General features: G+C 48.5%; 3 protein-coding genes and 1 long non-coding RNA gene across 4 annotated transcripts; 3 read left to right on the plus strand and 1 right to left on the minus strand.

Moving 5' to 3' along the window:
* Window positions 1-41,766: 41,766 nt before the first annotated feature.
* Window positions 41,767-43,982, plus strand: LOC139829942 (BRCT domain-containing protein At4g02110-like). Its single transcript, XM_071825915.1, has 8 exons — window positions 41,767-41,997; window positions 42,088-42,180; window positions 42,305-42,409; window positions 42,620-42,721; window positions 43,187-43,271; window positions 43,370-43,436; window positions 43,526-43,570; window positions 43,781-43,982. Exons 1-8 carry the CDS (start codon window positions 41,884-41,886, stop codon window positions 43,947-43,949), a joined length of 780 nt encoding a protein of 259 aa, XP_071682016.1. The 5' UTR covers window positions 41,767-41,883; the 3' UTR covers window positions 43,950-43,982.
* Window positions 43,983-44,086: 104 nt separating this feature from the next.
* On the minus strand, window positions 44,087-45,819 carry LOC139835969 (uncharacterized). Its single transcript, XR_011751415.1, has 2 exons — window positions 45,660-45,819; window positions 44,087-44,315 (listed from the first exon to the last, which is right to left on the minus strand). It is a non-coding gene; the product is annotated as an uncharacterized lncRNA (long non-coding RNA).
* A 283-nt stretch (window positions 45,820-46,102) lies between these two features.
* LOC127331404 (BRCT domain-containing protein At4g02110) lies at window positions 46,103-53,175 on the plus strand. The gene is made up of 10 exons (XM_051357546.2): window positions 46,103-46,331; window positions 46,442-46,534; window positions 46,644-46,748; window positions 46,961-47,062; window positions 47,573-47,657; window positions 47,755-47,821; window positions 47,912-47,956; window positions 48,159-51,884; window positions 52,041-52,257; window positions 52,364-53,175. The coding sequence occupies exons 1-10, from the start codon at window positions 46,218-46,220 to the stop codon at window positions 52,961-52,963; spliced, it is 5,154 nt and encodes a 1,717-aa protein (XP_051213506.1). The 5' UTR covers window positions 46,103-46,217; the 3' UTR covers window positions 52,964-53,175.
* A 1,463-nt stretch (window positions 53,176-54,638) lies between these two features.
* LOC139835412 (uncharacterized) lies at window positions 54,639-56,561 on the plus strand. The gene is made up of 2 exons (XM_071825262.1): window positions 54,639-56,355; window positions 56,540-56,561. The coding sequence occupies exons 1-2, from the start codon at window positions 54,824-54,826 to the stop codon at window positions 56,559-56,561; spliced, it is 1,554 nt and encodes a 517-aa protein (XP_071681363.1). The 5' UTR covers window positions 54,639-54,823.
* Window positions 56,562-71,393: the final 14,832 nt, after the last annotated feature.

The following is a 71,393-nucleotide window of genomic DNA, read 5'->3' on the forward strand; positions in this document are numbered from 1 at the left end:
ACTAAACCAAGTACTAACGTAGCATGCACACTGTCACCTTCATGCTAAGAAAGGAGGCATAGATCACATCAATACTATCATAGCAATAGTTAACTTCATAATCTACAAGAGATCATAATCATAGCCTACGCCAAGTACTAACACGGATGCACACACTGTCACCATTACACCGTGCAGGAGGAATAAAACTACTTTAATAACCTCACTAGAGTAGCACATAGATAAATTGTGATACAAAACTCATATGAATCTCAATCATGTAAAGCAGCTCATGAGATTATTGTATTGAGGTACATGGGAGAGAGATGAACCACATAGCTACAGCGGAGCCCTCAGCCTCGGGGGTGGATTACTCCCTCCTCATCATGGAGGCAGCGATGGCGGTGAAGATGGTGGTGAAGACGGCGGTGGAGATGGCTCCGGGGGCAATTCCCCGTCCCGGCAGGGTGCCGGAACAGCGACTTCTGTCCCCCGAATTGGACTTCCGCGATGGCGGCGGCTCTGGATGGTTTTCTCTGTTTTCGTCGAACTGGTCGATGTTTTTAGGTCAGGGACGAATATATAGGCGGAGAGGCGGCGCAAGGAGGCGGCTGGGGCCCCCACACCATAGGCTAGCGCGGCCAGGGGGCCACCCGCGCCGCCTTATGGTGTGGGCCCCCTGCTGCCCGCCTCCGACTCTCCTTCGGTGTTCCGGAAGCTTCAGGGGATTCTAAGACTTTCGGTGTTGATTTCGTCCGATTCCGAAAATATTTCCTTACTAGGATTTCTGAAACCAAAAACAGCAGAAAACAACAACTGGCCTTTCGGCATCTCGTCAATAGGTTAGTTCCGGAAAACGCATAAAAATGATATAAAGTGTGAACAAAACATGTCGGTATTGTCATAAAACAAGCATGGAACATCAGAAATTATAGATACGTTGGAGACGTATCAGGGCTGCTCAGCCGAACCCGGGGGCTTCATCGCCCAAGTCGGGGGCTAACAAGCCAAACCCGCCGGCCTCCATGCCGAACCCGGGGACTTCTCAGTCCAACCCGGGGGCTTCATCGCCAAACTCGGGGGCTAGCAATCCAAACCCGTCGGCTGGCAAGCCGAACCCGGCGACCATGCAGTCGAATCCGGAAGCTCCCACGCAGGAGGCCTTGTTGGTTAGCGTATTCGAGATAAGATGCGTACCTTCATGGGCACAAGAGTTCCTCTCCTACCTCACCGACGGTGTGCTGCCTGATGATAGAGTCCAGGCCAGGCAGATTGAGAGAAGGGCCAAGGCCTATACAATCATCAACCACCAGCTGTACAAACGCAGCATAGGTGGGGTGTTCCAGCGGTGCGTCGAGCCGGCTGAAGGGATTGAACTCCTACGGGAAATCCATCAAGGAGAGTGCGGACATCACGCCTCATCCAGAGCCATAGTGGCCAAAGCTTTCCGGCACGGTTTTTACTGGCCGACTACGCTCAGAGACGCAGAAGAGCTGGTGAAGAAGTGCAACGACTGTCAGCGCTTTGCAAAGAAGAGGCACCAGCCGGCCTCCGCCTTGAAAACCATCCCTATCACATGGCCGTTTGCCGTATGGGGCTTGGACATGGTGGGCCCGTTCAGAACGGCGCGAGGCGGCATGACGCATCTCTTGGTGATGATTGACAAATTCACCAAGTGGATCGAAGCCAAGCCGATCAAGAAGCTGGACGGCTCCACAGCCGTCACATTCCTCAAGGAGATCATCGTGAGGTTCGGCTACCCCCACAGCATCATCACCGACAACGGCAGCAACTTCTCCCAAGGCATCTTCTCTCGCTATTGCGGGGAAATGGGGATCCGGATGGCCCTAGCCTCTGTGGCGCACCCGGAGTCTAACGGACAAGTGGAGAAGGCTAACGGCTTGGTCCTAGCCGGCATCCGGCCCCGGCTGGTGGAGCCGCTCGAGCGAGCAGCCGGCTGCTGGATTGAAGAGCTGCCCAATGTGCTGTGAAGCCTGCGCACAACGACAAACCGCTCAGTCGGCTTCACACCATTTTTCCTCGTATACGGGGCCGAAGCCGTCCTGCCGACTGATATCGAGCACGACGCGCCAAGGATCAAGCTCTACACAGAAGCCGAAGCCAAAGAAGCTCGCGAAGATGGAGTCGACTTGGTCGAAGAGGCCCGGCTGCTGGCCGCGTCCAGATCTACTATCTACCAGCAGAGCCTCCGACGCTATCACAGCCGGAAGGTCCAGCCCTTAACATTCCGAGAAGGAGACCTAGTGCTCCGGCTGGTCCAGCGGACAGCCGGACAGCATAAACTGTCATCCCCATGGGAGGGTCCCTTCATCGTGAGCAAGGCAGTAGGCAATGATTCCTACTATCTCATAGATGCCCAAGAGGCTAGAGAAAACAAGCCGGACAAGGCTGACGAGGAGACTAAACGTCCCTGGAATGTCAACTTGCTCCGCCCATTTTACACTTGAGAGCAGGAATGTATGTATCCCTTGTATCCCTTTTGTAAGCTATGAAAAAGCATGCGCCAAGAGCGCCGTTTCCGACAAGTTTTTCGCGTACTCTACTTTGTTTCGCCAATTGGCTTAAACCCTCTCACGCGGCCGGCTTAGTAACGTGATCCGGTTTCCGACAGCCGGCTTCCGATCCAGCTACAGACCGCAACCCGGCTGTCCGGCTGGCGGGAGTAAGGCCTAGGGAGCCGGCACGCGAAAGACGACTAAGGGAAAGAGTAAAAGCGAATTGACTTGCAACTTTTCACAAAAGTGCCGGATTGCCGAAACTGGCTCGTTCGACTGAAATACTGTCGGCCTCACCCAGCGGCCCGCTCTTGATCCGGCAACGGATCGCAAGTCGGACGTACGACCGGCAAGAGCAAAGCCAAAGTGTGGGGCGGATGGGAAAAAGCGAACAAGTCGAAAGAAAGCAAGTCGGCACACAAATGATTAACAAACACATTAAAGTGTGACATAATAAAAGGACGATAATATTCATACATATGCACCCGGCATCCCGGGGATTTAACAAATTGTCTTGGCAAAAGCAACAACTAAGAGACAGGTAAATTAAGCACCGGCTGGAGGAGGACCAGCCGGAGGAGCATCAGCGGAGCCGGCTGCCGGGTCGTCCCCAGGCGCATCTTCCGCCTCCTCATCTTCCATCTCCTCATCCTCGTCGTCAGATGGTGGGTTCGGGTCCGCGACGAAGAGGCCTTTGTCGACGAAGTCGGCGATGGCGCTGGCTCGGGCGAGCCGGGCAGTCTTGTATTCGGCCGGGAGCTTGTCCTCCACGCCGGCCCGCCGGTACTCGAGCTGCCCAAGGTCCACCTCGTTGTACCAGGAGAGGATGAAGGACAGCGCCATGTCGGCCCCAACGCGCGTGGCAGACTCCTTCCAGTCGAGGAAGCGATCCGGCGCCCGCTCCAGCCAGGAGATGAGGTTGGAGAGATCTTGCGGCACCGCCTCCGCGGGCCACAGCATCTGGACCAGCTCCTCAGCCGCCTTCCGGAGCTCCCAGCCAAGCTTGGTGATGGGCTCGACGCGGGCGGCCATGGATGCCATGTAATCTTCCATGGTGAAGTACTCCGAGCTGCCCTCGCCAGTCGCCCGCCTCCTAGCCTCGCGCGCAACGCCAACAGCCGCCAACGCCGCGTCCTGCGCCTCCGGGAAGGCCGCTGCAAAGAAGAAGCACGTCAGAAATCGTCAAAGCCGAAATAAGCTGAAAAATGCAAATTTTCGAAGTCCTAAAGTAGGCCTGCCGGCAGCCGGCAAGAGCCGACTGCCCCCAGCCCGAAGATGGAAATTTTGAAGCTCTAAAGTAAGACTGGCGGCAGCCGGCACGAGCCGACTGCCCCCAGCCCGAAGATAGAGATTTCGAAGGATAAAAAGAAAAGCCTGGCGGCAGCCGGCAAGAACCGATCGCCTGACCCGAAGATGGAGATAGCGAAAAATCAGAGTTTCTGCCGCCGGCTGCCAACCTAAGCCGGCAGCCGACAGCCGAAAGCCGGCAAAGGGAAAGGAAGAAAGAGAACATGCACTCACCCGACAAGCCACGGTCGAGCGTGCCAATCTCCTCCACCCAGCGCTTGGCGGTGGCCGACAGCTCCGCCGACTTGGCGGTCACCTCCTCCTGAAGCGAAAGCCGCTGCTTCTCGACCTCAGTCAGCCGCTTGCTCAGGTCCTCCACCTTTTCCTTCTCAGCCGTCCTGAGGAGGGCAAGTTCCTTGAGGTGGTTCTCCTCAAGCCGGCGCAGCCGCGCCAGCTCCCGCTCAGCCACATTGAGCTTGGCGGCAGCAGATCGGCCCGCCTCCTCGCTCTCGGCGCACTGAGCGCGAGCAGCCCGAAGGTCCGCCTCCAGCTGCGGGACCTTGGCGGCTTCAGCTGCAAGGCAGCCAGAAAGAAGCGTCAGCCAACCAACACTAAAGAAAGAAGACATCAAGCCGGAAGGAGAAAGATCTTACCCTTGACGGCCTCCAGCTCGCGAGCCAAGTCGGCCCGGTCAAGCTTGGCCTTGTGATAGTGGGTCACGGCGCGGTTGTACAAGTTGGTGCGCCGCTCCGTCACAGCCTAAGCAGAAAGAAAATCAGTCAACTAGACGAAACCCGGACCGGCTCCAAGCAGCCGGCCCACGCCTCGGAGGGCTACCAGGATAATAACCAAAGTAAAAAACAGATGAAGTGTTTACCTTGCTTGCTTCCTCCACCTTGGCGAGGTTGGCCGCAGTCTCAGCAGCCCTGGCCTTGAGGTTGGCCTGGAAGCCGGAGAAGAACATCTTCACCGACGCCTGGCCTGGGTTCCCCTCCCGGCTGGTCACCTCGTAGGAGTCCGCGCTGAGCCACGCCTGCTCCATGGTGCCAGCCGAGCCAAGGCTGGAGTCGGAGGCGGACGGCAGGTGCAGAAGCCGCGCGCCCTTGGCAATATGCAGGCCCCCCAACGACGCCGACGGGGCCTCCGTCCTCACCAGCGCGCGCGAGCCGGTGTCCTCCGTGCGCGCCGGCTCGTCCCTCGCCGGCTCCTTCCCGGCCGGCTCCTCCCTTGTCAGCTCCGGAGGCGAAGGCGCTCCGGGTGAAGCAGTCGGCCCGGTCGGGGCAACCATCTCTGGCGCTGGAGGTGCCCCCTCCGGGCTCTCCACCAACACCACCACGCTCGGCCCGGCTCCGGCTCCGGTCGCAGGCGGCGCAGCCCTGCTGGCTCCGGCTCCTGTCGCAGGCGGCATGCCCCGGCCGGCCCCAGCCGCTGGGTCCAGAAGACGAGTGCGGCGCGGGAACATGTCGTCCGGCGTCGGCTGGCGCGTCGGCTCGGCCCGTGTGCCGCGGCCGGCGCTGAAGCCAATGGCACAGCGAAGGAAGGCGCCCCTGCGGGAGGCGGAGTACCCGCAGGCGGTGGCGGCGTAGGCGCGCGCGCCGAAGGCTGCGGCGTCGGCTCCCTCCTTTGTCGCGGAGGCGGCGACACGACACGCGGAACCTGCCGGGAGCCGCCGCCCTGGGCAAACTTGATGGGGGCCCTAGCCGAACAAATAAGAAAAAGATAACCATAAAGAGTAAGGAAAGAAAAAGAATCAAACAAGAGAAAGAGAGAACTCACCCGGCCTGCTCCGGAACCTTCTTCGGCTGCTGCTGGCGGAGCTTCTTCGCCTTCGCTTCCAAGGCGAGTGGAGCGGGGGTCGCCGACCCGCTTCTTCCCCTTGGGTGCCGAAGTCGCCGTGGTGCTAGGCGGCCTCGCGCGCAGGGGCACTGCGGGGATTGGCCCCGTGGCGGACGTCGCCGGCTCGTTGTCCTCCTGCTGCTCTGGCGAAGGAGGCGGATTGTGCTCCCCCTGGCCGCCTAGGTCAGGCGCCTGCAGCAGGTCGTCGTCGCCGGCCTGGTCGCCGGCTTGGTCAGCCGGATCAGCGTGATCCGGCGTCCACCTCCTTGTCGCCAGGTCGCCGTCCTCGACGTTCTGGCGGTCGAAGAGCTAGAAAAACAGAAGACATAAGCAAACAGCAAGCCGGAAGTCGACAGAAAGAGAAAGAAGTCGGCCACGCAGCCGCAAGCCGGAAGTCGGCCAAATCAACAAGCTTACCAGCTCGGGCGGCAGGTCCCGGTTGCGGGGCGCCAGCCCGTAGTTCCAGTCCTCAGGCATGTTCGCCTTGGTGATGTTGTTCACCCGGCGGGCCACCTGGGCCTTGGTGAGCGGCGCCTTGGACGTCCGGGTCGGGTCGAACCGGCCGGACATATGCCCAATCTTGTGGGTGCGCATCTGGAGCGGCAGCACCCGGCGCTCGGCGATGGTGCAGAGGAGGTCCTCGGCGGTTAGCCTGTTCCCGACGGCGGCCCCCAGGAAATCCCAGAGCTGGCTCACCTCCGCGTCCGGGTCAGTCGTGCGGGCGTTGTAGCCCCAGTTGATCCGGCCGACTGGAGGAGCCGGATTGAACTCCGGCAGATTGATCCGGTCGAAGAGCGGGTTCTCGTTGCGCACGTAGAAAAATGACATTTGCCAATTCTTCACCGAGTCAACGGTTGGAATCTTGGGGAAGGGCGTACCCGGCCGGGAGTAGATCGAGGCGGCGCCGCAGGTCCGCAGGTGGTCGTCGGTGGTCTGCGCCTTGATGAAGAAGAGGCGGCTCCAGAAATCTATGTCCGGCCACAAGCCGGCATACGCCTCCATGAAGGCCACGTAGCAGCTGAGGAGGACGCAGGCGTTGGCCGGCAAGTGGTGCGGCTGCAAGCCGAAATATTCGAGGAAGTGGCGGAAGAAGTTGGACGCCGGCAGGCCCAACCCACGGTCGAGGTGCGCGCCGAAGACGACGCGCTCGCCGGGCTCCGGCTTGGGCTCCACCTTCGCGCCGGGCGCCCTCGTGGCCACCGTCGACGGGATCCGGCGGAGGCGCACCAAGCGCTCGATGTCATCATCCCTCATGTACGATCCCCTCCAAGATCCGCTGGCGGAGGCCATTGACGAAGAAGAGGAAGAAGAGGACCACGAGAGGCGAAATGGAGAAGAGGAACCTCGTGAGGGCGGCGGCGACGGCGGCGGCGAAGGGCGCACGGTTGAAACGCGGGGCCCCGTGGCGCCGGCTCGACGGAGTGGCAGCGGCGGCTTGACGAAGATGCGCTCGCCGGAGTTCACCAGTGAAGCTTTCGCCGGAGCAGCGAGAGTGCGAGGAAGAACAGCGAGGAGCTCGAGCGGAGCGGAGCGGAGCGCGGACGCGAGGAAGAAGGAGTGCGGGGAGTGCCGCCTCGATCCCCCCCCCCCCCGCGCGACATTTATAGCCGCCCGGGGCGGACGGTTGGCCTCCAAGTGGCGGACGTGACCACGTCGCCCGGATTTTCTGCGCCATAACTCCTCCCACGTTCGCTGCGGTTACCAGAAACCGCCACACCACGTCGCCCACAACCGCACCGGATCTGGAGGAGACAGTGATGTGACCAGACGAACCGGCGGCAGAGCCCTGACGTCAGACCGGTCAAGTCGGGTGCAGGACCCGAGGCGGCGGAGACTCCGGCGCGCCGCAAGCTGGAGCCGGACATTAAGTTCAACTCGGCCCAAAACTTTCCTAGCAAGGCGGAGGCATCGCCAGGACTTGTAGAAAAGTAAAAGCTGCATAAGTGCAAATAGTGGCCAGCTAGGAGCAGCCGGCCGGAACGAGCCGGATGAGGGCGCAGCCGGCTGAATGGAAATTCTCAGTCGGTCCCTCCGAGTGCCGTCAAGTATATTCAAGAGATAAAAAGCCAGGAAAACCTGCCTAGGTCCTTCTAAACGCAGGACCTTGCCAGCTTCGGGGGCTAATGTCGGGGGGAAGACCCCGGGTAGGGCAATGGACGCGGAGCAGCCGGCTGGCCACTGGCCGGCTCGCAGCAAAGGCCGGCTGAGGAGCAGCCGGCTGGCGCCATGGCCGGCTGGTCCGGAAGCCGGCTGGCTCTAGGTCCTAGTCGGCCTGGCTACGGCCGCCAATGCTGTAGCTGGGCCGGCTTCTACAAGCCATATCCGACTGGGGGTTTGTACCTCAGACCGACTCGAGGCTGGCGAGTCTTGCACCAGAAGGAACCGGGTTGGTGATCCGGGTTCCCAAAGTCCACGCTGACTTCATCTTCCGTAAAGCGCGGGGCACTGTGGAGCAATAGTGCCACGCGCCGGACAGGCCATCATGGTCCACGTCGATCCGTACTGGCTACAGTGGCTGATGGCGACAGGGACACCTCCTCTCCATACCGCTGACCTCGGCAGCCGGATGGGACAGGCCATGAGGCCTCAACGGCTCCTGACGTCACTGCCTCGGGAAGGAGCGGAAGCCGGAGCCGGCCAAGCCGGCCAGTAGACTATAGGGTCTTATGTGTAAAGTGCCGGTGCCTATATAAGCCGCACTACCCCCTCTCGTGCAGGGGATCGATCATTCTCACTTCACTTCCACCCATAGCGCTGCCCTGTGAGAGAGACTCTTGTCTTCCTTAGCCTCCCAGGAGCAGCCGGACACAGCTCAAGGAGCAACCTTGTATTGTGTGATCAGCATATACACTCTAGCAGGAGTAGAGATGTTACCTCCATCGGAGGGCCTCGAACCTGGGTACGTCGCCGTGTCGCTTGTCCCCATACCCGCATCCGGATACCGCCGTGAGATCTCTTAGGAACCACCTTCGTTAGCCACCCTATGGCATATGCCGTGACGATACCACGACAATCCACGTCGCAGTTGCTCCTCTGAGTCCGGCCGCAGCCACCCCAGCCGCGCCGTCCTCCCCACTCGTCTGCTATCTTGGGTACATCCGACATCGGTCCGAAGGTACAGTTGGGTCAGATAAGAGAGGAGGCGGTGGGCTGATCATGCTCCTGATTTTTTTAAAGGCTAGGCAGGATGGAGTCCAAGCCTTGTTACAATAGGGGACAGAGTCCAAAAATTCTACGATTGATTTTGGCAGACCAAATGAATCGATGCGCAACAAACGAAGGATGCCAAACGGAGTCGGTGGTATTTGTGCGTATTATAGGGTTTGGTGGGAAGGTAAATCGATCAAAAAAAGTGTTGGACCGCAAGAAATCTTATTTTCTTTATTATTAGGTATAGATAAGACTAACCAATGCCTTACTCTCTCAGTTCACAAATAAGTGTACACGCGGATTTCTCAAGACAAATTATGAAGTGAAGTAAAAAATACATTGAAAGCATGCATCTCTCCTATTTAATTCTTTGACCTCCAATAAGCGAAGTGCATGTAGAAAACAAGAAAAATATGTGTTTAATATTATTGGGTTTGATTTCTGTGCAATGAGAAAGAAACAATTAAAGTGCATTGGAAAAATAGAACTACACTTTTTTGTAGATAAAGTTTAGAGCTAGATGTCCACTTCTTTGATAATGGATGGAGTACTGTTTTCCATGGAACGCAACTAGGGGAAATCAATAGGAGAAATAACCATTTGAGTCCAAACTACTTTGTCCTAGTAAGTTTCAAAGTTTCTATTTTTGAATGTGTCCCATGTTCGGCTATTTTTTTTTTCTATATGTAAGACTAACCAATGCCTTATTGTTTTCATGGAACCAAGCCAGGGCAAATCAATAGGAGAAATGAGCATTTGAGTTCCAAACTACTTTGTCCTAGCAAGTTTCAAAGAACGAATAAGCGTCATATCTACCCTTGATATGTGTTACATCGTTATATTTGACATACTGTTCCGATGAATAGGCTTATATGTTAAGTCAAAAGCGAAGTTTGACCAAATATAAGAAAAGAATATAAACATTTGGAACATAAAACAAATATATTATGAAACGTATATTATACGATGAATCTGCTAATATTAATTTGATATCTTAAATGTTCATAATTTTTATATAACATTGATTAAATTTATAGGATGTTGGCTTTTGACTAAATTTATAGGACTTAGAGCATCTCCAGTCGTGTCCCTCAAAAAACGTCCGGTACGACGATTTGGGGCACGATTGGAGACAGCGTCGGACAAAAAAGAGACTAAAAATCTGTAAAAAAAGAGGCTCTTTCCAGCCGTGTCCCTCAAACAGCGTTCGGATGCATGCATTTTAATAGAGGGGGTCACCTCATGTGGGAAAGTAGGTGAGAGAAAGTGTGGGGAAAGAGAATGACATGTGGGGACTAGGAGATACATGCATGCGTCTGGACGTTGTTTTTGTCTTTTGTGTCCAGCATTTCCGGTAAAGATTCTATGCAATGAGACGCTATTTAATTTTGGGGGACGTGACTGGAACACGTTTTTCTCCATTTCTTGTTTGCTGTTTTTTTGGGACGCGGCTAGACATGCTCTTATTCATTGGATGCCGAACGTAGATGAGCCTGGAACCACACATCTTCTATAAGATAGACAAATAGATAGGCAGTTCACATTCTTGTACTGTATAAGGGAGTTGCCTACTTTTGGGGCAGATGCTTGGATATCTTGCTTTGAAGGTACGTCAATCTGAAACCTGAGGTTCTTCCAGAGTTGAAATCAGCCACTGCTCTTACAGAGTTGTTCCTCATGTCGACGGCATCCAAGCCTTTTGGTCCCGGTGATCAAGCTTCGCCACGATGTAAACAACAGCATCATCGTGCAAGCACTAGTATGAAAAGCCTCATCAGTGGTGCACGAAACTTTGATTCTGTGGCGCACGGACGGTGCGCCACAGAAATTTCGCCACAAAAATAGGGTTTTTGTGGCGCACTTGACCATGCGCCACGGAATTAAGTTGTTTTGTGGCGCATATGGACGTGCTGCGCCACAGAAAAAGGTGTGCCACTAAATTCTATTTTGCTGCGTCACAGAACAATGTACAGGTATACTCGATTTTGTGCTCCCTGGTGTATTATACAGGTATTATACAGGTTTTGTACACAGTATACAGGTATAATATAGACAGATAGACAGATATAATATTGACACATATAACATAGCAATATTATACATCATCGTCATAGTACTTATAGCCCGATCGAGTTACATATATAGTGGCAAGTGTCAAATGTTTTGCATACAACTCTTAATTCATACAAATTTCATAATTTCGAGATATAAAGTAGTTTTCATCTGGTTCCTCCTTTGCTCTCTCCTCTCTACCCACCAGGCTCGCTTGCATCGGGGTCTTCATCCAGTTCCTACTATGATTAAAATGGAAGAAAGTGATACCAACAAGTCCGATGCACAAGAGAAATGGAATAAATGCCTCATACATTGTTGGTCAACACAAATATTAACATTCAGGGATAGTGTAAGTGAGACCAAGTCCGATGCACAAGAGATTGATATTTGTGCTATCTTACCAGGCTCACTTACGCCACCCCCAAGTGTACGGTGACCAAACATTTTAATCATCGGCATTTTGAAAATACCAAAGCAAATGGAATGACAAAATGAAATAAGTGCCTCATACATTGTTGGTCAACACAAATATTAACATTCAGGGATGGCGTAAGTGAGACCAAGTCCGATGCACAAGAGATTGATATTTGTGCTATCTTACCAGGCTCACTTACGTCACCCCCAAGTGTACGGTGACCAAACATTTTAATCATCGGCATTTTGAAAATACCAAAGCAAATGGAATGACAAAATGGAATAAGTGCCTCATACATTGTTGGTCAACACAAATACTATGGTCAGAAACCATAGTTGCAGTATACACCGCAGTATAATTTGCAGAAGGCCCCCCTTTCCCCGGCCGCCATTCCGTGAACGGGTCCTTGACGACACAACAACGCCGATCTGCCTCTCCGGCTCAGAACCACGGCAGTCCCAGCCGCCTCTCTTGTGGCCGCGTCTCCTGCGCTCTTCTCCATGGCCGGACCACGATTGGACTCACCGGGGGAATAATGATAATCGCCATCACCACAGGTGCATAGCAGTTTGCAGCAGATGCCATTTTTCTTCCCTCGCCGTCCAGTGAACGAGTCCTTGATGCAAAGACCGTGCCGGCCAGCCCAGCATTATGCCGGCCCGTGTTGCCGCGCTTCAGGCCGTGTGTCCCGCGCCCTGCATTGTTCGCCTTCTTGCCCGGTGAACCAATAGACTGATCGTTGGAATAAGGAAACCGATGACGGCCGATCGCAAGATTAGATTGCGATCGACCGTCATCGGCTTCCTTATTCCAACGATTAGTCTATTCGTTCACCGGGCAAGAAGGCGAAGAGTGCAGGGCGCGTGAGACGCGGCCTGAAGCGCGGCAACAGGGGTCGGCATGATGCTAGGGAGGTGATGTCTACTCACGCTTCTTTTCCTGTAGACAGTGTTGGGCCTCCAAGAGCAGAGGTTTGTAGAACAGCAGCAAGTTTCCCCTTAAGTGGATCACCCAAGGTTTATCGAACTCAGGGAGGAAGAGGTCAAAGATATCCCTCTCAAGCAACCCTGCAACCACAAAGCAAGAAGTCTCTTGTGTCCCCAACACACCTAATACACTTGTCAGATGTATAGGTGCACTAGTTCGGCGAATAGATAGTGAAATACAGGTGGTATGAATGTATATGAGCAGTAGTAACTGCACCAGAAAATAGCTTGCTGCTACAACTGGCGTGTGGTTGATGGTGGTAATATTGCAGACAGTACAGATGCAGTAGAACAGTAAACAAGCGATGATTTCAGTATTTGGGAATAAGGCCTAGGGATTATACTTTCACTAGTGGACACTCTCAACATTGATCACATAATAAAACCACTCTACACTCTGTTGTTGGATGATGAACACCACTAATTGTGTAGGATTACACGAACCCTCAATGCCGGAGTTAACAAGCTCCACAATATTCGATATTCATATTTAAATAACCTTAGAGTGCATGATAGATTAATAGTGATACAAAACACATTGTAGTCATAAAGGGATATAAATAAGCACTTCACTATGCTATTCATAACAGTGAATAAGTATTCTGTGAAATATAGCCTAAGAGACCCACACGGTGCACACACTGTCACCTTTACACACGTGGGACAAGGAGTCTCCGGAGATCACATAAGTAAAATCCACTTGACTAGCATAGTGACATCTAGATTACAAGCATCATCATATGAATCTCAATCATGTAAGGCAGCTCATGAGATTATTGTATTGAAGTACATAGGAGAGAGATTAACCACATAGCTACCGGTACAGCCCTTAGCCTCGAGGGAGAACTACTCCCTCCTCATGGGAGACAACAGCGTTGATGAAGATGGCGGTGGAGATGGCAGCGGTATCGATGGAGAAGCCTTCCGGGGGCACTTCCCCGTCCCGGCGGCGTGCCGGAACAGAGACTCCTGTCCCCCAGATCTTGGCTTCGCGATGGCGGCGGCTCTGGAAGATTTCTCATACCGTGGCTTTTTCCGTATCGATGTTTTAGGTCAGGGACCTTTATATAGGCGAAGAGGCGGAGTCGGAGGGCTGACGAGGCGACGACACAGTAGGGGGGCGCGGCCCACACCCTGGCCGCGCCAGCCTGGTGTGTGGGGCCCCCAGGGCTCTCCTCTGGTGGCTCTCGGGTGTTCTGGAAGCTTCATGCAATTCTAAGATGCTGGGCGTTGATTTCGTCCAATTCCGAGAATATTTCCTTACTAGGATTTCTGAAACCAAAAACAGCAGAAAACAGGAACTGGCACTTCGGCATCTCGTCAATAGGTTAGTTCCGGAAAACGCATAAAAATGATATAAAGTGTGAACAAAACATGTAGGTATTGTCATAAAACAAGCATGGAACATAAGAAATTATCGATACGTCGGAGATGTATCAGCATCCCCAAGCTTAGTTCCTACTCGTCCTCGAGTAGGTAAACGATAACAAAGATAATTTCTGAAGTGACATGCTACCAACATAATCTTGATCATACTATTGTAAAGCATATAAAATGAATGCAGCGATTCAAAGCAATGGTAAATACAATGGTTAAACAATTGAATCATATAGCAAAGACTTTTCATGAATAGTACTTTCAAGATAAGCATCAATAAGTCTTGCATAAGAGTTAACTCATAAAGCAATAAATTCATAGTAGAGGTATTGAAGCAACACAAAGGAAGATTAAGTTTCAGCGGTTGCTTTGAACTTATAACATGTATATCTCATGGATATTGTCAACATAAAGTAATATAACAAGTGCAATATGCAAGTATGTAGGAATCAATGCACAGTTAACACAAGTGTTTGCTTCTAAGACAGAAGGAGATGGGTAAACTGACTCAACATGAAAGTACAAGAAAGGCCCTTCACAGAGGGAAGCATCGATTGCTATATTTGTGCTAGAGCTTTTATTTTGAAAACATAAAGAGAGCATAAAAGTAAAGTTTTGAGAGGTGTTTGTTGTTGTCAACGAATGGTAATGGGCACTCTAACCCCCTTGCCAGACAAACCTTCAAAGAGAGGCTCCCATGAAACATTTTTATTTTTGGGTGGCACTCCTTCCAACCTTTCTTTCACAAACCATGGCTAACCGAATCCTCGGGTGCCTGCCAACAATCTCATACCATGAAGGAGTACCTTTTTATTTTAGTTTTATTTAGATGACACTCCTCCCCACCTTTGCTTTCTCAAGCCATGGCTAACCGAATCCTCGGGTGCCGTCCAACAATCACATGCCATGGAGGAGTGTCTATTTTTTTGTAAAATCATGAAAGTTAATTAATTGGGGCTGGGAACCCCATTGCCAGCTCTTTTTGCAAAATTATTGGATAAGCGGATGAAGCCACTAGTCCATTGGTGAAAGTTGCCCAACAAGATTGAAAGATAAACACCACATACTTCCTCATGAGCTATAAAATATTGACACAAATAAGAGGTAATCAATTTTGAAGTGTTTAAAGATAGCACTCAAGCAATTTACTTTCGAATGGCGGAGAAATACCATGTAGTAGGTAGGTTTGGTGGACACAAATGGCATAGTGTTTGGCTCAAGGATTTGGATGCACGAGAAGTATTCCCTCTCAGTACAAGGCTTAGGCTAGCAAGGTTGTTTGAAGCAAACACAAGTATGAACCGGTACAGCAAAACTCACATAAAAGACATATTGCAAGCATTATAAGACTCTACATTGTCTTCCTTGTTGTTCGACCCTTACTAGAAAATATCTAGACCTTAGAGAGACCAATCATGCAAACCAAATTTTAGCAAGCTCTATGCATTTCTTCACTAATAGGTGCAAAGTATATGATGCAAGAGCTTAATCATGAGCACAAAAATTGCCAAGTATCACATTGTTCAAGACATTATACCAATTACTACATGTAGCATTTCCCGTTTCCAACCATATAACAATGAACGAAGCAGTTTCAACCTTCGCCATGAACATTAAAAGCTAAGAACACATGTGTTCATATGAACCAGCGGAGCGTGTCTCTCTCCCACACAAGCATTTATTCAAACAAAAACAAAAACAAAAACAAAAACAAACAGACGCTCCAAGCAAAGTACATAAGATGTGATGGAATAAAAATATAGTTTCACTAGAGGAACCTGATAATGTTGTCGATGAAGAAGGGGATGCCTTGGGCATCCCCAAGCTTAGATGCTTGAGTCTTCTTGAAATATGCAGGGGTGAACCACCGGGGCATCCCCAAGCTTAGAGCTTTCACTCTTCTTGATCATATTGTATCATCCTCCTCTCTTGATCCTTGAAAACTTCCTCCACACCAAACTCAAAACAACTCATTAGAGGGTTAGTGCATAATAAAAATTCACATGTTCAGAGGTGACATAATCATTCTTAACACTTCTGGACATTGCTCAAAGCTACTGGAAGTCAATGGAACAAATAAATCCATCCAACATAGCAAAAGAGGCAATGCGAAATAAAAGGCAGAATCTGTCAAAACAGAACAGTCCGTAAAGACGAATTTCTAAGAGGCACCCGACTTGCTCAAATGAAAATGCTCAAATTGAATGAAAGTTGCGTACATATTTGAGGATCACTCAAGTAAATTGGCAGAATTTTCTGAGTTACCTACAGAGAATTCTACCCAGATTCGTGACAGCAAGAAATATGTTTCTGCGCAGTAATCCAAATCTAGTATCAACCTTTCTATCAAAGACTTCACTTGGCACAACAATGCAATAAAGTAAGATAAGGAGAGGTTGCTACAGTAGTAACAACTTCCAAGACTCAAATATAAAACAAAATTACTGTAGTAAAATAAACACATGGGTTATCTCCCAAGAAGTTCTTTCTTTATAGCCATTAAGATGGGCTCAATAATTTCAATGATGCACTCCCAAGAAATAAGAGTTGAAGCAAAAGAGAGCATCAAGAAGAAAATTCAAAACACATTTAAGCCTAACATGCTTCCTATGCATAGGAATCTTGTAAATAAACAAGTTCATGAAGAGCAAAGTAACAATCATAGGAAGATAAAACAAGTGCAACTTCAAAAATTTCAGCATATAGAGAGGTGTTTTAGTAACATGAAAATTTCTACAACCGTATTTTCCTCTCTCATAATAACTTTCAGTAGCAACATGAGCAAATTCAACAATATAACTCTCAAATGAAACATTCTTATCATGAGCTATATGCATAAAATTATTACTCTCCACATAAGCATAATCAATTTTAGTAGTTGTAGTGGGAGTGAATTCAACAAAGTAGCTATCATTATTATTCTCATCATCAAATATAGGAGGCATATTGTAATCATAATCAAATTTATCCTCCATAACAGGCGGCACCAAAAGACTACTATCATTATAATCATCATAAATAGGAGACAAAGTATCATCAAAGTAAATTTTCTCCTCAATGCTTGAGGGACTAAAAAGATCATGCTCATCAAAACCAGCTTCCCCAAGCTTAGAATTTTCCATATCATTAGCAACAAGGTTGTTCAAAGTTTTCATACTAATATGTTCCATGGGTTTTTTAATTTTCGCATCAAACCATCCATGTCTTAACTCAGGAAATAGAATAAAAAGCTCCATGTTGCTTTCCATTATGCCAAACTAGTGTAAAACAAGAAACAAAAAGATGCAATTGCAGGATCTAAAGGAAATAGCTTCGAGTACTTACAACGGCGCCGGAAAATAGCTTAGTAGCCGGGATCCGGAGTGTGAGTACCTTTTACCTTTCATCCCCGGCAAGGCGCCAGAAAATAGCTTGATGTCTACTCACGCTTCTTTTCCTGTAGACAGTGTTGGGCCTCCAAGAGCAGAGGTTTGTAGAACAGCAGCAAGTTTTCCCTTAAGTGGATCACCCAAGGTTTATCGAACTCAGGGAGGAAGAGGTCAAAGATATCCCTCTCAAGCAACCCTGCAACCACAAAGCAAGAAGTCTCTTGTGTCCCCAACACACCTAATACACTTGTCAGATGTATAGGTGCACTAGTTCGGCGAAGAGATAGTGAAATACAGGTGGTATGAATATATATGAGCAGTAGTAATTGCACCAGAAAATAGCTTGCTGCTACAACTGGCGTGTGGTTGATGGTGGTAATATTGCAGACAGTACAGATGCAGTAGAACAGTAAACAAGCGATGATTTCAGTATTTGGGAACAAGGCCTAGGGATTATACTTTCACGAGTGGACACTCTCAACATTGATCACATAATAAAACCACTCTACACTCTGTTGTTGGATGATGAACACCACTAATTGTGTAGTATTACACGAACCCTCAATGCCGGAGTTAACAAGCTCCACAATATTCGATATTCATATTTAAATAACCTTAGAGTGCATGATAGATTAATAGTGATACAAAACACATGGTAATCATAAAGGGATATAAATAAGCACTTCACTATGCTATTCATAACAGTGAATAAGTATTCTGTGAAATATAACCTAAGAGACCCACACGGTGCACACATTGTCACCTTTACACATGTGGGAGAAGGAGTCTCCGGAGATCACATAAGTAAAATCCACTTGACTAGCATAATGACATCTAGATTACAAGCATCATCATATGAATCTCAATCATGTAAGGCAGCTCATGAGATTATTGTATTGAAGTACATAGGAGAGAGATTAACCACATAGCTACCGGTACAGCCCTTAGCCTCGAGGGAGAACTACTCCCTCCTCATGGGAGACAGCAGCGTCGATGAAGATGGCGGTGGAGATGGCAGCGGTGTCGATGGAGAAGCCTTCCGGGGGCACTTCCCCGTCCCGGCGGCGCGCCGGAACAGAGACTCCTGTCCCCCAGATCTTGGCTTCGCGATGGCGGCGGCTCTGGAAGGTTTCTCGTACCGTGGCTTTTTCCGTATCGATGTTTTAGGTCAGGGACCTTTATATAGGCGAAGAGGCGGAGTCGGAGGGCTGACTGTTGGAGATATGCCCAAGAGGCAATAATAAATTAGTTATTGTTATATCTTAGTGTTCATGATAAATGTTTACATCCCATGCTATAATTGTATCAACCGAAACATTGGTACATGTGTGTTATGTAAACAACAAGGAGTCCCTAGTAAGCCTCTTGTATAACTAGCTTGTTGATTAATGGATGATCATGGTTTCGTGATCATGAACATTGGATGTTATTAATAACAAGGTTATGTCATTAGGTGAATGATATAATGGACACACACCCAAATGAGCATAGCATAAGATCAAGTCATTAAGTTCAATTTGCTATAAGCTTTCGATACATAGTTGCCTAAGTCCTTCGACCATGAGATCATGTAAATCACTTACACCGGAAGGGTACTTTGATTACATCAAACGCCATTGCGTAAATGGGTGGTTATAAAGATGGGATTAAGTATTTGGAAAGTATGAGTTGAGGCATATGGATCAATAGTGGGATTTGTCCATCCTGATGACGGATAGATATACTCTGGGCCCTCTCGGTGGAATGTCGTCTGATTAGCTTGCAAGCATATGATTGGATCATAAGAGATGACATACCACGGTAACGAGTAAAGAGTACTTGTCGGTAACGAGGTTGAACAAGGTATGGAGATACCGATGATCGAACCTTGGACAAGTAAAGTATCGCGTGACAAAGGGAATCAGTATCGTATGTAAATGGTTCAATCGATCACTAAGTTATCGTTGAATATGTGGGAGCCATTATGGATCTCCAGATCCCGCTATTGGTTATTGGTCGGAGATGAGTCTCGACCATGTCTGCATAGTTCACGAACCGTAGGGTGACGCGCTTAAGGTTCGATGTCGCATAAGTAGATTCGGAATATGAGATGGAGACCGAAGTTTGTTCGGAGTCTCGGATGGGATCCGGGACATCACGAGGAGGTCCGGAATGGTCCGGAGAATAAGATTCATATATGGGAAGTCATTTTCAGGGTTACCGGAAAAGTTCAGGATTTTTCGGTATTGTACCGGAGGTTCTAGAAGGTTCCGGAGGGTACCATAGTGGGGCCCACCTATCCTGGACGACCAACATGGACCGGAGGGGTCGCATAGGCCCACATGGGCCATGCACACCAGCCCCCCAAGGCCCATGTGGCTGTACCAAGTGGATAAGATCAAATCCCTTGAAAATAGGGACTTAACTTGGGGGGGAAGTTCCCCCCCTTGTTTTGGCCGACCCTGGGGCTTGGAGGAGGGGCCAAGGCAGCCCCCCCACGCCTATATAAGAGGGAGGGGAGGGCTGGGGCGCAGTACATCATCCCCCCAAGCCCTAGCCGCCCCTCTCTCCCTCCTCCTTCTTCTTGCGCAGGCTTGGCGAAGCCCTGCAGGAATTTCTCCTCCACCTCCACCACCACGCCGTCGTGCTGCTGGGATTCCGAGGGGATCTACCACACCTCCGCTGCCCGCTGGAACGGGGAGAGGACGGGCTTCATCGATACCGTACGCGCGACCGAGTACGGAAGTGCTGCCGGATTGCAAACAGGGATGATCGTCTACACCAACAACGAGATCTAATCTCGTAGGCTTGGGAAATCTTCGAGGGTTAGTCTCATATCAATCTCGTTGCTTCGATCTTGTAGATTAGATCTTGGGTGTTCCATAGATTAGATCTTGGATTTATTCGTCTTGCGGTAGGAATTTTTTTGTTTTCTATGCTACGAACCCCATCAGTGGTATCAGAGCCATGTCTATGCATAGATCTGTTGCACGAGTAGAACACAATGTTTTTGTGGGCGTTGATGCTTTTGTTGCTTTAGTTTGTGTACTTTGCATCTTGCGGGATGGTGGGATGAAGCGGCCCGGGCTAACTTTACATGACCGCGTCTCATGAGACTTGCTCCACACTTGACATGCAACTTGTATTGCATAAGTGGCTTTGCGGGTGTCTGTCTCTCCCACCATAGTGAAGATCCAATTTACTCTTTCTATTGACAACACTAGTATCACCGTTGTGGTTCTTGTTCGTAGGTAGATTGGATCTTACTCGAAAACCCTAAACCACGTAAAATATGCAAACCAAATTAGAGGCGTCTAACTTGTTTTTGCAGGGTTTGGTGATGCGATATGACCATGATGTGATGATGATTATATTTGATGTATGAGATGTTCATTATTGTATTATGGCAACCGGCAGGAGCCTAATGGTTGTCTTTAAATTTGTTAAGACCTGCATGTCTATTCATCATGTAATAGCTTTATTTCAAATAGTTGTTATAGTAGCTATAAGTGATGGACAACCATGAAGCGGTGCCATGGACCTTGGTGCAATGCTGGAGATGATGGAGATCATGCTCGTGTGCTTTGGAGATGGAGATCAAAAGCACAAGAAGAAAGGCCATATCATATCACATATTATGAATTGCATGTGATGTTAATCCTTTATGCATCTTATCTTGCTTAGATCGCGACGGTAGCATTATAAGATGATCCCTCACATTAATATCAAGATAATAAAGTGTTCTCCCCTCGTATGCACCGTTGCTACAGTTCGTCGTCTCGAAACATCTCGTGATGATCGGATGTGATAGATTCTACGTTCACATACAACGGGTGTAAGCCATGTTGCACACGCGGAAATACTTGGGTTTGCTTGACGAGCCTAGCATGTACAGACATGGCCTCGGGACAACGGAAACCGAAAGGTTGAACACGAGTCATATGGATGATATGATCAACATGTTGATGTTCACCATTGAAGCTACAACATCTCACGTGATGATCGGTTTTGGTGTAGTGGACGTGGATCGTGTGCCACTTAACAACTATGAGGGATGTTGTATTAAGTGGGAGTTCATTAGTAATTAGATTAAAACATGAACTTATTATCATGAACATAGTCTGAATAGTATTTTGAATTAAATTTGTAGAATTGGCATCCGTTATCTACCATGCGCTAGTCTTGTAATTGAGATAGAAATACTGTTAAGTCTGACAAGTAACTTTGCGGACTGGTACCGTATTGTTAAAGAATCAAGAAATGATTAAGTCCTATTGCAAACTTTTAGTAAACCTCACATTGTTGATTCAAAGAACAATGGTTTCAATTAGTACCTAGAATCATCTTGTCTCCATGAAACTTAAAGTTCAAATCTGTTTGAAAAGTAAGGAGCTGAAAATTTAGTTTTCTGAAATAAGCAAGGTATGAGATATATGTGATATCTAAGACCCTATTGCAAGATGATAGAATATAATCTAGTGAGACTACATAAACTCATAAGTTTTATGGGAATGTACGAAGGTTGAAGACGCTAGGCGTCCCGATCCTCCAACTAGTTGGGCACTAACGATATTCACATATCCATGAAGTGATCGTCCTTAGTATGCACCGTTGCTAAGACTCGTCGTTTCGAAGCATCACGTGATGATCGGGTGTTATAGATTCTACGTGTGCATACAACGGGTGCAAGCCAGATTTGCACATGCGAATACTAAGATTAAACTTTACGAGCCTAGCATGTACAGACATGGTCTCGGAAAGTCGTCATGATTTGATGGATAAAATTATGAGTGAAATTGTTCATCACATTAAAAGGTAACTAATAGTGAAATCTGGAACACTTGTCATGTGATGACCAACTTCAAAGTAAGAACCTCGAGGTTATTGGTATTTGACCAATGGACCTAAAAGTTATTGAAGGTGAAGTGTTTTCTGAGAATGGAGAAAGCTAAAAGAGAAACCACAAAAGATATTTTGGCAGAAAATGACGCCATTATATTTTTGTGGATTATGCTTTAGAGACTGCCGCTTTTACACTGAATAGAGCATCATCATGATCCATTGAAATGACACCATACGAGTTATGGCACGGGTATAAACCCTAAATAGTCTTTTCTTAAATTTTGGTATGCATAGCATAAGTAAATGAGTTTACAACCAAAATCGGATAAATGTCTTTGTTGATTATCCCATAAAATTGATTGGGAATTCTTTCCACTATGAAGTAAAAGACAAAAGTGTTTGTTAATGTTACTTGCTTATTTCCAAGAAATTGTTTTCTAGCGAAGTATTTAAGTGGGAGGACAATAGAACTTGATAAGGTTTATGAACCTGAGCATAATGATCAGAGTAGCGCAGCATCGGAAATGGTTCCGGAAGCGGCCACGACGATCATGGCTCCCATGACTACAAAGTGTTTTAGCCATGGAGATCGAAGTACCTATTGAACCTTGTAGGTATGGTTTACTTTGTAATCAAATAAATGATTTGTGGACAAAGGATTGTTTTTGAACAATGATAAACCAACTACAAACAAAGAAGTTATGATGGGCCCTGACTCCGTTAAAATGGCTATACGCCATGAAATCCAAGATAGATGAATACTTTTTGAAAGTAAATGGATCTATAAAATAGATGGACTTGGATGGAATATCCTTAAAGAAGCTTGACTTATCGAAAAGTTGTTTACGACAAAGTTCAAAGAGTTGACTACGATAAGATTAGATCTTCCGTGGCAATGCTTGTAGTCTATGTGGATTATTCTAGTAATCGCTACATATTTCTTTTATGAGATATGATAGTAGGATGGCAGAAATACATTCCTTACCCGAAGTGTGTATAAAGGATGTATACTAGATACAACCAAGAGTTTTGCTGGTCCGTGGAATACTAGATAGGTATACGAACTTCAAATGGATGAAGTAAGTATCACGGAGTTGGAATCTTCACCGGATGAAATAGTCAAAGAGTTTTTGATTTCATCAGAAACGATGAAGATGCTTGAATTTGCAAGAAATTAAGTGGGAGCACTGAGACATATTTATAATACTTTATGTAGATGACATATAGTTGGTTATAAATGATGTAATTATATACTTGATTAAAAGGTTTCATTGAGAATTAATTTCAATGAAAGGATGTGGACTGAAACATATTTAGTGTTAAGATCTATGAAGATAGATTGAAACACATAATAAGTTTAAGTCAAAGTACATAGAATGGATATTGAAGTGGTTCAATATAAAGAAGATGTTCTTTTCCATGTGAAGGTTTAACAAGACTTGAGTGTATTTGACACTCGATGAGTAAAAACACATGAGTGATTTAAGATCACGAATAATATGTACAAAGTCAAATGTCATGTGCTCTAAAGTGTTACGAGCATATACCAGAATGATTCATGTAATGATCATTGGACAACAGTAAGAATATCCCTGAGTGCTTTAGAAGAAACAAGGATATATATATATATATATAGTTTTATATGGGTAATGATAAACAAATCGCTGTAAAGTGTTGCACCGATATTAGTTTGATCACATATAAAAATAAAATTTCAATCTCAATTAGGCTAAGTGTTATTTAAAAGGGTAGCACAATGAGCTAGAATATGTCTATGCTAGATTTAGAAGAGTTCTAAATATTGTGACGGATTCTACAAACGAAGGCAGAGTATGTCATTGTTTTGACAATGACTGAGGATGTTAAGTCGAGGAGTTCTTTGAGAACTTGGTGTAGTTCCGATAGTGTCAGAACTTTGAAGCTATATTGTGTATGACAATATTAGTGACTTATTTTCAGACCGCGGAATTAAGGTTCCACCAGAGGACTAAGCATATATGCCGACTCATTTGGAAAATGAGTGATGCGTTGAGACGAAAATGAATTGCAAAATACATACGTTTCTGAACAGTCAGATCCGTTGACTAAAACCTCTCCCGTGAGCAAAACATGATAAGCACCAGAAGGCCAAGGTGTTATATCTTTACAAATGTAAACTAGATTATTGACTCTAGTGCAAGTGGGAGACTGTTGGAGATATGCCCAAGAGGCAATAATAAATTAGTTATTGTTATATCTTAGTGTTCATGATAAATGTTTACATCCCATGCTATAATTGTATCAACCGAAACATTGGTACATGTGTGTTATGTAAACAACAAGGAGTCCCTAGTAAGCCTCTTGTATAACTAGCTTGTTGATTAATGGATGATCATGGTTTCGTGATCATGAACATTGGATGTTATTAATAACAAGGTTATGTCATTAGGTGAATGATATAATGGACACACACCCAAATGAGCATAGCATAAGATCAAGTCATTAAGTTCAATTTGCTATAAGCTTTCGATACATAGTTGCCTAAGTCCTTCGACCATGAGATCATGTAAATCACTTACACCGGAAGGGTACTTTGATTACATCAAACGCCATTGCATAAATGGGTGGTTATAAAGATGGGATTAAGTATTTGGAAAGTATGAGTTGAGGCATATGGATCAATAGTGGGATTTGTCCATCCTGATGACGGATAGATATACTCTGGGCCCTCTCGGTGGAATGTCGTCTGATTAGCTTGCAAGCATATGATTGGATCATAAGAGATGACATACCACGATAACGAGTAAAGAGTACTTGTCGGTAACGAGGTTGAACAAGGTATGGAGATACCGATGATCGAACCTTGGACAAGTAAAGTATCGCGTGACAAAGGGAATCAGTATCGTATGTAAATGGTTCAATCGATCACTAAGTTATCGTTGAATATGTGGGAGCCATTATGGATCTCCAGATCCCGCTATTGGTTATTGGTCGGAGATGAGTCTCGACCATGTCTGCATAGTTCACGAACCGTAGGGTGACGCGCTTAAGGTTCGATGTCGCATAAGTAGATTCGGAATATGAGATGGAGACCGAAGTTTGTTCGGAGTCTCGGATGGGATCCGGGACATCACGAGGAGGTCCGGAATGGTCCGGAGAATAAGATTCATATATGGGAAGTCATTTTCAGGGTTACCGGAAAAGTTCAGGATTTTTCGGTATTGTACCGGAGGTTCTAGAAGGTTCCGGAGGGTACCATAGTGGGGCCCACCTATCCTGGACGACCAACATGGACCGGAGGGGTCGCATAGGCCCACATGGGCCATGCACACCAGCCCCCCAAGGCCCATGTGGCTGTACCAAGTGGATAAGATCAAATCCCTTGAAAATAGGGACTTAACTTGGGGGGGAAGTTCCCCCCCTTGTTTTGGCCGACCCTGGGGCTTGGAGGAGGGGCCAAGGCAGCCCCCCCACGCCTATATAAGAGGGAGGGGAGGGCTGGGGCGCAGTACATCATCCCCCCAAGCCCTAGCCGCCCCTCTCTCCCTCCTCCTTCTTCTTGCGCAGGCTTGGCGAAGCCCTGCAGGAATTTCTCCTCCACCTCCACCACCACGCCGTCGTGCTGCTGGGATTCCGAGGGGATCTACCACACCTCCGCTGCCCGCTGGAACGGGGAGAGGACGGGCTTCATCGATACCGTACGCGCGACCGAGTACGGAAGTGCTGCCGGATTGCAGCACTGGGGATGATCGTCTACACCAACAACGAGATCTAATCTCGTAGGCTTGGGAAATCTTCGAGGGTTAGTCTCATATCAATCTCGTTGCTTCGATCTTGTAGATTAGATCTTGGGTGTTCCATAGATTAGATCTTGGATTTATTCGTCTTGCGGTAGGAATTTTTTTGTTTTCTATGCTACGAACCCCATCACTGACGAGGCGACGACACAGTAGGGGGCGCGGCCCACACCCTGGCCGCGCCAGCCTGGTGTGTGGGCCCCCCAGGGCTCTCCTCTGGTGGCTCTCGGGTGTTCTGGAAGCTTCATGCAATTCTAAGATGCCTGGGCGTTGATTTCGTCCAATTCCGAGAATATTTCCTTACTAGGATTTCTGAAACCAAAAACAGCAGAAAACAGGAACTGGCACTTCGGCATCTCGTCAATAGGTTAGTTCCGGAAAACGCATAAAAATGATATAAAGTGTGAACAAAACATGTAGGTATTGTCATAAAACAAGCATGGAACATAAGAAATTATCGATACGTCGGAGACGTATCAGGAGGCCGGCACCGTCTTTGCATCAAGGACTCGTTCACGTACTGGACGGCGAGAGAAGAAAAGTGGCATCTGCTGCAAAGTACTCTACACCTGTGGAGTTTGACGATAGTGGTGATGGCTATTATCATTATTCCCTCGGTGTGTCCAATCGTAGTCCGGCCATGGAGAAAAGCGCAGAACGCAAGAGACGCGGCCACAAGGGAGGCGGCTGGGACTGGCGTGGTTCTGCGCTGGAGAGGCAGGTCGACGTTGTTGTCTCGTCAAGGACTCGTTCACGGAACGGCGGCCGGGGAAAGGGGGGCCCGTCTACAAAGTATATTGCGGCGTATAGGTGACCATACATTCTAATCATCGACACTAAAATGGAAGAAAGAGCCAAGTGGTATCTCAACTAGATATCATATGCCTCATACTTTGTTGGTCGAAAGAAATATTAACATTCAGGGATGAGGTCAGCGAGGCCAGGTAGGATGCACAAGAGATTGATATTTGTGCCATCGCACCAGGCTCACTGGCCCCACCCCAGAGTGTACAAGTGACCAAACAATTTAATCATCGGCACTAAAATGGAAGAAAGGCCAATGCAATTAAGAAGTAGCTAGTATGAACTAAATGGAATGCCTCATACTTTGTTGGTCGAAACAAATATTAACATCCAGGGATGGAGTAAGTGAGGCTAGGTAGGATGCACAAGATATTGATATTTGTGCCATCACACCAGGCTCACTTGCTCCACCCCCGAGTGTACGAGTGATCGACCAACCATCTAATCATCGGCAAGTACAAAAACACCAACAAACCAGCAACCATGGTGACATAAGTCAAGATGCTCAAACACACATAGCATGCATGGAGCAGATGCTCCAAAGGGATTATTCATCACTTGGTATATAGACCAAGTGATGCTGGCAAAAGAGAGGCCAATCAAGAACCAATAAATCCAGTAAGTGATAGATATGCCTAAACAAGCAACAACACATAGCATATCCCAGCTAACCAGATGAGACAAGTCTTGGTAGCCAACTTAATCACCTAACACCACCTAGCCTTTTAAAACCATCAGAAACAGTCCATTTTCTTCAAAGGATACCACAGTGGCTTTCATTTACATGATCCCCTACTGTGGATTCTCTATTTTCATCAAAGCCAACAAGAAATAGAAATTTATCATTACTCAGTTGAGTTCAAAACAAAGCTGGGGTACCATAAGGGATTATTCATCACTTGGTAGTAACCAAGTGATGCTGGCAAGAGAGAGGCCAAGCCTAAGCTAGTCAATCCAGTAGAGATGGATATGCATAAGTAAGCAAGAACACATAGCCTATCCAACTTAACCAGATAAAACCAACCTTGACAGCCAACTTAATAACCTAGCATCACCTAGTCTTTTAAACCATCAGAAACATCCCATTTTCTTCAAAGGATACCATAGTGGCATTCATTTACATGATTCCCTAATGTGAATATCTCTATTTTAGTATACCATCATAAGCATTCCATTTAAATCACACATTTTAGTATCTGTTCTTATCCAAATTTTTGCCTCAGCCTTTGCATCATTGGTTGAGCTAAGACATCAAGCATCTGGCCAGGGAGCATTCTTTATTTTTAGGGAACTATATGAACTATATGCACATGATCCAGTAAGCATCCCCACTAATCAGAGCATTATAAGCGTACCATAAGCTCACAAGAATCCATCAAGTAAATGATCAGGGGTCCAGAAAACTTGGGGTCCAGAAAACTAATGAGCCATCAAGATTAACAGTTAACCTCACTGAGCACAACAAATTCATCCAAGCCAACAAGAAATAGAAATTTATCATTACTCAGTTGAGTTCAAAACAAAGCTAGGGTACCCAACTCTAGTTGGCTTCCATCCAAGCTTCAATAACACATCAAAGGAATCATTACTGCATAATTAAGGAGTTCATCCAATACATGGTGAGAAGCTACAGAGACATAGCTTCGGACAGCACAGCAACAACAGCATACATGGTGAGCAATAGCTTCGGACATTAAGTAAAAGGCAACAGCAATGAGCCAATAAAGAAGCACAAGACAACAACAAGAAGAAGCACAAGATACAGCAAGACGAAGACAAGAATAAAGAACAACACAAAGAACAACACAGCAACAACAACGTACAGCAGCACACCGACAGCAGCATTTCCTCGAGCACCTTGTGCGCGCGTGGGAGAGGAATTAAGAGGGAGGGGAGGGGAGGGTCGAGAGATCACCGACGACAGGGGTGGAGGAGGAGGTTGAAGATGACGGCAGGGGTGGAGGAGGAGGACGCGGCGGCTCCTCCACCTTGACGTTACGGCGGCCCCTCCTCGCCGTAGCGGCAGCTTGTGCTGTAGGTGGCGGGGATGGGAGGAGCGTGGCGGCATGCGGCCCTCGCGGAGGAAGGCGGCGGCGACGGCGATGGCGACGACCATGGCGGCGCGCGGCGGTATGGATCGGAGGAGAGGGGAGAGGGGAGAGGCGCGCGGAGGTGAACAGGCGTGGGGGAGGGCACGGCGATGACATAAGTTCCCTTAGTTCTGTGGAGCACCAGAACAAGTGCGCCACAGAATCAACTACTTCTGTGGCGCACCGAAGCACATGCGCCACAGAAACAGTTATTTCTGTGGCGCAGCACGCCACAGAAATACCTACACTAATAATTGGTGGTGACAGGATGTGGGCCCCACGTGCGCCACAGAAACAGTTATTTCTGTGGCGCAGCACGCCATGTGCGCCACAGAAATACCTACACTAATAATTGGTGGTGACAGGGTGTGGACCTGTTATCACCAGAATTTAACCGGATCAGAGGTGGGCCGTGATTAAGATGGGCTTGGAGAATATACACGGAAAATATGCAAGAATCGGCCTTGTACAAGAGTTTGGGCTAAATTGCCCGTGTATCTGTAAATATAGTAGGATACGTGTCGGTTAGGACTAAAGGAGTTTAGCTCGTGCACGGTTGGGATTATTCCCACGTTAGAGAGTCTACGGACTATAAATATGTATCTAGGGTTATTGAGAAGGAGGACGATCACGTTCACAACAAATCAATCTAGGCGCATCGCCACCCCTTGTTTCGAGGGTTTCTTCCGGGTAAGCACCATGCTGCCTAGATCGCATCTCGCGATCTAGGCAGTATCGAGTTTATTCGTTGTTCATGCGTTGCTCGTGCTGAAGCCTTGTTGATGGCGAGCAACGTAGTTATCGTAGATGTGTTAGGGTTAGCATTGTTTTACCTTGATATATGCTTTTATCTATGCTATCCCTAGACGTCTAGCTGCCTTTACACCTATCTTAGGTGTAAGGGTAGCACCTTGCTTGATCCTTGTTTAGTAGATCCGATCCGTTATGATTGCTCCTTGTTCTTCAAGGATTAGTTTAATATCTACATAGTTAGGCCTTGCAAACGGGTTGAAGGATCCAGTAGCACGTAGGGTATGGTTTGCTAGCTCTAGAGAAGATGTTCCGGGAATCAACTCCATGTTGGTTTTTAGGCCTTATCTAGGGCTGGTTTATTATCATCTTTCGTGGCTGCCAGGCTCAATTACGTGTAGGACGTTCCGGTTATGTGGTGAAAACCCTAGATCGTTGTAGATCGTTTTAACTTAATATTGATCAAGCAGGACCACCATGTTATCGTAGATCTCATACGAGTCATGGGTGGATCGGCTCCTTGAGCCGATTCACAGGACAACCTGAGAGCCGATCGAGGCTCGTATTTAATGTTTATGTGTACGCCATGCAGGAAACTAAGCGAAGCAATCCATCACCTTCCTGACCAGGTATAGCTCAGGTGGCACGCCCTTGCACCAGCATCGGACGTGCGTGCCGGAGCTTTGCGGGCCGTCACACGAGGGACCAGGGCCCACCGCAGTTCTGGGAGCCTCCCGGCTCTACGTGTTGCCCGTCGCTACTCGCCGGTGGGTTTTGGTGGTCAACACATTCTGGCACGCCCGGTGGGACAGTCTTCTACATCAACCGCATCATCATCCGCATCAGAGATGGCGGAAGATCCGGTCACGTACGAAGATCTGACTGAGGAGCTCAAGAAGAAGTATGATGATATCAAAGCTCTCTTCGAAGCCGACCTCATCGGCTCTTTCCAGAGGACCCGCTCACACGGCATCAGGTGGAAGGGGTTCTCACCTGAAGGCGCTCTCGATGGAGTGGATCTGTCTACTCCTTCAGAAGAACGCACCAGGTCTCTGCGTCAGGAGGTTAATCACATGGTAGCCCATTCGCTACACCGCCATTCTGAGAGCCTGGTGAACACTTTGGAGCGTGTCGCGCTTCGTGTGGTCCATGAAATCATGAAGCATCAGTACTCTCCGTCAGGACCTGCTCTAGGGACTCACCAAGGAGAGATACCACTCCAGACCCGACCACAGCTGCCATTCGCGCTGGCGGCACCAGAAGTGCCGAGTTCACCGGCATACGTCGTCTACAAGATCGGTGGCGATCCTAGTGATTACCAGTTCTTGTATGAAGCGCCTAAGGAGATCCCGCACGGATACATGTGCACATATGTGCCGCATCGCGAATCGGGCACGCACGAACCAGATCGCAACGAGGATTTGGAACAGGAGGGGCTTCGGGATCAGATCTTGAGAAGCAGGCGTGGCTAGCTAAGTATGCCACTCCAACGAATCTTCAAAGCTCGACTCCTGCAGCTAGCACCGTGGATCAGATCAGTGCAATCTTGAGAGACCAGTTCGGCATGGTGCCGAAAAGGAGGACAATAGGCTATTTCAAGCCGTACCCCAACGAGTATGATTTGATCCCACTACCACCCAAGTATCGGCTCCCTGAATTCTCCAAGTTTAGTGGATCGGAAGGTTCTAGTTCAATTGAGCATGTGAGCCGATATTTGGCGCAGTTGGGCACGATCTCAGCGTCGGACCCGTTACGTGTGAGGTTCTTCGCACAGTCCCTCACAGGATCGGCTTTCGGATGGTACACCTCGCTGCCACCAGATTCAATCCGGACTTGGAAGCAGATGGAAGAGCAGTTCCACATGCAGTACCACTCAGAGGCTTCCGAGGCTGGCATTGCCGATCTAGCACAAGTACGACAGAAGCGCGGAGAAACAGTGTCAGAATACATTCAGCGCTTCAGGACCGTCAGGAACCGGTGCTATTCGGCTCGTTTGACTGAAAAAGAAGCAGTCGAGCTGGCAGTGGTGGGTCTCGCATCGCCGATCAAGGATATGGCTTCCCAAGCAGAGTACGCTTCACTGGCGCATATGGTTCAGAAACTGTCATTATATGAACAGCGCCACCCAGAGTTGTACCAGGACAAGTTCAAGCGCGCGGTAGTCCTGGTTGAAACAGAGGGAGATGAAGATTCTGCAGGAGATCAGGAGGTAGCAGTAGCTGAATGGGCTCGGGGGGCAAGCCCCTTGTCCTGCAAGTGGGTGAAGCCACAAGGTCCTGCAAGAGGGTTTGACTTCGACGTAAGCAAAGCTGAGAAGATTTTCGACCTCTTACTGAAGGAGAAGCAGCTGAAGTTACCCGAAGGCCATAACATCCCTACGGCGCAAGAGCTGAACGGAAAGCCATATTGCAAGTGGCATAACACGTTCACCCATACCACCAACGACTGCAGGGTGTGGCGTCAGCAGATCCAAGTGGCGATAGAACAAGGCCGTCTAATTTTCAGCCAGTACGCCATGAAAGTCGACACGCACCCCTTCCCCGCCGTTAACATGGTGGAGTACACTTACCCCGGGAGGTGCCAGCCAGGTTTCTCGTTCAGCATTAACATGGTCGGGCCTGTGCACCACCCTGGTAAGGATAGAGACGAGGGCAGCCGCTCTCGTGGCAAGGACAAGGAGGAGGCCGTTTCACGCGACCGGCCCCGACACGATGGCAAGCGCTACATCACAGAGGGAGAAGTTAAGAATGTGCGATATCAGCGACCTCTCTCTGAGCATCTCCTCAACAAATATGAGCGTCAGTACGACCAACGCCGGCGATACAACGACGACGACGAAAGAGATCGTCGGTCTAGTATGGACAACAGGAAATATCGTCGGCATGATCGAGACGATGAAAGATATGAGCGCCATGCCAAGGAAAAGTCAAGAGAGCAGGACGACGTGGATAGGCACTGGGATTGTCCCTTCTTCAAACACTGCTGGGATTCAGGAATGAGCCGATTGCCTACAATCGGCAACTGCCCAGAGTGTAGACAGAAAAAGAGGGACACAGGAGACATGTCAGTGTTCAAGCGTCTAGGGCCTCTCCCATCTCGGAACAAGCAAGCTGAGACCTCTCGGGTGGAAGATCTCGAGGAGTTAGAAGGCGAAGAAGAAGAAGAAGATAGATACCACCGGCCAAGGTGGTGCCCTGATGGACTCAGTCATTCTCAAAAGCGTAGAGTTCAGCGACTGCGTTGCTTGGAGGAAGCCGAAAGGTTATACCTGCACACGTTGAGGAAAGCGTGGCCTGATCTAGCCGCGAAAATTCAGCGAACTCTGGACGAGGAGGGTCGACCACAGAAGAAAGAGTGGCGCCCCAAACAAAAGAAAGCCAATGATGAGACATCGGCTGGCACAAACATGGTGTTCATCCTTCCGGCGGAGTTTTGTGCTCCTGAAACAGAAGAGGCACCTGTGGCACAACTTGACTGCGGTCCACGGCCAGTTATCTTTGAGAAGCCACGTGAAAGGAGCTACAGACACCTGAAGGCCCTGTACTTACGAGGTTATATCAATGGGCAGCCTGTCAACAAGATGCTGGTTGATACCGGAGCGGCAGTCAACATCATGCCCTACTCCATGCTACGTCGTCTGGGACGCTCTAGCTCGGATCTGATCAAGACCAACGTCACACTGAGCGATTTCAACGGCCAAGCATCAGAAGCACAAGGTGTTCTGAACGTGGATTTGACCGTAGGAAGGAAAACCATCCCTACGACGTTCTTCATTGTTGATAGCAAGAGCACCTACGCTGTCCTGCTAGGGAGAGATTGGATTCACGCCAACTGCTGCATTCCATCCACAATGCACCAATGCTTAATACAGTGGGATGGAGATGAAGTAGAGATCGTCCACGCAGATGACTCAGCCGAGATCTCAACGGCTGGCATGAACGTTTGGGAGGCGGCAGGCCAAGAGCCACTCTCCGGAGTCACTTTGGACGACTGTGAGCGCATCGACGTGACAAAAAACGGGGTGAGGCTGGTCTTATCCACCGGCCTGACTGTGTAACAAGAGCAAAGACTATGGACGTACGTGGCAAGGCCGATCCCTGCGATCGGCCCCAAAAAATAAAAGGTGATGATCTTGTCTCAAGCATGTCACGTAGTCGTAGTAAAGCACAAACAAGATGTAAACCTTCATTGAGCAATGCAATCAAAGTGGGGGCCGATTCCGGCAATCGGCCCATATTACCCTCGCCATACGTTTTGCCTGTGTTGAGCATCGATCTAACAGGAGACGGAAAGCTAGGGTATGGGTTTACATCGGCTGATGAGCTAGAAGAGGTTGACATTGGTCCTGGGGATAAGCCACGACCAACTTTTATCAGCAAAAAGTTAGATCCAGATCTCAGGAGCCAGATGATAGCTCTGTTAAAAGAATACCCAGATTGCTTTGCATGGGATTACACAGAGATGCCTGGTTTAGACAGGAGCATCATTGAGCATCGGCTCCCTCTCAAGAAAGGATTTCGGCCATTCCAACAACGAGCACGTCAGATGAAGGCCAAAATTCTCGAAGAAGTCAAGAAAGAGATCGAGAAAATGTTGGCCGCCGGGTTCATCAGGCCATGCAGGTATGCTGAATGGATTTCCAGTATCGTACCTGTGGAGAAAAAGGATGGCTGATGGCGTGTTGCCATAGATTTCCGAGATCTCAACAGAGCCACTCCAAAGGATGAATATCCGATGCCTGTGGCAGAAACATTGATCAATGCAGCTGCCGGCCACAAGGTGTTAAGTTTCATGGATGGCAATGCCGGCTACAACCAAATTTTCATGGCTCCAGAAGATATACACAAGACTGCATTCAGAGTACCAGGATCAGTAGGCTTGTTTGAATATGTGGTCATGACTTTTGGGCTGAAGAATGCCGGTGCAACATACCAAAGAGCCATGAATTACATTTTTCATGATCTGATCGGCAAGTTGGTGAAAATCTACATCGATGACGTAGTGGTCAAGTCTGTCTCCATGGAAGGACACTTGGATGATTTACGACGCATCCTAGACCGAACTAGAAAATTCGGGCTGAGAATGAATCCAAAGAAGTGTGCCTTTGGTGTGACGGCCGGTCAGTTCCTAGGTTTTTTGGTTCATGAACGTGGAATTGAGATCGGCCTGAAAAGTCAGGAGGCAGTACGTACCATGCAGCCACCAACCACGAAGAAGGAGCTCCAGTGTCTTATCGGCAAGATCAACTTCGTCCGACGGTTCATCTCTAATCTGTCAGGACGAATTGAGCCGTTTATGGCATTGGTGAAAATTAAATCTGATGACGAGTTTCACTGGGGGCAGAGCAGCAGCGAGCGTTTGACGAAATTAAACAGTATCTCATGACGCCGCCTGTGTTGGTTCCACCTCAGCAAGACAGACCGTTCTATATCTACTTATCAGTAGCTGACACGTCAATTGCTTCAGTAGTGGTGCAACTTTATGAGGGTGTAGAAAGGGTCGCATTCTACCTCAGCAGAAGGATGTTGGATGCAGAGACAAGGTATCCTGAGATCGAGAAGTTATGCCTCTGCCTATCCTTCACCTGCACCAAGCTTCGTCACATCTTTTTGACGGCAGAAATTATCATCATATGCAAGTCAGACATTGTCAAGCACATGCTGTCGGCTCCTGTTTTGAAAGGCCGACTTGGTAAGTGGATGTTTGCGTTATCGGAATTTGATCTCCGGTATCAGCCTGCGAAAGCAGTCAAGGGACAAGCGTTGGCCGATCTTATAGCTGAACGGATCAATACTAGTATAGCAGCACTATCTGTACGTGCATGGGCTATGTTCTTCGATGGATCGGCTTGTGACGATGGTTGTGGCATCGGCATTCTGCTCGTGTCGCCTCGGGGGGCAACATATTTCTTCTCCATCAGGCTGTCTACCCCTTGCACCAACAATGTCGCTGAGTATGAGGCAATATGCAAGGGACTCGAGTTGCTTTTGGAAGCCGGGGCAGAGGCGGTGGAACTTTTTGGAGACTCGAAGTTGGTGATCTACCAGCTCACGGACGAATACAAGTGCGAGAGTGAGTCACTCTTCCCATTATGGATGGAATGCCGCGAGCTGATGGCGCGGTTTCGGTACATCAACTTCAATTGGGTCCCAAGATCTCAAAATACCGAGGCCAACGATCTCGCACAGATGGCGTCAGGCTACAAGGACATACCAGATGGGTCAGAAGTTCAGGTGCAGTTCCTGGAACAGGATGACTGGAGAGCCGATATCTTCAATTACTTGAAGGATCCGGCTCGGGGGGCACCTAAACGGATAAGGTACAAGGCCATGAAATATGTCCTTATAGGAGATGACATGTTCTACAGGACGTTGGAAGGGTTACTGCTCAAGTGCCTGGGACCAACCGAGTCTAATCGGCTCTTACACGAGGTACACGAAGGCGCCTGTGGAACTCACCAATCGGCTCATAAGATGAAGTGGCTGATCAGGCGATCAGGGTTTTACTGGCCCACCATGCTTGAGGACTGCTTCAAATACTACAAAGGATGCCAAGCGTGTCAGATGTTCGGGAAGATTCAGATGGTACCCGCATCAGCAATGAACCCCATCATCAAGCCTTGGCCGTTTCGAGGTTGGGGCATGGATATGATCGGTAAAATCCATCCTGCATCGAGCAAAGGCCACGAGTGGATTTTGGCCATTACCGATTACTTCACTAAATGGGTGGAGGCCGTCCCTATGAAGAAAGTAAAATCGGAAGATGTTATCAAATTTGTGAAAGAACACGTCATTCATAGATTCGGGATTCCCCAAACCATCACGACCGATGGAGGTTCGGTCTTCACTTCTAAAGAATTCAGAAAGTTCTGCGACGATATGGGAATTAAGCTGATCCGATCATCTCCATACTATGCTCAAGCCAACGGGCAAGCTGAAGCGTCCAACCAGAGCCTTATCAAGCTGATTAAGAGGAAAATTGACGAGAACCCTAGGGGTTGGCATGAGGTTTTGTCGGAAGCTTTGTGGGCCTATCGCATGTCATGCCATGGAGCTATAAAAACTTCGCCATACCAGCTGGTCTATGGGCAGGAAGCCGTATTGCCTTGGGAAATTACGGCTGGATCGAGACGTGTCACGTTTCAGAATGATCTAACAGCTGAAGAATATGCAGCCCTGATGAGTGATACTATTGAGGATGCAACGGAACTCAGACTTTGGTCGTTGGAAAAGATTAAAGAGAACAAAGCCAAGGTAGCTCGCGCATACAATAAGAAGGTGAGACCAAAGGAGTTTCAGGTTGGTGATCTGGTATGGGAAGCCGTGTTGCCATTAGGAACTAAGGATAAGGCATATGGCAAATGGTCTCCTAATTGGCACGGTCCGTACAGAGTCGACCAGGTTTTGAAGGGTAATGCATACATGCTTGAGCAGCTGAACGGTGTTAAATTCCCAGTAGCTGTCAATGGTCAACATCTCAAGAAATATTTCCCAAGCATGTGGGATGACGAACAGTGAAATATGGGGGCCGATGCATAAAATTGGCCAGTAAATTTTTTTTATATACAACTCACAGCCGATGCACAGACATTGACTTTAGAAACATGGATACCAGTACAGCCGATGCACGGACATCGACTTCAGAATAATAAAAGCCGATGCATAGTCATCGACTCTAGAGGAACATTTTCTTCATTAATAGAAGGGATTTCTTACAAAGAAAGAGCCGACTGCTCAAGGGAGGAAGAACAAAAGAAAGGTCTATTGACCAATCTACTACTACTAATCCTACTCTACGGGCCGTCGCTGCCCTCGTCGTCGCCATCGGAGCTCTCGTCGGTGCTGCTGCCGGCGGGCTCCTCGTCGCTGCTCCCGTAACCCTCATTGGGAGCCTCCTCCTCCTCCTCGTCGTCATCGTCGTCATCGTCATCTGACCCGGCGCGGAAGCGCTTCGCCAGCGGGTAGTCTTCGAGGGAGTCGTCGTCCTCCTCTTCTTCCTCCTCCTCGGAGGAAGTGTAGTCATCCCAGGAGAACGAGTCGTCCTCGCTCCCCGCCTCCAGTTCCCCATCGGCAAGGAACTGGAGGTCCTCGTCTCCGCTGGTCAAGGATTTATCGTCCTCAGACCAGACGGAGGAGTTGTGGTCCTCCTGGTCCCATTCTTCTGGGGCGCGCTGGTTGTGCGCCGCCGTCAGATCCCACTCCGGTGTGGGCTCGCGGGAGGAGGAAGATGAGGAAGAAAAGGATTGGGAGGAAAGATCCGACGAGGCGGAGGAGGAGGAAGAGGACGACATTGCTACAGGAGAAGGGGGATTTCTGGTGCCGATGGCTAGAACAGAGCAAGGGGATGAAAAGGCGAACTGTTCGGCGCGGTTAAATAGAAGGGGATATAGTGGATTTAATGCCACAGCAGTTTCCGAGGAAGTGGTGCCAAAAGAAAAAAAAACAACTGTCAAATCACGCGGAGAAGTTGAGAAGGCAAGGCATCATGATGAAGGATACTGCGACGGTTTTGCTCTGCCACGACGCGACCCGCCGAAGAAAAGGCAGAGTGGTTTTGGAATTATCATTACCAAAACCAGGGGGGCATGTGTTATCACCAGAATTTAACCGGATCAGAGGTGGGCCATGATTAAGATGGGCTTGGAGAATATACACGGAAAATATGCATGAATCGGCCTTGTACAAGAGTTTGGGCTAAATTTCCCGTGTATCTGTAAATATAGTAGGATACGTGTCGGTTAGGACTAAAGGAGTTTAGCTCGTGCATGGTTGGGATTATTCCCACGTTAGAGAGTCTACGGACTATAAATATGTATCAAGGGTTATTGAGAAGGAGGACGATCACGTTCACAACAAATCAATCTAGGCGCATCGCCACCCCTTGTTTCGAGGGTTTCTTCCGGGTAAGCACCATGCTGCCTAGATCGCATCTCGCGATCTAGGCAGTATCGAGTTTATTCGTTGTTCATGCGTTGCTCGTGCTGAAGCCTTGTTGATGGCGAGCAACGTAGTTATCGTAGATGTGTTAGGGTTAGCATTGTTTTACCTTGATATATGCTTTTATCTATGCTATCCCTAGACGTCTAGCTGCCTTTACACCTATCTTAGGTGTAAGGGCAGCACCTTGCTTGATCCTTGTTTAGTAGATCCGATCCGTTATGATTGCTCCTTGTTCTTCAAGGATTAGTTTAATATCTACATAGTTAGGCCTTGCAAACGGGTTGAAGGATCCAGTAGCACGTAGGGTATGGTTTGCTAGCCCTAGAGAAGATGTTCCGGGAATCAACTCCATGTTGGTTTTTAGGCCTTATCTAGGGCTGGTTTATTATCATCTTTCGTGGCTGCCAGGCTCAATTACGTGTAGGACGTTCCGGTTATGTGGTGAAAACCCTAGATCGTTGTAGATCGTTTTAACTTAATATTGATCAAGCAGGACCACCATGTTATCGTAGATCTCATACGAGTCATGGGTGGATCGGCTCCTTGAGCCGATTCACAGGACAACCTGAGAGCCGATCGAGGCTCGTATTTAATGTTTACGTGTACGCCATGCAGGAAACTAAGCGAAGCAATCCATCACCTTCCTGACCAGGTATAGGTCAGGTGGCACGCCCTTGCACCAGCATCGGACGTGCGTGCCGGAGCTTTGCGGGCCGTCGCACGAGGGACCAGGGCCCACCGCAGTTCTGGGAGCCTCCCGGCTCTACGTGTTGCCCGTCGCTACTCGCCGGTGGGTTTTGGTGGTCAACAGGACCCCACTAAGTTTTTGTGGCGCACGCTTCCCTGGTGCGCCACAAAATTAAGCTATTTCTGTGGCGCAGTTTGCCTGGTGCGCCACAAAATAACTTTATGTGGCGTATTTTTAAAGGTGCGCCACAGAACTAAGCTCCACCTATAAGGGTTTTCCTACTAGTGAAGCTTAGGGCAGGATGCCCCGTGTGGAGCCTACTCAAGAGTGGCATCGTCTCCGTATCCTCATCGCGATGAATCAGACTAGGAAGCAGTTGATCATTGTGACTCTTGTCTAGGGTATCCGAAGCTTTGAACTTGAAGTCCACCCGCCAGCTCTTCTCGGAATCCATCCACGTCCAGGCGGCGGCCTCCCAGTCCTGGGAGATGTAGGTCGTGCCATCGCACAAGCCAGGTTGGACGTGGACACACATCTCGAAGTACTTGATGCTGCCATTGCTGCTGACGGCGATGTCCCGATCGCACGACGCGCCTCTGCGCATCTTGTTGAGCGCCACGAGCAACGGCAGGCGGATGTAGCGGAGGGTGTCGTCGTCGTCGCTGGCGAGCAGGTCGCAGATGAGGATGCCCTGGCAGAGGTCGACCCAGGCGAGCGAACCGCGTTCCCGGCCGATGGCGATCACCTTGGTTGGGCAAGAGTAGGTGTAGCTTTGTTTCTGTGATGGCTCGACGTCCATGACCTTGGTGCTCCACGTGCATGTCCTGGAGTCGAAGAGGTCGAGCTTGTAGCTCCCGCGGCGGAAAGCGGAGGAGAGTGCGGCGACGAAGAAGAAGGTGTGGTCGTCGTCGTTACTGTCGTTGAAGCGGCAGCGGAGGAGGCCGACTTCTAGGTCGGAGAAGAGGCGGGTGGGGTGGGGCGGGAGCACCTGTAGCGTCCCGGCGCTGGCCCGGTAGACGATGTAGTCGTTGTGCCGCGGGAGGCTGAGGAGGTGGCGAGCGCAGATGGCGACGCGGAGGAGGACGAGGTCGCCGTCCGCGCAGAGGACCCGGGGCAGCTCGGCGAGTAGTGCGGATGGTGTAGGCAGGTCCGGGAAGTGGACGGTGAAGTAGGAGACGCGCGGCGGGCGTGCGATCCAGAAGGTCACCTTGATGCGATGGCCGGCCGCCGTGTAGCCGTCGGCGGTGGAGGAGTTGGTGCGGTCGTCGATGTAGGTCTTGGCGTCCAGGACGATCGAGTCGGGCGGAGGGTCTTTGTCGTCGATGGGGTTGTTGGACGGACGGACCCGGAACTTCCGAGCTCGAATGGTGGAGATGTCGTGCGGTCCCTGTGATTGGAGGTCTTCAACGGTCGTAGCCATGGATCGGAGGTGCTCGGACGGAATCCAAACGTCAAGGTTTCCTGCGTGGGATAGATTATTCCATTGCCCCTTCGTGGTTGTTTGGACAACAAATATCCAACAAATATTGGGGGTGAGTTTATAGCAAACGAGTTTTAGGCTGATTCTTAGCAGAACCGGTTTGATAACTTTTCTGTTACGTACTAAATTAGTCGAAGGAAAACTCGTTTGGGTTAGAAAAGGTAAAACTGGGTTTTGTACAGTACCCTGTTTGATATACAGATACAGATAGTCATACTTTCGTTGCCTCACAAAAATTGTCCTATCTTTGGTTCTTGATTCCCGAGTGCTGGAGGACCGATGCGTCAGCAGGCCTCAAGCTCGGCCTGCCCCTGGAGGATTGAGCTAGTGAGGACATCGCCAACGGTCCAATGCAAACTGATCAAAAGCGTCCATTTACATTTATAGGAACAAAAATTGGCCCAATGCAAAGTGATCGCAACATCCGCAGAGACGTCCGACGCAAAGTGAATATACATCACACTTTTAGAATGTAAAAAAAGTGATCACAAAATTTAAACTGATCGTAAAAGGTGTTTTAGTTTTTTAGGTATTAATTAGTTTTCATTTTTAAATTCCTACAATGTTTTCAGATTTTTAAAATACATATAAAATCTTTTGTTGGATCCTGTGACTGTAGAAACTCATGTGATGCATGAAGCCTCAATATTTCCATAATACATGCCGTTCTTCTTTCATAGTGCATGAAGCCTCAATAGTTTTTTTGTGGAAGCACGGGAAACAAATAAAAAATTCCATGAGGTTAGAACCAAGAGAAATATTCCTATGAAATTGCATGCATGAAGCCTCAATAATTCCATAATGCTCCTTTGGTGGTTTCTATTGCTACAAAGCAACAAGCTCTATAGATAAAATGCCTAAGGAATATAATCCTTAAAAATGCTAATGTCACCGTGGGGTAGTGACGGTGATGAGGTTGCCGACGAGGGACACCACCACGACAAGAGTGAGAGAGGAGATGACAATGTTGTGGGCAAAGGCTAGTGCTGGCGAGAGGGAGGAAGATGCGACAATTACAATGGATAAAAATAGCTAAAAGTTTCACGAAATGGTGTAATAAAGAAGAGTTTATCTTAAATAGGTTGAGTAATGTCACAGATGTGCAAAATGGAGTTCACCCGAAACACAAAATTTGTACAAGAGAAAGTTGCTGGCCGATCTTTTTTTTCTTTTTTTTGAGAAAGTTGCTGGCTGAAATGAGCAAAGAAGAAACAACAAAAGAATGCGTGTGGTCACCAGCAGCACTTGCAAGGCTATGCTTGCGTGACCACCGGTTGGGCCCTTGTTGGGCCAATAGGAATTCCGGATGCAGTGACAACAAAGGAGAAAAAACACAGGCCACAGGCCTGACTCTTCTTTCCTGGCCCATACGATGAAGCCCACGCACGGTCCCCAACCTCGCAAACCGCGAAATCCGCGAAAACCAAAATTTCCTTCCCCAACCTCTCTTTCTCTCTTCTTCATCCCCAAACCCCAAATCCCCATTCCCATCCCACCGACGAACGCAATCGAAATTCAAATCCTCAAACCCTAACCCCCTTCCCTCCCGCTCCGAACCCCTCCTCCATGAGCCCACACGACGGCGGCGGCGACGATGGACGCGACGGCGACGGCGACGGGCTCCTCTTCGCCGGCGTCCGCTTCGCGCTCGCCGGCTTCGACCCCGTCACCGAGTCCCAGGTGCGCCCGCCTCTCCCCCCGCGCGATTCCGTCCCATTTCGTTACGATTCCCGTGCCGATTCGGTTGGGTGAGACCTCTGCGTTTGGCAGTACCGGGCGGATATGGTGGAGCGCGGCGGCGCCGACGCCGGCGGGCACGGCGAGGCGGGGTGCACCCACGTGGTCGTCTTCGGCCTCGTCTACGTGAGTCTAATCCCTGGTCCACCCTTCCTCTCCTCCTCCGCTGGTTTCGTTCGCTGGGGGGCGTTACTCCTGTGTTGCCTTCGCTCTCTCGGTGGTGTTCACTGTTGGACTGGAACGGATGTAGGACGATCCGGTGTGCGTGGCGGCGCGGGGAGGTGGGAAGAAAGTGGTAACCGAGTTGTGGGTGGACGATACCTTGGATACCGGAGCGATGGCTGATGCCGACCGGGTGAGTCCCCCGCTATTGTGCTTGCATCTATACTGCAGTTAACCCGATTCATGTGTTCTTTATCGTAGCTGTACACTGCTGTAAGATATGTGTTCTGAACAAGCCCAGGAAATCACTGTTTAAATCCCACTATAGCTACTCTCCCGTGACAATATGCTATTTCTGCTGCCAAGTTTGCTGATTCGAAGCTGCATGTTTTGGATTTGGCAGGTAATATACAGGCCAGTGAGAGATCTGAATGGTATACCGGGTAGTCAGTCGCTTAACATATGCCTGACTGGGTACCAAAAGGATGGGCGTGAAGACATAATGGTAATACCGCCTCCTTTTATCTTTATATTTCCAAGCTTAGAGGTCGATGATTTCTGGCTCATACAGCCCTAGATGTAGAGTGTCTGGCCAAGGTCATTCTGTTATTGATCAAGCCAATTGTGATTTCCATCAGTTTGTAGACCGGTGATATTTGGTGGGTACTTTTCGTCGCACTTGTTTTGATAGCTTAGAGCTGTATCTTTGATTCTAGGATTCTAGCACACCGTTTCTTCTGCCGTGCTGAGTTTTTGGTTAACTATACGCTTTCATGGTTACTACGGCTCAATCGGTTCACCAATACTCAGAATTCTACAGGAATAGATCATGTGCAGCACTTCTTTGACACATTTTCGTCTCCTTCCCGAGGAACTTGATAGTTATTCTCAATCGTGTTTGAATGAAAAATCTTAGTTTTGGAGTTCTCATTACTAATTTTGTGACGATTTATTGTACTATTGAAAGTAGAAAATGGTTAGCTTAATGGGAGCACGGTTTTCCAAGCCTTTGAGAGCAGACAAGGTCAGCCATCTCATTTGCTATAAATTTGAAGGTATGGTTTTTTCCTTCTTAATTTTCCATGCCGTTTACACTAAACTTGTGTTACAATTAGTGTTCACTAGCGGCCGTTCTCCTCCATGTTTCTATCAGGTGAGAAGTATGAACTTGCTAAAAAGGTGAACATCAATCTTGTTAATCACCAGTGGTTGGAAGCTTGGTACGTGTATTTTTTAACCAGTCTTGTAAAAAATTGTGGTATCATGTCATGTTTCTTTCTGCTGAAACGCCAGATGATTTTTTCTGCAGCTTAAAGGCTTGGGAAATTCTTCCAATTGATAATTATAGAAACAGGTGAGCCTACCAGCAAATCACACTGCATTTCTCTGTTGTTGTTTTCCCCCTTTATTTTTAGCCACTGGGCTTATACTTTCCAATCTCTCACCTCTACTGTCCTTTATATGATGTCCGGTTAACCTTTTCACAACAATATGACAATATGTTAATACACGTGATGCATTTTTAGGATACTGACTCTAGTTGCCTGGTCATTTACTTATTCAGTGGTTGGGAACAAGAGATGATGGAGGCGCAAGTTGAGGATTCTGCAGATGAAGCAGAAGATGCTGACAGAGTCTTATCTCGTAGTAGAGGCATTGCCAGAAGAGCCCCTATTGCAGAGATTAGAATGGGAACTCATGTTGATCCTGATGTTCCTAAACCGGTACCATGAGGATCCTAGCGAACCCGCCGAAATCCGCACGATATCGATTCTAGGAGACGCACCACCAAGCGCCTCGTACACGCCGAAGCATGCACGCGATGCGGGTGGAATCAATCACGAGCGGTAACATTACAACATGATTACAATAGAGCCCACAAGAAACATATATTACAACAACGACTTCAACGAGTCAAGATACAAATATACAATACAAAGATCCAAATCATACAGAAGATCAAATATGTCCGAGTACGGACAAGATACAAATTGGACTAAGAGTCCTGAAGATAACCAAGTGGCGTCCATAACCCTGCCCAGGCCAAGCTGGAAGGGTAACCTTGCTAGCGTCGTTCTTCATCGTACCGATCTTCATACCTGCCCGGTTATGTCCCGTAGAAGCAGCAATAAGTACGGGTTCGTACTTAACAAGACTTCAAGACGTATAAGCATTCGTCAACCAGTCGTCCTTTGTACTTGAGGCACGCAGGGGACTTAGAGGACGCAAGAGGAACGTCATAGGCAATATGGTGGGGTTAAGCGGCAGCGCGCAAGCACTAAAAACCTATAGAGACACTCTACAACATTCGTCTATCAAAGAAGGTGAGAGAGCGCGTAACTAACAGTTCTATACTCTGCAAACAAAACACAGCCGATGCGTTCCCCCCTCGCAAGGAAGTACTTACAAGGGCACTCACACGGTTGACAAGTTTTACTCAGTTATTATTTAAGTTGTTCTATCTTACTATGCAAGTTATTAGTATTGAAACAACAGGTGTAAGTTGTCTATGGTCGAGTCATACAGCTCCAAGTCGTCCATAACCGCGGACACGGCTTATCGATAAGATTTAACCCTGCAGGGGTGCCCAAATGTTCCCACACGCACGATCAAACCACTTGCGACAGGTGGAAATCACGACTCGCACTCTCCTTCACGACAACAATGTCCAGGAAGCCACCTAACCAAGTTGAACCCGAATCGAAGTCCGGCCGAATCTCCGAGACGGACCTAGCTGTTTGCGACCACGACTTCCGAGGGTCAAAACACACACTGGGGCGAATGACCCGCTTCAGCACGCGATAAACGCTCGTGCCGCACCTATACGTGCATACCAGAAACAAGGGATACAAGGCACCCAGGGGCTTCCCAAAGTAAATAAGTAACAAGCTGGCATGCACGCAACAACAAATGGTAAAACATATAAACTAGTTGTGGCCACTGGACAAAGCTGTAGATTCCGGCAGTGGTCGAGGGGAGACCCAGAAGCATACCCACGTGTGGTTAGAGCGCTTAGTCTCGGAACAGATAACAAGAACTCGGGGTCCTAAGATATTTAGGAAACACAAGTGAGCCGTCACAAAACGATCAGCTGACCCACCGATGCCTCCGCTTAACAATTATTAACAAGTAACCATGATACCCTCAACAGATATAACCATAAACCATGTGTCATGATTCCCCAACAGATAACACGATAAGATAACGATAACGGTAATGAGATATAAACAACACTAGCATGCACTACGACTTGCAAGGCAGACCCGATAACCAAACAACAGCTGTAGGAGGTTGGTGGTTGGTGGTGGCAATATGGGCTGCTTGAGGTAACAAGTGGAAGGGACACGTGACAAGAACGCAACTCAAGGATAGCATGAGGGAGAAGGCAAAATAAAATAGGTGAGCGACTTCTGCAGGGGCAGGAGTATAGGGGAAATGCTTGCCTGTTAAAGCTTGTCGAGGAACATCCGAAGAACTTGTTGTATCTCACCACACCACTTCACGATCCTATCCGGGAAGAAGCAAATGCTACAACAAACAACGAATGCAATCTTACTACTACGATAGAAGAATTCGGCATGCTCAAGATGATATGCATGGCATGACAAAATCCTACAATGTTTTCAGATTTTTAAAATACATATAAAATCCTTTGTTGGATCCTGTGACTGTAGAAAGTCATGTGATGCATGAAGCCTCAATAATTCCATAATACATGCCGTTCTTCTTTCATAGTGCATGAAGCCTCAATACGGCCACAGGCCACAGGCCACAGGCCAGACTCTTCTTTCCTGGCCCATACGGTGAAGCCAGCCCACGCACGGCCCATACGCCTGCAAACCGCGAAATCCGCGAAAACCAAAATTACCTTGTCTTTCTCTCTTCTTCTTCATCCCCAAACCCCAAATCCCCATTCCCATCCCACCGACGAACGCAATCGAAATTCAAATCCTCAAACCCTAACCCCCCCTTCCCCCCGGCTCCGAATTAACCCCTCCTCCATGAGCCCGCACGACGGCGGCGGCGACGATGGACGCGACGGCGACGGCGACGGGCTCCTCTTCGCCGGTGTCCGCTTCGCGCTCGCCGGCTTCGACCCCGTCACCGAGTCCCAGGTGCGCCCGCCTCTACTCCTCTCCCTCGCGGCGCGCCTCTCGACGCGATTCCGCCCCCTTTCGTTCCGATTCGGTCCCGTCTCACTGGGTGAGAGCTCTGCGTTTGGCAGTACCGGGCGGATATGGTGGAGCGCGGCGGCGCCGACGCCGGCGGGTACGGCGAGGCGGGGTGCACCCACGTCATCGTCTTCGGCCTCGTCTACGTGAGTCAGCTCCCTGGTCCACTCTTCCTCTCCTCCTCCGCTCGTTTCGTTCGTTGGGGGCGTCTTCGCTCGCTCGGTGGTGTTCACGGTTGAACTGAAATGGATGCAGGACGACCCGGTGTGCGTGGCGGCGCGGGGAGCCGGGAAGAAAGTGGTAACCGAGTTGTGGGTGGACGACACCTTGGACACCGGAGCGATGGCTGATGCCGACCGGGTGAGTCCCGCCATTGTGCTTGCATACATGCACCTCAATCAACCCGATTCATGTGTTCTTTACGGTAGTATAGTACACTGCTGTAAGATAAGTGTTCTGAACACGCCCAGGAAACCACTGTTTAAATCCCACTACAGTTACTCTCCCGTGACATCATGCTATTTCTGCTTACCAGTTTGCTGATTCGAAGCTGCATGTTTTGGATTCGACAGGTAATATACAGGCCAGTGAGAGATCTGAATGGCATTCCGGGCAGTCAGTCGCTTAACATATGCCTGACAGGGTACCAAAAGGATGGGCGTGAAGACATAATGGTAATACTGCCTCCTTTCATCTTATATCTCCAAGCTAGAGGTTGATGATTGCTGGCTCATACAGCACTAAATGTAGAGTATCTGGCCAAGGTCATTTTATTATTGATCAAGTCAATTGTGATTTCCTTCAGTTTATAGACCGGTGATAATCGGTGGTTACTTTTTGTCGCACTTGTTTTGATTAGCGTACAGCTGTATCTTTGATTCTAGGCTTCTAGCACTCTGTTTCTTCTTTCGTGCCGAGTTTGAGGTTAACTATGCACTTTCACGGTTAATACAGAGCTCAATCGGTTCACCAACACCTAGAATGTCTGAAGCCAACTTTTCTTCTGAATAACCAATACTCAGAATTCTATAGGAATAGATCATGTGTAACACTTCCTTTACGCATGTTCATCTCCTTCTTCCTAGGAACTTGATAGTTTTTCTCAATCGTGTTTGAATGATTCATTTTAGTTTTGGAGCTCTCATCACTAATTTTGTGACAATTCATTTTACTGTTAAATACAGAAAATGGTTAGCTTAATGGGAGCACAGTTTTCCAAGCCTTTGAAAGCAGACACGGTCACCCATCTCATTTGCTATAAATTTGAAGGTATGGTGTTTGCTTCATAATTTTCCGTGCTGTTTACACTGGACTTGTGTTACAATTAGTGTTCACTAGCGGCCTTTCTCCTCCCTGTTTCTATCAGGTGAGAAGTATGAACTTGCTAAAAAGGTGAACATCAATCTTGTTAATCACATGTGGTTGGAAGCTTGGTACGTGTATTTTTTTAACCATTCTTGTAAAAAAATGTGGTATCATGTCATGTTTCTTTCTGCTGAAACGCCAGATGGTTTTTACTGCAGCTTAAAGGCTTGGGAAATTCTTCCAATTGATAATTATAGAAAAAGGTGAGTCTACCAGCAAATCACCTTGCATTTCTCTGTTGTTGTTTCCCCCCTTTATTTTTAGCCGCTGGGCTTATACTTTCCAACCTCTCACCTCTGCTGTCCTTTATATCATGTCCGGTTAATTTTTTCACAACAACATGTCTATACATGTGATACATTTTTAGGATACTAACTCTACTTGCCTGGTCATTTACTTATTCAGTGGTTGGGAACAAGAGATGATGGAGGCGCAAGTTGAGGATTCTGCAGATGAAGCAGATGATGCTGCCAGAGTCTTATCTCGTAGTAGAGGCATTGCCAGAAGATCCCCTATTACGGAAATTAGAATGGGAGCTCATGTTGATCCTGATGTCTACGCCCCCATTCGTGATCCTACTGTCTCTCTTGGCAATGCCGAGGTTGCTGCAGGAAGACACTTGAACACCCCGAAACAGGTTAGCAAAACAGAAGATGTATGTGAAAGGTCCCTTGATGCCAGAGCTGACATACAGAGCACTCATAACACAAATTTTGTGACAAATTCTGCTGATACTGAGGCACGCAATTCAGTCCATTCTCGTATTAATCCCTGTAGCAATGAAAAGGCTCCTGGAGATCACATCACCAGAGATGAAGAAAAAAATGGTGATAAGGGGCCAGTTGACGCTAGGGCAAGTGCCCTTCCAACCATCAACACAAATGGGGCCACAGAATGTGCTGATCATTTTGTACATCAACCAACGGTGATACCTGCTATTCCAGTGGTCGACACAGACAACATTGCTGATGGTTCCGACCTGTTCATCGCCAACAGTGTTCAGTTGCCAACACCTTCTGCAGAAAGTCTCTTGGAGAAACCATTGCAGTCATCAGATATGACTGGAAAAGTGGATCATAAGGATAATGGACCTGTAGCTAATCTTGTTGACGGAGTTGGTCAATCGAATTCAGAAGGAAATATAGCCCTGGTTAAGGCCAATTCAATATCAGCAGGCAATTCCGCATCAAAGAATTCCCCAATCTTAGGGTACTCCAGAAGGCGTTCTCGGAAGTCAGTATCACCAGGAACTAATTTAAGTTCAGCTCACCAAACAGCATCTCTCCACAGCTATGAGAGAAATTCACCAAATGTTAAGATCAGTATCTCTCCGTCAACGAAGAGCAATCATACAATTAGTAAGCTTGCTGATGCCAAAAGCCCGAGAGACGAAGCAACACAATGTGTGGATAGATCAGACATTGTACTTGCTCAGACGAACAGTGGGCTTTCTTCAGCCAGTCCATTACCGCTAAATGGAGGCACAGACTCAGCTGCCGGAACTGCAAATATTCCTCTCCCAAGCAGAGAAATTGCATCTGAAGCAGCAACAGTTTCTGATCCGGCAAAAAAATCCACTGGATCTCAACCCATCAAAGTTAATGGTGACCTAAGCGTTGATGTTACTGTGAATCATACGGTGAGTCAAATGTCTGGCTCTTCTAAAAAGAAGGTGCTGAGCTACAGGAGGGCTTCTTTGAAGCTTGCAAAGTCTCCTGAAGTAGTAGAAAAACTTCCTGAAATTTTTGCTAAAGAGGCGATTATAGAGTCACTAGCTAAAGCAAAGGAACTGGCACAGCATGAACTGGCAGCAGAGAAGGCATGTGCTATTAGCCCTTCTTTGGATTCTGAATTTGAGAAGGGAAGTTCAAGTTTCTCTAATCAAAATTGGAATATAGAGATGAGTAACGCACCACAGGTTAATAGCATTGAAGTGGCGGAGGTTTCTCATGCAACCATGGAAGCAGGTGCTATGAAACTCTCGTCGTCTAGAGTGAAGAGCACTGGTGCTAAGAGGTCTAGAAATGCCACTAATGGAGCACACACTTCATTTGCAAGTCGTAAACGTGAGATTGCAACCTATAAGTCCAGGCACAATATTGGTGCAGTTATTTCCCATGAAAATATAGAAGCAGATAAAGAAAAGGATTGTACCAGTCCAAACGCAGCTGAATGTACAACATCCTTTCCTGAAGAAATCCTGAGCAGTAAAGCAAGGAGCGTTGACACGAGCTCTCTGAATGCCAACAGTGAGGTGAATGGTGTACCAGGGGCTTCAAAGCTGGAGTTTGCTAATTTGATTTCGCAGGGAAATATAAACAAAAAACCTAGGAGGCTTCCAAGCAGTGCAAATGATAATCACTATCAAAGGGGTTCATCTGAGAAGGTTTCAAGTTCCATTGAAAGGAGTGCTGTTGCAAACGTGTCTCAGCCTGCTGACATGAAGATGGCTATGGCTGGTGCACCAACCGCTGATAAAGCTGATACAGTATCATTGAAGTCGAGTTTCAGTGAGGCAGCTCCTCAAGCTGACACTGAAAAGAAGATGTTGAGCTACAGGAGGGCTTCTTTGAAGCTTGCAAAGTCTCGTGAAGTAGAAAAACTTCCTGAAATTTTTGCTAAAGATGCTATTATAGAGTCACTAGATAAAGCAAAGGAACTGGCGCAGCATGAAGTGGCACCAGAGAAGACATGTGCTATTAGCCCTTCTATGGATTCTGAATTTGAAAAGGCAAGTTCAAGTTTCTCTCTGCAAAATCGGAATATAGAGGCGAGTAATGCACCACAGGTTAATGGCATTGAAGTGGCAGCTACGGGCTCACACCATGACAAGGAGGTTTCTCATGCAACAATGGAAGCAGATTCTAGGAAAGTATGGACTTCTAGAGTGAAGAGCACTAGTGCTAAGAGGTCCAGGAATGCTACCAATGGAGCACACACTTCATTTGCACGTCGTAAACGCGAGTCTGCAACATCTGAGTCCAAGCACGACATCGGTGCAGTTATTTCCCATGAAAATGTAGAAGCAGAACCAGAAAAAGATTGTACCAGTCTGACCGCAGCTGAATGTACAACATCCTTTCCTGAAGAAATCCGGAGCAGTAAAGCAAGGAGCGTTGCCGCGAGCTCTCTGAATGCCAACAGTGAGATGAATGGTGTACCAGGGGCTTCAAAGCTGGAGTTCGCTAATTTGATTTCGCAGGGAAATATAAACAAAAAACATAGGAAGCTTCCAAGCAGTGCAAATGATAATAACTATCAAAAAGGCTCATCTGAGAAGGTGTCAAGCGCCATAGAAAAGAGTGCTGTTGCCAACGTGTCTCAGCCTGCTGACATGAGGATGGTTATGGTTTGTGCAGCAACCGCTGATAAAGCTGATACAGTATCGTTGAAGTCGAGTTTCAGTGAGGCAGTTCCTCAAGCTGACACTGAAAAGCTTTCAAGCAGTGCAAGTGCTGATAACCATGAACCATGTGCACCTGATAGAGTACCAAACAAGAGAGTGCGCAAAGCAGTTGCCAAAAGGAAAATTTCTGGCGCACTGCAATACATACCATCTGAAGCTGAAGTTCTGACAATAAAGCAGGCTGCGGAGAGCTCCACAAATGCTGGCAAGGCAATGGGTAAGGATCTCCAGAGTGCGAATGAGGATGGTATGGCAAATCAAGCTGCATCATTTTGCAAAGATTCCTTTGAAGACGGATCAGAAGATATGCAGAACATTAGACCAATGACTAGCAAAAAGAACAAGGTTGTAGATGCAATGGATGATTCTGTCGGCCAAAATAAGGAGAATATACCAGTCAATGTTAATCTCAGTCCTAAATCAAAGTACGGAAATAAATGTGTGGGTTCTAAATGTATGAAAAAACCAGTACAAAAGGGCAAAGGGGTGCTTTGTGAGCGCAGCATGACAGGAGGAAATGATTGTGGAACCTTGTCCTTGTCGGAACCAACATGGTTTATCTTAGGTGGACATCGCCTACTGAGAAAGGATTACATGTCAATACTTAGACGGCTGAAGGGAAGAGTATGCAGGAGTTCACATCACTGGTCTTTCCAAGCGACGCATCTTATTGCACCCGAGCTCCGCAGAACTGAAAAGTTCTTTGCAGCTGCCGCAGCTGGGAGGTAAACCTTTTACCATTTCAGTGGCTTCATGTTGGATTGTTTATACTTTGTTCTGAATGTTTGTTGCTTATCAGAACTGAAAATACATACATACAACCATTTCCCTCTTTTCTATTTTGCGGTATCTGAATGCTGGTTGCTTTTCTGAAAGACCAGGTGGATACTCAAGGCTGATTACTTGAGTGCTTGCAATGAGGCTGGCAAGTTTTTAGAGGAAGAATCATTTGAGTGGCATGGTGATGGCCTTAACAGCGGCGATACGATAAGTCTGGATGCTCCAAGAAAATGGCGCCACCTAAGGGAGCGCACTGGTCATGGCGCTTTCCATGGGATGAAGATCATCATATATGGAGAGTGCATTTCTCCATCATTGGTAAGATGAGCTGGACACGCACTTCTTTATCTGATAAGCATCCCCTGGAAATAACTTTGTAATGCTGAAGTTCAACCCATGCTTCCCCTTTGTTGTTTGTCAACAGGACACGATGAAGCGTGCGCTGAGGGCTGGTGATGGCACAATTCTAGCAACCTCCCCACCATACACCCGGCTACTGAAGCACGACGTCAGTTTCGCTGTGGTGTCCGCGGGCATGGCGAGCACAGACGCATGGGTTCAGGAGTTCATGAACCACAACATCCCCTGCGTCAGCGCGGACTACCTGGTGGAGTACGTCTGCAAGCCCGGCCACCCTCTGAGCAAGCACGTGCTCTTCAACATGCACGAACTGGCAGAGAAGTCCCTGCAGAAGATACAGAATTCTCAGCGAGATGAACTCGGCGCTAGCACCGGAGAGGCAGGCGAGGGAGGCGACACTGAGCCAAGCTGCTCCGCCTGCGGATCGAGCAACCGGGAAGGGGCTCTGATGCTGATATGCAGCGGCAGCCAGGGGAACAAGGCTAGCTGCGGTGCTGGGATGCACGTCGACTGCTTGAACCTGAGCCCTGAAGCTGCTGCTCCAGACGGTGACTGGCTGTGCCCCAAGTGCGACGACGATGGTCAGGTGAAACCGCCCCCGAAGAAGGCCGAGAAAGGTGCCAGGAAACTGAAGCCCAAGGCGCAGATGAGTTCTTGTTGCTGATGGTGATGTGTTAATAACGTTATAGCAGTGACTGATGTTCTGATAGTGATACCTGCCATTGTAAATACGTACTACGTGGTACCAGTACTCAGATTAGATGTCGTTTGGCTTCCATCATTTGGTAATGGAATCAGATAACTTATGTGTGATTCTGAGAATCAATTTGTTTGGCTGTCACGGAAATGGAATCAGATAACTTATTCAATTGAGAATTCCATGTATTCCATCCCATGCCTAACCTTAATTCTTCTTGCTACCCTAACATTTCTGTGGGTTTGTCAAATGAAATGATATCAACAGTTTCATCTCATTACATTTTGACCAAGCGAGCTCTAGAGATGATTGCTCGGCATATCGTTGTAAATCATCTCTTCAGGGAGAGTTGTCAGCCTTACAAACTCATATTGTTACTGTACTTGGCTGTGTGGTTAGTTAGTGGTTTGGATACGCAGCAGAGTGTGCTACGAGTATGTCTAAAGTGCACTAGGCGTGTAATGTTACAAGAAGTGTTTTTGTGCTCAGGTTGAGCTGTGCATTTCCGTGCATCTTGCCCCTTTCTCTCACTGTGTCTCTTTTCAAACCGGGCACAGTGAACGTGACAAACAGATTGAACACGGCGGACGCACACACGGAAGAATCGGATCTGTTCTGGCCGTGTGCACAGGCAAGGAAGCAGCATCGGGGTAAGTAAAGCTACTGCACTGCGTTCGCTTTTGTAAAAAACAATAGCATGCGTTCAAGTTAATTTAAAGCGAGGCTGTCGCCTGATCTCGTTTCCTTTAATTTCCCCGGATGGAGCCGGCCGCCGCAGGCTTTGCGGTGAGGCGGCCACCGATCTGAGATCGGATGATGATATGATATGCTTTGCCGCTGGCTGCACTTCACTCACCAGACCAGATCAAATCAGACCAGTTCAAAGCTCATCCGATTCCGGATGATGGATGATGATTTGTCCGAATGAGAAAAAGGCAGTCCGCCCATGTGCTCGTCGTGGGCACGCACGCACAAACAAGATCCTTTGCTTCCACCTGTAGTACATGGATGATATGCCATGGATGGGCATCTCATTCCTTCCATGAAAGAACCATGCATGCACGTTTAAAGTGGCGGTGAAGAACTGCAGCGGAGCAAACATAAACCATTATTAACCGTGCGGTGCGGTGCTGATGTTTGATTAAGTCGAGCGGATGACGTCACCCCTGATCTTGGACAAGTAATTAAAGAGATCTGCGACGGCTGCAGGTTTTGCTCTGCCGCTTTTGCGGTGAAGAGGGGAGGCCGTACTGCACGTACGCTGGTGATTCTCGAGGCGGAGGCAGCGAAGTACACGCGCACGTGCGACGCGACGCCAAAAGATTAAGCATGTGCCGAAAAGCTGATGATGAGGAGAAGATCAGAGGTGGTGCAAAGAAGCTGATTACCCTAACAGCAGATTTGGCGAGGAAGACTCAGGAGACAGTCCTTGCAGTGGCGAAGGACGGAAAAAAATGAGGTCGGGCAAACTTTAGAACATAAAAAAAAGACGCAAAAAAATAAAATTGTCTTGACACATTAATATTTTACATGATGTTAAGCATAGTCATCTTGGGTGTTTCGTTTAGATAGCAAGCGGCATAAAATATCTATTCAAATCTACAATTTGAAAAACAAGAAATGCATTAGTAGTTTGTGTTAGACGTGTATGATTAGGACACGTCTAGAGCAAACCGACTCAAAGAGTCCTACCTTATTTGTAATCTATTTACCTTAGCAGCCAAGTCTCCTGTACTATATAATCCCAACGTGGGATCAAATTAATCCAAGAGCAACAATTATATTTGCCTTCATGGTATCAGATTAGGGTTTTCTTGATCCTCTCCTATGGCGCCGTCAGAGCCCTCCGCCGCTGATCTCGCGGCCGCTGCCGCCGAGGCCACCGCCAAGGCCGCTCTCTGGGCGCTCGCGGCCGCACTCCCCAGCATCCGTGCCGTCGTGCCGGTCACCCTCGAGCTTTCAACCTCCAACTACCTCCAATGGCGCGGCATGTTCTCCGACGCTGTTGAGAAGTACGCCCTCGAGGATCATCTCCTCGAGGATGCTTACCCCACGGACCCCCCGCCACAGTGGGTCCGCAACGACGCCATCGTCCGGTCATGGCTCAACAGCGCCGTCGCGCCCGAGCTTCTCGCCATGATCGTTGACACCACGACGCCACTGCCTGCACACGCCTTGTGGACGCGCCTCTCCAACATCTACCACGACAACGCGGACACCCGCTCCTCCTACCTCGAGCAAGAGTTCCACGGTCTCCAACAGGGCTCCCTGACCGTGGCTGGACATCGCCGCAGCGAGAAGGTTCTCGCCGACAAGCTCAATGCGCTAGGCACGACCATCACCGACAAACGCCTAGTCCAGAACACGCTTCGCGGTCTCGGACCTCGGCTTGCGTACATGCGCACGTTGCTCCTGAAACAGCGTCCCCTTCCGCCGTTTCTCGACGTCCGCTCATCTCTACTACTCGAGGAGCTCACGTTGCAGCAGCAGTCCGAGTCATCCTCAACCCCGTGCCGCCGTCGCGCGGGGAGCCCCCACGCCTCCACCACCGCGTGGCTCTGCCGAAAATACGGGACCTCCGCGGCGCCGGAAGTGCCGCAACTTCCGGCGCTTTGGAACTGTCGCTTTGGCGCACGGTGCCGTTACGTCCACTCCGCGTTTCCCCAACAACGCGGCGGCACCCCCAACACATCCGGGAAGGGACCGCAGACTCCATGGCCGTCGATGCAGAACCCTTGGGCTGGGTCAATCCAGATGTGGCCAGGACCACCGCCACGGCCACCTCCACCGCCACGGCCACCTCCTCTTGGCCTGCCTCAGGCTCATCATGCCATGCTATCGGCGCCGCCTCCATGGCCCTATGGCTCTACATCACCTATGCCATGGCCACCGGGAGCAGCTATACCATGGACGCTAGGAGTGACGCCATTCGCCCCGCCACCTGCATCCACATACAATCCAACCGCACCACCGCCATCCTTCGACCAAGCCCAACTCATGCAGGCTTTCAACACCATGTCCCTGACACCACCATCCTCGAATGAGTGGTTCATGGACTCGTGCGCCTCCGCTCACATGACCGGCAATCAGGGTAACCTCTCTCACATCCTCACCTCTCACTCTCCTTACCCACATGTCATCGTCGGCAATGGCCAAACTATTCCCACAACCCACATCGGTCATACCACTCTTTCATCTCCTACCCATTCGTTCTCTCTTAACAATGTCTTAGTTACACCTGACCTAATTAAAAATCTTATTTCTGTTCGTAAATTCACAACTGATAATCTTCTATCTGTTGAGTTTGATCCGTTTGGTCTCTCTGTGAAGGACTTCCGCACCAAGAACGAGATCGTCAGGTGCAATAGTTCCGGTGACCTCTACCCCCTCTGGTTGCCGGCCTCCACTGCGCACGCACTCTCCACCACCACATCATCAGCAACCTTGTGGCATCGTCGTCTAGGACATCTTAGTAGTCAAGCTTTGTCGCACCTAGCAAGTGCTTTTTCTTTTCCTTGTAATAAAAATGCTACCGATAATCAGTTATGTCATGCTTGTCAATTAGGGAAACATGTGCGTCTACCTTTTGATTCATCATCTACTCACACTACTCGACCTTTTCAACTAATCCATTGCGATTTGTGGACTTCCCCTCTTCCTAGTGTATCCGGTTACAAATACTACCTAGTTGTGTTAGATGATTTCACTCATTACCTTTGGACTTTTCCCTTACGCATGAAATCTGAAACTTTCCCAACACTCAAAAACTTCTTCGCCTACGTATCCACTCAGTTTCATACAACAGTTCAATCCCTACAGTGTGACAATGGTCGTGAATTTGACAATACTGCTGCCCGCACATTTCTCATGTCCCTTGGTGCCACTCTACGCATGTCTTGCCCATACACATCCCCCCAAAACGGTAAAGCCGAGCGTGTCATTCGCTCTACAAACAACATGGTTAGATCACTTCTTTTCTAAGCATGCATGCCTCCAATATATTGGGTCGAAGCTCTTAACACTTCCACTTTCTTGTTCAACCTTCACCCAACTAAAACCCTTCAGCACCGCACCCCACACGAGGTTCTCTATGGCCTCCCTCTTCCTCTCGACCAACTTCGGGTTTTCGGATGTCTTTGTTACCCTAACCTCTCCGCTACCACAGCTCACAAACTCGCTCCTCGCACGACCTTTGTGTCTTCCTCGGATACTCCTCTTCTCACCGCGGCTACCGCTGCCTCGACCTCTCCACACACAAACTTATCATCTCCCGTCATGTTGTCTTTGATGAAAATTCATTTCCTTTCTCTAAAATATCCACACCACCTACTCCCATTGATTTCTCCTTCCTTGATGAGCTGCCACCCATCCTCCCAAACCCTCCACCCCAGCCACCCATGCCTCAGCCTAACACCCAGCCACCCACGCCTCCGCCTAACCCACCTCCACCTCCCCCTCCTCCCGTGGTACTGGCTCCGGTTGGCCCTCCCCTTGCCGAGAATACTCACAATATGTACACTCGTGGCAAACGTGGTATGTCTCGGCCTGTTGATCGCCTTAATCTGCATGTTGATGTTCTTAGTCCGCTTAGAAAAGCTACCGTGGTGCTCTGAAGGATCCTCAATGGCATGCTGCAATGGTCGATGAATTTACAGCCCTGCAAAACAATCGGACATGGGATCTTGTGCCTAGACCACCTGGATCTAATATTGTTTCTGGCAAATGGATATTTCGTCATAAGCTCAAACCAGATGGCTCCCTAGACCGGTACAAAGCACGTTGGGTGCTCCGGGGCTTCACCCAACGCGCCGGTGTCGACTACGGTGAGACTTTCAGTCCGGTTGTCAAGCCGGCAACTGTTAGGACAGTTTTGTCCATTGCCATCGCTCAAGACTGGCCGGTCCATCAGCTCGACATCAACAATGCCTTTCTCCATGGTACTCTCGCTGAGACTGTATATTGTGCACAACCGTCAGGGTTCGTTGATGCTTCCCAGCCCGACCATGTATGCCGCCTCAACAAGTCTCTCTATGGGCTTAAGCAGGCACCGCGAGCTTGGTATAGCCGCTTCGCCGACCATCTTCTACGACTTGGCTTTGTCGGCTCCCGTGCAGACCCCTCTCTGTTTATCTACACACGCAACACGGAGACACTTTACCTGCTGCTGTATGTTGATGATATTGTGCTGACAGCCTCTTCTCGAGCAGCTCCTTCGACACACCATCACAGCTCTAGAGCGCGAGTTCTCTCTCAAGGACCTTGGAGCATTACACTATTTTCTTGGTGTTGCTGTTACGCGCTCTCCTACTGGCATGTTCCTCTCTCAACGGCAGTACATCCTCGACGTCCTCGACCGTGCAGGAATGAAATCCATGCTCCACTCCGGTTGACACACAGTCCAAGCTTGGCGCTACTGGCGCCCCCGTCGCTGATCCATCCACTTATCGGAGCTTGGTGGGTGCTCTCCAGTAGCTCTCGTGCCCCCGCCCGGACGTCGCCGCTGCCGGTCAGCAGGGCTGCGTGTACATTCCCGACCCACGAGAGCCGCATCTTAATGCGGTCAATCGGAGTCGCCGGTAGCTTCGCGGCACCGTCGACTATGGCCTGCGCTGCATCGCTCATCACCAACATCACTTATCGCTTATACCGATGCCGATTGGGCTGGATGCCCCGACACTCGCAAGTCGACTTCTGGGTATGGGGTTTTCCTTGGTGACAATCTGATCTCTTGGTCATCTAAGCGCTAACAAACTGTCTCCCGATCGAGTGCGGAGGCAGAATATCGTGGAGTCGCTAATGCCGTCGCTGAAGCATGTTGGTTACGTCAGCTCCTTTCTGAGCTCCGTCACCCACTTCAGCGAGCTACTGTGGTCTACTGCGACAACATCTCCGATGTCTACCTTTCGACGAATCCAGTTCAACATCAACGCAGTAAGCATGTGGAGATTGATCTTCATTTTGTTCGAGAGCGTGTAGCCTTTGGAGATGTCCGTGTTCTCCATGTTCCCACATCCTCGCAGTATGCTGATATCTTCACCAAGGGGTTGCCATCGACTATATTCACCGAGTTCCGCTCCAGCCTGAACGTCCGCGGTGCTCCCGCTCCGACTGCGGGGGGGGGGGGGGGGGGGTGTTAGACGTGTATGATTAGGACACGTCTAGAGCAAACCGACTCAAAGAGTCCTACCTTATTTGTAATCTATTTACCTTAGCAGCCAAGTCTCCTGTACTATATAATCCCAACGTGGGATCAAATTAATCCAAGAGCAACAATTATATTTGCCTTCAGTTTGCCCATGTTATCCAGCTCACAATTTACAAATCTAAACTTTATTCAATTGGCAAAGGACAAAATCTCCTATACTTATACCTCCCCCCTTAGGTGCGGGGTTCTTTCCCTTCCTGTCCATCTTACTTCTTCTCAGCGGTTCGGCCACAAAACCAAAGCTACAAAACATCCCTACTCCGTAGTATCGCCAAAACCTAGAAGCTACAAGGAAGCAGAGGGCCAGAAGCATGCGGGCACCTTGACGCCGGGTGATCTGTTGCATGACCCAGGCGCGTGCCGCATGCGGGCGGGCTGGCAGCTGGAGTCGGACTACCGGAGGGATCTCTAAAGTTCGTATGACTCGAGCGATCGAGTGGAGATGTTAATTTTCCTCTCCACCACGCGCGGGCGCGGCCCAGTAGACCCAATTCGGTAGCCTATCCCCCAGCACAGCCCATTTTCTCTTTTTTCTTCTCGTTTTTCTTCCAGAAACGCACAAAACTTGTGCATAACTGTTTGTATGTATAGAGATGCATATGTATATGCGATTTTTTGTAAAAAATCAAGGTAGGGCAGCTGCCATACCTTGCCCAAAAGGGAGCTTCGCCCCTGAGTCCTTGTGCTTGGGATATTGATGATTGAAGATCCCGATCGGCATACTGCTCAAGTTTGAAGGACTTGACTAGTTATAGTATCATGTTAATGTTTGGATATGGTTGTTGTGTTTTCTGTAAGACTTTTTTTTATTTCCGTCTTAGTGTTGATAGGTTTTTGTCCCGTAGTAGATGTTTCGATGCCGATTCATCTGTCAGCGGGTTTCATATCGATGCAAGGACGCTCTTTCTTTCCCGTTTCCTTTTGGTTTCTTATGAAAATGTTGTTTGAAAGTAATGTATATTTCGGCAGCACCTACACGGAGAGAAGTGGGAGGAGACTGTAGTGGTTTCTTATGAAAATGTTGTTTGGACAATGCATATTTCCGTTATGAAAGTAATGAAAAGGGGAGTGGCTCGAATTGAAAAATATTCCGAAAAACTGTGGCTAAGCAGTGTAATTAGGGCAATAAATTGAGGTAATTGCACCAACACTAGTACACAAACTTGTCGTTGGATGGAACTTGCCGGATGTGTTACCGTGGTACGCTAACTTGTGTTTGCCGGCTCGGCGGTTGCTGAGTTTTGCAGAAACCCTGACTTGATTCCGCGTCGCACGAAACGACACGCCACATCACTAGAGGGGAAACCCCTAATTCCCAAATCGTGTCTCACCCGAAAATATCCCAAGCTCGAGTGGTGTGCTGAGCAATGCGCGGGGTGACGGGTGGTGGCGGCGTCAGGATTGGCGGCCGGAGTACGGTGACAGGTGGCGACAGCGTGAGAAATGGAGGCGGGAGGGGCAGCTGCAATCTAGACGGTAGACTCGGCATCACCTACACGGAGAGAAGTGGGAGGAGACCATAGTGATCTACTAGGACGGCGGCTCCAGCAATACAGTATCCGGCGAGGTGAGCTACACGCACGTTTAAGAAGTCCTATGCATTTCATGCCAAAACCTTTATATTGTTTAGTTTGATATATATCCTGCAACAAGAAACATCAAATGCAAACATAACTAAATTATACATAGAAAATAAAAGTATTGAAAAAGGCAAAAGAGCTATGCCAATGGCATTAACCCCGTGGCGTCAATCGTTGGGCAATAGTTAGTCACCAGCGTCATGTACCTGCGAGCTATACGGACGTTGACTATGCCAATGATGACCGTCGGCTTAGCCCGAACTTGTAAGCGTTTCTTTATTAGATGTAGGTATCTAGAGTATATGCCGACGGGCCCGACAAATGTCCGTCGGTATCTCTCCATATTCATCATGTAGTATGTTGACTCGTGTATGAATGAGGACATTGGTGAGATTAGAAACAATTCTGCTGCTCTTTTACGGAAGTCCACGCAGGTGGGATCCTTTTTTTTTTTGTTTCAAAGAAGAAATAGTGAAGCAGGACTCAGCCAAGAGATCTTGTCATCGACATGCATGGGAGCGCCGCCCGACAAGTGCGGGTTCGTCAACCATGCTAAATACAGAGATACACAGAGCTCCGAGATACGGTGTCATGGACGGACGCGTCAACTGCAAGAACCGACGAACGAGTTTGGTTTGGAATGCGACGACTGACTCTGGGTTGTTGATCGATGGAGGTTGGTTGGTTGCAGCCACGTCTCACGCGCCCACCCTTCACCTGTCCACTGCTTTCCAGGTCACGGCTAGTCGGCTACAGCCTACAGGTGTACCTCAACGACTCTCCGCTTCGCTGACGTGGCTCGTGTGGGCCTATCGCTTCGCTTTTTTTTGAACAGATAAGGCCACGAAGGGCCTGGAAGCTTCATTAGTTGGTGGCAACAATTACAAAGATGATCTTGGCTTTGGAAACAATAGCACAAGAGTTCAGAGATCTTACAAAAATGAACCTAGAAAGATAAAAAAAGAAAGCAATCGGGTCCTTCTTCTCCACCGCGACGACTGGATCTTGGGCCATGGTCGCTGGCGGCAATGCTTGAAACTGCGCCACTTGGTTCTTCGCCAGGATGGATCACCACACCAAGATCGAAGATCTTCCCCGTCAACACTTCGGCCTGGAGGAAGTAGATACTCCCCGGAGCTGATTCTTCCGAGGTGCGGAGAGGCCCCTTGGCCAAAAATAGCGGCGGTTGATGGCGCCGACGCTTGATGTATGCCGCCGAAAGAGAGCTTCCAACGCGGTGAGCACCGCACGCTCACCCATGTGCCTCTTGACTCCAGATCGACGAGCACTGGGGTTGTCACCCTCCTGTCTATCTCCACGACCACAAGGAGGAGGTAGAACAGTGATACGTCCAAAACGTATCTACTTTCCCGAACACTTTTGCTATTGTTTTGCCTCTAATTTGTGTATTTTGGATACAACTAACACGGACTAACGCTGTTTTCAGCAGAATTGCCCTGGTGTCTTAGTTTTATGCAGAAAATCAATTTTCAGAAAAATCCCCGGAAATAATTGCAATGGGCATATTTTCACAGAAGACCTACGGAGCCAGAAGACGAGACGGAGGGGGGCCACGAGGTGCGCACACCACATGGCAGCGTGGTGGGCCCCTGGGCCGCGCCGCCATATGGGGACGCCGCCTCGGCCAGCCCCCGACGCTCCCCTCTGGACTACTTAAAGTCCTTGACCTAAAAACGCACGGGGGTTCGACCAATTTGCCAGAAGACACCCAGAACTCCGCCGCCATCGAAAACTCTATTTCGGGATCAGAAACTCCGTTTTGGCACCCTGCCGGGACGGGGAATTGGAGGAGATCATCGCCACCGACGCCTCTCCATCAACCATCCATGCTTCCCCCATCCATGTGTGAGTAAATCCCCGCTGTAGGCTGAAGGGGATGGTAGGGATTGGATGAGATTGTTCATGTAATAGCCATAAGATTGTTAGGGCATGGTGCCTAGTATCCGTTGTTGGTACTTTTATGATATTGTTGTAACTTGTTATGCTTAATGCTTGTCACTAGGGCCCGAGTGCCATGATTTTAGATCTGAACATGTTATTGATTCATGATGATATTCACTGTTTTATGATCTTACCTACAAGTTGTATACACATATTGCTGTCCGGAACCCGAGGCCCCAAAGTGACAGAAATTGGGACAACCGGAGGGGAAGGCTATGATATGAGGATCACATGTGTTCACGGAGTGTTAATGCTTTGCTCCGGTACTCTATTAAAAGGAGTACCTTAATTACCAGTAGTTTCCCGAGAGGCCCGGCTGCCACCGGCTGGTAGGACAAAAGATGTTGTGCAAGTTTCTCATTGCGAGCACGTACGACTATATACGGAAGACATGCCTATGGTTATTTAGTACTTGGATACTGTTTTATTATTATCTGCAAATGCCTTGTCTTGATTATTACATGAGTTATCTTATCCATGCAGCGCCCGTTCATCCTTCCCTATGCCTACAGTATTTTAATCCTGCTGTTTACTATAATCACTACTGCTGTCTTTGTTACACTGCTGCTTATATTTCACTACTGTTACTGCTATAAAACTGTTGCTACTGATAAACTCTTGCGAGCAAGTCTGTTTTCAGGTGCAGCTGAATTGACAACTCCGTTGTTAAGGCTTACAAATATTCTTTGGCTCCCCTTGTGTCGAATCAATAAATTGAGTTTTACTTCCCTCGAAGATTGTTGCGATCCACTATACTTGTGGGTCATCAAACAACCCAAGACCTCAAAACACCTAGAACCAGAGAGAAGAGCCTGGATCTCTGCTCCGCCGGGGAGAGCACACAGCATAGCTTCTCCTCCTCGCCTCCATGGTCGGCCAGAAGAAGCTCCGCCGCGTGCCGCAGAAAGCGCTGCCCGATCACATGTGCACGTTCGTCAACCATGTTAAATACAGATATATAGGGAGCTCCGAGATACAGTGTCATGGACGGACGCGTCAACTGCAAGAACCCAGGGCAAGATGTGTCATGGATGGACGAGTGAGGTTTGGAATGCGACGACTCTGGGTTGTTGATCGATGGAGGTTGGTTTGGTTGCAGCCACGTCTCGCACGCCCACCCTCCACCTGTCCACTGCTTTCCAGGTCACGGCGGGCTAGTCGGCTACAGCCTACAGGTGTACCCCTCAACTCTCTGCCTCGCTGACGTGGCTCGTGTGGGCCCATCGCTTCGCTGCTTGAACTATTCTTGCATCGCTGTCATGACATCCTGGCGCGCGCTTGCTCGATCGTGCCATGCTCATCAGCACCATTTCCCTTGCAGATCCAACAGAGAAAAATGCTATTTCCTTTGGTACTACTACTCGTACGTGTCGTCCAGTGCAAAGTCTTGTGTGGAAAGCCCGCTTTTTTTTTGAAACAAGAGGTGGTATTTCATTAACGTGACACGTGACTGGTACATTTTTCATACAGACCCTTTACAAAACTTGCCCTAATAAACCTAGAATTTGAAGATAAGGCCTGCAACTTTACAAAGCACACCCCAGGATAAAATATGGAAAAGCAATCAGGTCCTGGAGCACCACCGTCGATGCTCGCCGGCATCCTCAAAGCATCGCCGCCAAGGAAAGGAGAGAAGGTGCTCGAACTCTTCCGTTCGGCGAGAAACCACTCCCACTGGCAACCTCCTCGCCGCCGGGAACGAATCAATTGGCTGCAAGGTGGCGTCGAGCTCCAGTAGGAACAGGGAGTTGCCTTCATCTTGAAGGAAGAGAGGCAGCCGTCTCGTCGGCTGCAGATGACAGCGGCCATGGCGGCAGCTGTGTGATTGCACTTGAACAGGAACCACCGGAAATAGAGCTGGCGTCGTCCATTCGAAAGTTCCGCACCACCCCTTCTTCTCCCCTCGCCTCCATGGCCGGATAGATAAAGAGATCGGGCAGCGCATCACTTGAGCAGATGCCACCAGCGAACCCTATCCGCTCCTCTCTTCATAGGAGACAGCAAAGCAGTTCCCCCCTCGCCACCGTGGCCGGCCGGGGAACAAACCTTGCTGCAGTCTTCGTTGCCGCGCTCCTCTCCCCTACCTCCACGGCCAGCCAGGAGGAGCAAGACAACCATCGAACACGTGCAAAGAAAGAAGCAACTAGAAAGCCCTTTATTGATGGAGATGCCGGAGAAGAAGGCCCACTGCAGCTGCTCCCGCCGTTGGAGCTCACTGCTGTCGACCCACCAACAGAAGCTCCAGATCCGGGCCAGAGATCGAGAGGCTCTACTCCTAAACACCGGCAAAATGCCTAAAAACCTACATCTACACCTAGAATCTACTCCGGCGCCTATCCGTCGCCATCTCCGACCGGCTGAGCCGGCGGAGAAGGTTCGGGATCGGCCCGGCCAACAGGGGGAGAGGCTCAGAGGAGGGAGAGAGAGAGAGGAGAGAGTGTTGCCTCACACAGACCCCGTTCAAGAATAACTGGGGAAGCCCGCTTGTTGAAGAAGCTACATATACTCTCGGATCTGATCAGAGCTGTCAGATTTGAAGTCATTTCCGGTTGAGTTTTTTTGTGTTTGATCTTTTTTAAATAGGAATTCTTTTTAGAGAAACAAGGCAACGCCCCAACAAACCAACCTACAACATCCAGGTTTCGATACATGTTTTTGCATTGCAGCTCAACCTACTTATCATACAGCACATAACCAAACAACATCAGTCTTAAGGCTAGACCTCCCCCAAAACTAGACGGTACTTAAACATGCAAAACAGAAGTTCTAAGCAGCTTTTGAAACCCAACTCATCAGCACCCAAGACTCAAGGACGGTCCAGGACTTTGAAGCTTGCACCATCACCCACCAGAATTAGGTCATTGGCTTCCAGGGTCCTCGCCAGATCCTCGGCAGTGATCAGCATTGGGCCAAAACCTCTCGCGTTGTTCATGTCACAGACCTCCAGAGTGGTTCTTGCCTTCTTATGGGAGTCAACCAGGCTCCGGCCACAATAGCAGTGGTGGCAGCCGAGCCAGCCTCTCCACCTTGCTCAGCATCGTCACCAGCTCTTCTCTTCCTTCTTCCTTCAGCAAGATCTTCCACTAAGCACAACTGCAAGTCAAGCGTCTCCACAGTCCATTGAGAATGGTTGAAAATATGATCATTTACCGAGATCGTTCTCAATACAGCAACAAAGATCATATTGAAATTATTGTTCTTCTTCTTTTCATTCCACAAAGATGTAATGTCATGCATGCTCGAAATCTTAAGATTAAGACCCAAAGCTACATGTGGCTGGAGGTCTAAAGTGGATTTTCGCCAAATATACCGTTTACCAGCCCCATTGTCTCGTCTGCTTGGCAAATTTACCTGAAGGGATCAGCTAGCTTGTGTATGCGGGTGTATGCATATTGCTCCTAAAGTAGGCGGCTTTTTTTTGAAACAAGCTATAGCAGAATTTGGGTGCGCGATCTACACACGTGGCAAACATAGATGCATTCTCCACATGAACCAAACCAAATCAGATCAGTAGATCACTACGACTGATCGGAGTGTCTTCCAGCACGACGACGACGCCGTTGACGTGCGCGCGCCGCCCCTCGCACGTGCGCTCCAGCGAACTCTCGGCGTTACGTAGGTCACTCACAAGCACGCGTGCTCTCTTCGAGGTGCTGTGGTCGAGCTCTCCACGTCCTCGAGCTTGAGGGTCTCTGGATCCGTCGAGTTCGGTCCCCCTTCTCCGGCGTCGGCGTGGCGGCTGCGCTGGATCTTGAAGACGAATAAGGTGGAGGTGATGTGTGGCCTTGCGGTGAAGATGTGTGGCCATGGGGTAGGTTCTTTGGAGCCGGCGACCGGCGACTTCCCGTCCGCGGAAGGGGTGCTCCTGATCCAAGCCATCGAGAGGAGCATCGGCGGCGGCGCGCCACCGGCGGCTTTGTGGTCTTCGTCATCGTCATCGGGGTCTAGGGGATCGAGGTCCTGGGGACCTGTGTGTAATTTCAATCTTGTACTGGACCTTTCTGTAAGATCGAGGCTATAATATCACTTCCTTTATTCCGCAAAAAAAAAAAAAAAAAAACTGCAGCTACCTGACAACGCCTATCGATGACATCCTGGCATGGGCGGATCGTCCATCCGACCGAGGCTGCCTGCTCGCCGCCACGTCTCGCGCTCCCGCCTCCACGTGTCCCCCTTCTTTTTCCAGCTCACACACTGCAGGTGTACCGCACTTCACCTACGTGGCTGGCTGTCCCCTGGGCCCATCACTTCAGGTTGTAGGACCTTTTGATCGATGCCATCCTGGCACATGCTCGATCGTGTCGTGCTTGCCACGAACAACATTTTCCTTCGCCTGCAAGTCTATCACTAACATTGCCGCTAGTGCGATGCGCATGCGCAGCACACCAGCTATAGCCTTGTGTGAGAAGCCAGCTTCCTAGAGAAGCTCCAAAGTACTCTTGGATCTCACCGGCAGGCAGGCTTCATAGAGAAGCCAGAACCTCCCGCGATGAATTAAGCGTGGCCAGCTAGCTTAAGTTTTCTGCATGCATTACTATGTCTGCAGGTCCTAGCATAAAATTTGGCTGCACGATGGACGCCATCGATCCAACGAATAGTAGGCACCACGCCTCCTCCCTCGATCTTGTCTCCACTAACTAAAGTTCAACGGTTTTAAACCATGATCAAAGCCACGGCCGCGCGTGCAAGCGAGTGCCAGGAAGAGAGAGCACGGCGCATTTCCCTTCACATTGTTCGCTTATGCGTAAGATCCACTTATCGAGCATTCGAGCGGGCTAGCTAATTTGATTCTCTAACACCTTGTATGTTTTGGTCGATCCGTGGATAGAAAGGGGACACTGCTCACCTCTGGTCCGCAAACCCAGCACTGCGAAGTTTTTTTTTCCTTATGGCTTGTTTGATTCAAACATTTATATAGGAAATTTGTACGATTTAATCGTATAAGAAATTGTTCCATAACAGTTGTTTGATTTATAGGATTGACTTTCATATAAATTTTTTATAAGCAATCTTGTTATGTACTCAACTACATGTTACTCAAGTGATACAATTCATTTTTATGAAATATTCTATCGATAAATGTCAAATTGTGAATAATTTGAGTACTGTTTGATTTACCTTCTGGGTTCCCAATGGATACGGGTACCCGTACGGTATGGGTAAAGGTTTCTATCATGTGACTACATGGGTGTGTATGGTATTGGTCTATGCTACCTATTGACATCCTTCCATGTTTTTGAGAATCCTTTTCCTTTTCTTAGAGCATCTCCAGTCGCGTCTCCCAAAGCGTCCCTTAAACCAGCAAAAAAACATCCCAGTCGCATGCCCCCAAAGGCCGCTTCGGTCCGGACGTGTCCCAAATATTGTCCGGCGTTCCTAGCCCATCCCCTGTATATAGAGGCTCTATCAGAGACGCCGGACACGACTTTTACACTTGTTTTTTGTTTGGAGGTCGCGTTTGGGGGACGTGGCTGAGAAAGCGACCTCCTCCAAACGCAAATTTGGTCCGGACGTCCTCCAAACGATCAATCCGACGCTTTTGCCGGACGTCGTTTGGGGGATGTGATTGGAGATGCTCTTATGGTAGAATTAAAAAAATGGTTCACCTGGACTAGTGGACATGTCATCGCAAATTTGCAATCCAACGCCTTTTCTGTCCAGCGTTTTTCATATCCAGCGAATCAAATAGGGCCCTAATATTCGTATTAAAACATAATTTTACATATAGCAAAAATAAAAAAAATAACATGAAAGTTAACAAAACCCTACAGCTAGGGTTTGCGCCTGCATCGACTAAGAGTACGGCACGACTGCCGCATTATCATTCTTATAGATTTTCCTAAACGTGAGATCGATCGATCGATCGAGCCAGCTAAGCTAATTTCAAATTTGATTCTCTAGCCTTTATGTTGCGCCTACTAAAGTACAATACGGGAGCAGCAGTCGCCCAACTTGTTCTTAACTGAAGAAAAAGTACTCTGGTGTACATGCGAGATGCAGGCCAAGTGGCTACGTGCAGATCAGATCCCGACTACTCCGTCTCAGACGGATCAGGCCGGGATCCATCGCTGAAGCATAATGTCAGAGCTTAATGATCTAGCAATCTCCTGCCCTGCCCAGCATGCGCGGCGCCGCCGTCTGATTCCTACAAATACCAGAATTCTCCAGTCTGTTAACGGTAATCATCATCGCCCTCCAGCGATCGATCGATTAGATGAGCACGTGAAGCCATCACCTGCCCCTCACCAGAAGTTGGAGCCATGCGCCTAGCTGAGCATCGATCCGTCCCAAAATCATCAAGCTGCTCTCCCATGATGCGCGTAATCAGTTAACTAATCGCCCAAAGTACAGACCATATTCTCCCAGGAATTATCATGTCAACAACTAACTAACTAGTCGCAGACGTTTTTGTTGGGGAAAGATTCTTCCCCAATTTTACCACGTGATCTGCAGCAGACGTCGATCGCTGTAGTAAAAAAAGGGTTTGCTGGTGCTGGAAGAGGCTGCAAAAGGACGAGCGGCCATGCATGGCGCAGAGGCTGCCTGGACGACGACGGCGACTTTACCGAGCAAGATGGGCGCGAGGAATGGATCTGCTCTGCTGTGCTGCCATCCATCTCCACCGCGCGCGTCATCCTCCGTCAGCCAGCACGCATGGCCGCCTGCCATCATCAGACTTCTCCCCGTCAGGCCCATCCACCAGCTGCATCGCACTTTACGCTCTTCCACATCACCATTCTCGTCTCCCAAACCTGAATTTGTACTCTATCATTGTGTGTGTTCATCAGCCAGCCAGATTTCATCTCCATGCGAGCATGGGACGAAAGGGAAAGCAAGCCGCATATAGAACAATCCTCGCCAAAGGCAGGAGAGGAAACCGAGAACGAAAACTCTACTCCACAAAATTCAGTTCATGCAATGAGCGTAATATTACTAGTATTATTTTATTCATGCGGCCAAAAACGGCACACTACAAAAGGGGAAATATTAAGGGTGTGTCTACGTCTAAGTTGATTGAGATTTTAGTCTCAGTCAACTCAGAAAAATGCAACTACAGTTTAAAAAAAAGTGCAACTTAATCCAGTTGCACATATCTGGCAGAAAAGTGCAATTACACTTTTTAAACAGAAATGTGCAACTCAAGCACTTTTTTGTTATTGACTTAGACTTAAGAAAATCCCAATTAACTGAGACATAGCAATTAACGGTGGCAGAGCACGCGCGTTCCGGCGGAACGAAACCTAGCTCAGGGGTGCCTGAGGAAGGCGGCCTTCGCGCACTGAACCTGGCAGCGCTCCATCGTACGATAGCACATGTTTATCGGCAGGCAGCAGAAGCAGAACTTATCCTTTTTGCATTCCGGGTTTTCGTTCTTGATCGCGCATAGTCCGTGTGGTAAATTGATCTTGTAGCTTCCTGTGTCTCCCACGATCTGGCCTAAGGAAAACAAATAAAAAACAAACCATTCATATGTCTATCAATCTTTCGATCCATTAAATTAACTACTATCAAGTAACACAGTTACAACCTAAACAAATACCAGATAAGAAATATTACTCACAACTTCTATATGCTAACCGCTGATCATAGAGAAAACTATTGGAAATTACAAATGTAAAAAAGTATGCCACTTACACTGTGCATGGATTGCAAAGCACAACAGAAGAACCAATAGTATGGTCCCTGCATGGAAGGAGTTCATGTGCTTGTCCATGTAGTCCGTGCAAAGCAATTGTAGATGCTTTGTTTTGTTTGGCGCTCCTCACGGTACAACGTCTTTTTTCCCTATGTTTGTTGTATGCAAGCATCGTGCACACATATATAGGCATGAAGAATAAATAGGGGGATCCTATCATGATAAATTGTAGCGTACTTTAGCCTACAAATTAATGGGGTCTTGAATAGTATTTGTACTATATGATTCGGTCATATCTTTCTGATTATTTTTCTGAGTGCAGATTTTTGTAGTAACAATTGTTAGACTAAAACATCACGACTAATATAGGATCACAGATTGCAGCATGTATAACACCTAATGAACAAAAGCAGAGAAGGATGAATGATCATTACAAGGCACGGAAGATCCCATCAATGCCCGCGTGAGGCGGGCTTGATGCTCCTCACGGTACAACGTCTTCCCTATGTTCGTTTTTATCCAAGCATCATGCACACGTATATAGGCACGAAGAGTAAATAGGGGAATCCTTATAATGATAAACTGTTGCCTATTTTTGGCCTAGTAAGATACTACAAATTAATATGATCTTGAAGAGTATTTGTACTATATGATTCATTCATATCTTTCTCATTGTTTTTCTGTATGCAGATTTTTGAAGTACCAATTGTTAGACTAAAATATTACGCCTAGTATAGGATCACACATTGCGGCATGTAGAACACCTAATGAACAATAGCAGAGAAGGATGAATGATCATTACGGGGCACTGAAGATCCCATCGATGCCTGCGTGAGGCGGGTTTGGTGCAGTGGTGGTGTAGAGGAAGCAGACGACCTCCTGATCCCCTCAGGTCTCCAGCGTTGCTTTTGGCCTTTCTCTCGATCGGTAGAGCTTAGGGGGAAGCAGATGTTTTGAGCGTGAACAAGTCAGTCGATCTATGCCAGACCCCCTCCCCACTTTATATGGCACAAC

Source organism: Lolium perenne, chromosome 2 (assembly GCF_019359855.2).
Source record: "Lolium perenne isolate Kyuss_39 chromosome 2, Kyuss_2.0, whole genome shotgun sequence".
Lineage (NCBI taxonomy): Eukaryota > Viridiplantae > Streptophyta > Magnoliopsida > Poales > Poaceae > Lolium > Lolium perenne.

What these genes read in the sequence shown, in the direction of transcription:
- LOC139829942 (XM_071825915.1), top strand. Translation starts at nt 41,884, where the DNA reads ATGAGCCCACACGACGGCGGCGGCGACGATGGACGCGACGGCGACGGC. An exon ending in ACCCCGTCACCGAGTCCCAG is followed by an intron (nt 41,998 to 42,087) that starts GTGCGCCCGCCT and finishes TGCGTTTGGCAG; the next exon opens with TACCGGGCGGATATGGTGGA. An exon ending in CACCAGTGGTTGGAAGCTTG is followed by an intron (nt 43,437 to 43,525) that starts GTACGTGTATTT and finishes TTTTTTCTGCAG; the next exon opens with CTTAAAGGCTTGGGAAATTC.
- LOC127331404 (XM_051357546.2), top strand. Translation starts at nt 46,218, where the DNA reads ATGAGCCCGCACGACGGCGGCGGCGACGATGGACGCGACGGCGACGGC. An exon ending in CATTTGCTATAAATTTGAAG is followed by an intron (nt 47,658 to 47,754) that starts GTATGGTGTTTG and finishes TGTTTCTATCAG; the next exon opens with GTGAGAAGTATGAACTTGCT. An exon ending in CACATGTGGTTGGAAGCTTG is followed by an intron (nt 47,822 to 47,911) that starts GTACGTGTATTT and finishes TTTTTACTGCAG; the next exon opens with CTTAAAGGCTTGGGAAATTC.
- LOC139835412 (XM_071825262.1), top strand. Translation starts at nt 54,824, where the DNA reads ATGGCGCCGTCAGAGCCCTCCGCCGCTGATCTCGCGGCCGCTGCCGCC. An exon ending in ACCAAGAACGAGATCGTCAG is followed by an intron (nt 56,356 to 56,539) that starts GTGCAATAGTTC and finishes ACCGATAATCAG; the next exon opens with TTATGTCATGCTTGTCAATT.